Source organism: Protopterus annectens, chromosome 12.part0 (genome assembly GCF_019279795.1).
Source record: "Protopterus annectens isolate FY-2018-M chromosome 12.part0, PAN1.0, whole genome shotgun sequence".
Taxonomy (NCBI): domain Eukaryota; kingdom Metazoa; phylum Chordata; order Ceratodontiformes; family Protopteridae; genus Protopterus; species Protopterus annectens.
In genome coordinates this window covers 1437292675-1437364763 of record NC_056746.1, presented here as the reverse complement: position 1 = coordinate 1437364763, position 72089 = coordinate 1437292675, and positions in this window count along the sequence as shown.

The following is a 72089-nucleotide window of genomic DNA, read 5'->3' as shown; positions in this document are numbered from 1 at the left end:
AGAGACGACTTTTGTCTGGCCTACACAGCAGTCTCAGACCCTGCCCTAATGGAAATGCTGCACATCTGCAAGTCAAATGGGAAAAAGATTCACTCACTCTAAGGATCATAACCTAGCCTGCAAAATTAACAGGACATGCTGGAGACACAGATGTGTCTCCCAGAGATTGCTACTCCTCTGGAACTTACTCCCAATTCATGTAAAACAGAGCTCCTCAATGACCCTGTTTAAGCGTAACTTAGACAACTGGATGGGAGACTGTAAATTTAACCTGGGAGTATCACGTATGTCCTTCTGGGATAAGGGCAGTCGGTGCTGATGATAGACTTGTGCTGCAAAAATAGACCATACACACTGGTCAATAAGGGAACAAGGGTATAACATGGCTAGGCTTATTAAGATCCTAGGGCTAGTAGCCTAGTAACCTCCTATGACCCAATGAACATGGATGAACAAAGTCTTACCAACTTTACAAACTGGCCCTCATAGGATTTTGGCATCCATCATCAAATGATTCTTCAGGTTGTCTATATTCCCTCAGAGCACAATGTGGTGGCAGACAGTCTGAGCAGATCCAGGGCAGATCCTCACAAGTGGATGCTTCACAGAGAGGTTTTCTTAGACATTGTCCATTGATGAGGTACTCCTGAGGTCAATCTTTCTGCCTCCCCTCAGATCAGACAACTTCCCAAGTTCTGTTCCAAAGTGCAAAGTCATCTGGCTTGGAAATTGGTTGCCATCTCTTTCTCTTGGAAACAGATGTCCCTGTATGCTTATCCCCCTCTTCCTCTGTTGGCAAAAGTCATGCACAGAATCATGTGGGACAGACCCAAAATCTTGTAGGTGGCTCCCTTTTGGATAGACAGCATTAGTTTCCCCTTCTTTTTCACCTGGTCAGGGCAGTCATTGCCAAGTACCCCACAGGATGGATCTATTCACAAAGGGTAAGTGCTCTCTAATTTACCATAATTTTCTCACCCTACAAGTGACTCTCCTGGTGATAGGCTTTTCATTCCTTTTAGACACCACTTTTCTAATAGCATGCTTCATTTTGCAGGAGGCCAGAAAACCCATGTTGCAAAATATAGCTGCTTTTCTTCTTGGTGCCACAATAATGAATATGCGTCTCTTTTAGTGGGTATTCCTACATTTCTCTTTTATTTGTGTGATTTGCTCAATTCTGGTTTGGCATATTCTTCTGTTAAAGCTCATTTGTCAGCCATTTCTAATTGACTGCCTCTAGATCCACCACTTTTCTCTAGGGTTGAGAGAAAAAATTCCTAAAAGTCATTCTTCATATTAGGTCTCCAAGAAAACCATTTCTTCCTTCTTGAGCCCTTAACTTTGTTGTTGAGAAATTGATTCAGCTACCTTTTAACCAGTAGTTTTTCCTCCTTAAAACTCTGTACCTGGAAATTTGTCTCATTACTGGTTTCTACTTCAGCCAGGAGAGTTTCTGATCTTTGGGTCCTTGTGGCCTTTTCGCAGTTCTTCCTTTTCTGTTTTTTTTTTTTCAAAAAGACAGGGTGTTTCTTAAAACCAGTCCTTTTTTATGCTCAAAATGGTCAATGATTTGTTTTTTATTCAGTCCATCCATTTTCCTTCCTTCCTTCTTTCTTTCTCCTCAAAATAGAAGTGAGCAGATTTTCCATTCATTGGATTTGCATAGGTAGCTCATATTTTATTTAGACAAGACTAAAGATATTAGGAAATCTGTGCAACATTTTGTTTCTTTTTAGTACAAGAAATTGGGTCTGTCAGTTTCTAAGCAAACCATTTCTTCTTGGATTTCTAAAACTGTTTCCTTTTGTTATACTTTTTGTGGCAAATGGCTTCCTACTTCTCTCTGTGCTCATTCTGCTATGGCGGTTACCTCTTCTGGAGTTTTCTTCAAGGGTCACAATGCTAGTTCCATTTAGGAAGTTACAACTTGGTCTTCTGTGTATATCTTTATACTAAGCACTATAAGCTGAATATGATTTCTAAGACCAGATGAAGTTTTGCTGGGCCAGTCCTCCACGAGATTTTGAAAAGTTGCTTGGTTCCTTCTTCCTCCTCCCATCCTTTGCAGTAGCACTAGTACTCTCTATGTTGTAATGAATACTGCAACATTGATTAAGGAAGGACATTGTTCAGTTATGGAAGAACTTACCATAACAGTGGATGTCCTACTCTGTCCTTCCCTCCTTCTCCTCTTTATTACCTTTTTCCCTTCGCCCTCAGGCCCTTCTTTGTACAAGTACAATTATTCATTTATTCTTCATTGGCTGCTTCTGTTCTCCTGGGCCAATTCAGTTCTGAGGATTTGGCGCTCATATATCACTTATGCACCTCATGCCTCAGACATAGGACACACCTGACTTATGGTGCTTGGAAGAACCCAGGGTTTGGTATGCTAGCCAGATGTACAGCTATTCACCGGCAGAATTTCAGCATTGTAAGGAGTACAGCAACAGTGATAACCAGAGCATCTATAGTTATGTTAAGTTCTTGCACAACTATACTTTCCTATGGTCTGTGTTGTTAACAGCAGTGTCATAAGTTGAGGCATATGGAAGAATGCAAATTTGTTAAAAATAGACATATTGCTTAAAACTGGTGTCAGTCATGTACAATAATATCCAGTTTCATCTCCAGCTAGTGCTAAAGTATTTTCCATTTCCAATTTCCACTGAGATTTTGTGCCATACTGTCTGATTCATAGTTATACGTTTAGCATAAGCCACAGCTGGGAATAACTGTCATATATTTTGAATTCCAGTCTTACTTAGATATACAGAATCTAAAACAAATTAATTGCATCATGGAGCAAGACTGAAACCATTTGCTCAGGCGAAGTGTAGGTGGAGTAAAAATGGAAGTGATAAACTTCCACTTTATGAGGAATTTTGATATAAAAACATTGCATGGAGTGCTTAATTTACATTTTTTGATATACCATTACAACTTGCTTGCAGAAAGTAGCACATATCATCTCCTGTTTAAATTTTATGGCTGGATTCCAAATCATATGTTGTTAATGAAGGAAATTTCCTTAAAGAATACCAATTAAAATAACATAGCATACTGAATGCAGTGTACGTGCAAATAGGTGAAAAATAGAAGTGTAAGAGCATCACACATACTACACCTAGTATACTATAGTATAGTATAGTACAGTATAGTATAGTATAGTAAAGTATAGGCCATAGAAAATAATCTACAGTGAATTTGTCACTGCATGCTAGAACAAAAGGGATTCATGTGGGCACTTTATAATGTTATTATTGTATTGCTGAACAACAAATTAAGAACTAGCAACCTAGAATATTTTTCTTGTTGCAACACATAGTCGTATTCTTTGACACTAAGATTTATGGTTATAATTACCACAGACTTTCACATGTAAATCTTGTTTTCTCATCCCTTTTAATGCATTTTTTCATGTATTTCATTATGACTATAGTGGTTTCATTTCAGATTCAGTACCCCACCCCTCATTTTATCAGCTTTCACTGAGAACTGTAAGAAGCGTCGGGCAGTAACACACCATGCTAGGAACAAGTCAATAATGCTTCTTCGGCTCCTAACCTGCTCTATTCCTAGCTAACAAGTGTTGCCCTGACTGAATATGATGACAAAGGCCATGATGCTGCAACTGCTAATCTTTTTTGCAGACATTTTAGTTTTCTCGGTTCATCTTTCTCAGACTCTGTTTAGCTACAGGCATAAACTGCATTCCAGATCACTTTTATATTTTCACTCAGATAACTAGGTCAAAAATCCTAAAATTACAAGATATATTTTTTTCAGCTTCTGTCTTGTCTGTATGCCAAGTAATTTTATCTGCTGTGAAAATGGTTATATATGTCATACCATTTTGTTCTAAAAATCAGTTTATTAAATGCACTCTTACATTGTCCTTCAGTAAAGAAAAGTATCTAAAGTGCTCCAGTCACATAAACGTATTCTGAACAAATCCATCCATTTGTGGTCAGCATTCACAAACTGGACCCCTCATTAATTAGTTTTCATCCTTTAGACATCAAAAGCCCACAGATTATTGACTCTGCTTATGCTATAGCCTATAGCTGATACCCAGAGTGTGGCTTAATTTAAGCAAATCTGGAAAAATGTGCATTTAAAAATCCCCTATCAGGCTTCTCAGCATTTACTATGAAAATCTATTATAAATATATGTCTGTAAAATACTAGGCTTGCAATGTAATTTACTTTTTTTAAAATCATGTGAGCATGTCCTGAAATTTTCATTTTTATTTAAGGAGCTGTGCTTTAGTGGATCTTGTCTGAAGAAGTTTTGTGATGTAATAATGCTTGAGACAAAAATGTTTGCCATTTCAAATGAAATCAGGTTTCAAAAGCTGCGTTTTTCTTTATTTCAACAATTTTGTTTAGTATTTCTAATTTTAACTCAAAAAAAGCTGTCTATGTTTAATCTGACCCAACAGTGTAAAGTCAGCTATCTAGATGAGTTTATATAGGAAGAACTTCATAAGCACAGTGTCTTGTACAACCTGTCTCCTCCCGCTAAGACTGTCAACCAGTAAACTTGTTTTCATTCATTTTTTTGTTTTTCTTAAGATCATTTCCTATTTGTTTGTTCTTCTCTTCCTCATTAAGCCAGTATGTAGGCCTGCTTCATTACAAATAAATCCATAACTTAGACCATGACTCCTCCTCCTCCTCCTGGTAGCTGAACCTTAGTCCCCCGCACTTTGTCATAAACCAAATTATTTCCTCCTACACCTACCTCTGTGATCTTTTCATGCTAACTAACTCAAAACTCATGTCATAAGCAATGCATTTTGTCACCTGCCTTCACAATAGTAGTAAAGCATGCTTATGTTACTTGTAGTTGCATCTTTATTTTGACCACTGATTTCCACAGGTAGATGGTTCCCACAGGACCATGCTAGGGTTTATCTTTCTCACATCTAAAGATTTGCCTGGTCATTCTTAGCCCAGTATCTCTTCTCCATTACCTCTGTTTCCAGTTTCTTGTAACACCCTCCTCCATCTCATACTTACCATGTTTGTGATTGCTTGTGTCATCAACATATTTCTTACTTCTTTCTATTACTTTTGTAACTTCATTTCCTGTATGTTTTATTACATGTTTATTTTGGGTTCTTCTACCCTGGTGGCCAACCTGTTCTCCTGTGTTGGAATTTTTATAGCAGTTCTGCCTTCAGTTAGCAGACTTGAATTTAACATTATTTGTTCACTGTATCATCTGCACATTCCTGGCCATTCAGCAAATGCCCCACCACCACCCACCACTTCAGTAGCAACTTACCTTTGGTTCTAGTTCTAGTCTTCTGATTAAAAAAAAATAATTAATATTTTTCATTTCTTGCTCACCCACCTCAGACAGTTTATTATAAGCAGTCCTTCATAAGTTCTAGCATCTGTGCCATTAGTTTTACTATTCCACTAATAAATAGCAACATCTAAACTATTCCTATTCTCGCAAGACTCTTCTGTTCTTTTTACTCCGCTGAATAGCCTGGTTAGACCTAATCCTACATAGTTACTAACACTATGTTGATGTCATCCTTTTAAACATGCTAACTGTATTGCAAGCTTATGCACATTACTTGTCAAGTAATCACTAACATCAGCTGTTGTTTTATCTTAATTTTGCCATTATCCTGTGGTACTTCTTGTGTTGTTTTGTTTTTCCCTAATCGGTGTGCTTTTTTTTTAGTGTCCATCTTTTACTTCTGTTATTAGATACCTTGTACAAAACTTGCATTCTTCTGATCCTGAACAGCCTTTCAACTCTGACATTACTGCTCCTGTCCCCAGTCTTCCTGACAGATTTTTTTTCTTCTGGTTTTCCTAATCACTTCTGTATTGCCTGCCAAAAACTAGCAGCTTCTTGGATGCTGTGTCCTTGCTAAGTCCTTTTCACGTAAGTGTCTCCTATCAGAGGCACCCCCAATCTCCTTTCAGAGTGACTTTCTCACAGCCATGCATTTTGCAAGTAAAGGTTGAAGGATTCCTACACAAAGCTGAAGGGTCACCAGTATTAGCAGTTTAATGTGTGTAAACCTTCACTGAATTTATCAGTGGCTTGGCCACTCCTTTCCATTCAGTCTGTCCATGAATATACTATGATAGCAGATATTAATCTTAGCCATCCTTTTACTTATTTCAAATGACTTTGACTGGGCCACTACAGACAATGCATTACAGATTTTTCATGGTCAGGATGAATTGTATTAATGTACACTTTTTTTTTTGCCAACTCACTGCCCTTTGTATTACATTTGTTTGATGCAGAAGGCGACAGTAAACCTATCTAGATGGCCCTTTAAATGTATTTATTGTTATATCTCTGTCTTTGCATTCCCCTTCTTCTACTTTCCCATGCCCATTTAAATGTGGATTGCCTTTTCATTACCCATTCCAATAATCCATTCCATGCATCTTTAACTGTCCGTGTGAAAAATTACTTTCAGTGATACAGGGAGTAGTCAATTTCTACCATATGTTGCCTCTGTCACTGCATCCTCTTTTGTCCTTCCTGTTTAGGGTGATCTTTTACATCTTTCTTGACATGATTTTGTGCACACATTTCATGTCTGCATGTGTCCTCTCATCTCCAAATAAAAGAACTGCAGCTCCTTTAATCTGTTATCATATTTGTTGTTCATATCACAAACTTTTCTGCTGGATTTCCTCTGGATCCTTTCCAACAACCTGAAGTACCTATACTTTTATGACCTTCAAAGCTGCACAGCGTGAACAAGGTATGGTCTAAGCAGGGCTCTACAGACTGGGAGCATCACCCACACATGATGCATTCTGTGTGCTGCAGCCCCATCCCTCTCATTCTGTTTTTAGTTGTCTAGTCCAGGTGTGCTCAACACACAAGATCCGCTCTGATGCTATTAGTTTCACTCCACCAAGGTAATATTTCACAGCAGGGTGTTGTGGCCTAGGTGCATTAGTTTATATTTGACAGCAATAAACCTAAAATGTAACTTTTATATTGACTTGGTCAGCCATTTTTGAGTCATTTTAAACTTTTCTTCCATCCTGCATTGCTACATCTATCTTTGAGGGAGTAATCTTGTTCTCTGTTTTCTGTGACATGACATGAAGGGAATATGACCCATGACTGACCCTTGTGGTAATGCACTGGTTACATTAATTACTCCTGAAATCCCTGTCATCAAAATTTTATCTGTCTTCCACTTTGATGCAGGTCTTCAGCCTTTATATTACCCAGTGTTTTTCCAGTTATCTTGTACCACATCTTCCACATTTTTTTTGCAGACACCCATGACAGACCAAGTCAGTGGCCCTGTGAAAGCCCTTTGCAGACACCCGTGGTAAACCAAGTCAGAGGCCCTGAAAAAGCCCTTGTAAACTGTGAATGGTGGACTCCTTTGTTTTTCACTTGTAACCCAGTAATAACACTGGATCAGGGTTAAGTGACAGCTCCTTCTGGCCATCAGCAAAACCATTTTGATTTCTTTCCAGGACATTGTTGTCCTGTAGGAGAGTTATTGCTCTTCCTCTTAGGAAGGTTTCATAATTTACTCTATGATTAAGGGAGTATTGTTGCTCTACAGCGAGACAGCCTTGTGAAAAACGTATTTCCATATCAAGATTTCTTACTACATGTGATTGCTTACTATATCTTAGCCTACTGCTTTTTATTTTTATTTCATATGTGTGCATGTTGTAATCGTACTGTACACTGCCTTGACACGTGATTGCTTACTATATCTTAGCCTACTGCTTTTTATTTTTATTTCATATGTGTGCATGTTGTAATCGTACTGTACACTGCCTTGACACGTGATTGCTTACTATATCTTAGCCTACTGCTTTTTATTTTTATTTCATATGTGTGCATGTTGTAATCGTACTGTACACTGCCTTGACACGTGATTGCTTACTATATCTTAGCCTACTGCTTTTTATTTTTATTTCATATGTGTGCATGTTGTAATCGTACTGTACACTGCCTTGACACGTGATTGCTTACTATATCTTAGCCTACTGCTTTTTATTTTTATTTCATATGTGTGCATGTTGTAATCGTACTGTACACTGCCTTGATTGTTTCCTAGCATGGCACACTCCCTTTACATTCTTTTTTGAAGACTGAAGCAAAGTATTCATTCAGTACCTCGGCTTTTTTTCTAATCTTCTGTGATCTCCCTCACATCTTCATTCAGAAGAGCCAGGAGGGTTCCTCCTTGCTCCTTCTGCTATGTACCTCATCTTCCTGATCTCTTCTGCTGGCTTCCTCTAACATTGCACATTTGCTGCTACAACCACCTTTCTTATATTTCTGCTTACCTCCTTGTACTATACCATCCTCACCTATTGTTAGCCTTTCATTCCTTTATTTTTAACGCCACTTGAAACCCTTGTATGTGATCTTAAGCACTTCATCTCTAACCCAGCTCCATAACCTGTTTACTCCACCAGTATTATTCTAGTCCCCAACTCATTTTTTGTTCTTTTCCCTGAGTGCAGCACAGTCCACTACCCTAATATCCCATGCCATTTTCTTTATTTTGTATTATGAGCTTTCCCTCACTCTAAATCACACACAGTGCCATAAACACTGGTGGCTAATAGTGTATTCATCTGTGTAACATGTGGACCTGTCTCTGTAGTAGTCTAGCAGCTTTTGTCTATGTCAGTACCATGTTATAACCTCATGGGATCTGGTTTTGGTCTACTTTTGCACAGAATTAAGTCAAAAAGCAGTCAGCATACCACCTTGTATCTATCCCATTATTTTATAGAAGTAGTTTGTTTATGTTACATGGTATCAGAAGTGGCCACTAGTGTAGATAAAGTGTTTGTCTGATACTTATTACACCCATGGTTTCCAGTAAATCTGTCTTATCAAAAACATTTTCAGAGGAAATTATGGATCCAGAAGTACAAGTTATCTCTTTGTGTATAATAGCCAAAAAAATTGAGGAAGTTTGATGTGCCATGTTTCTACATATTTCAAAGAAAGATGAGATTGTTTCAAGAATGGGAGAATTTTCAGAGTTCTTGCAAAGTACAAAAAAGAAAATGCCATTTGTGATTCATGATGGCAGGTCTCATGAAGTAGTGATGCTTATGTTATTGAACTGAAGAAACAAAGTGAAGATTGAGAATGTGGTAAGTTGCACAATTATTTAGTATAAGAAGAATTATGGATGTGTATGAAATGAGAAAATGAGCAGCAGAGTGTTACAAAAAGTAATAAATGAGGCTATGGGTGTATGCAGATTTAATGACATTACTTTGATGTAAGTAAACAAACCTAACTGAAAGGTTAAGGCACTGCAAATTTGCACGGAAAAGCTTTGCAAGAATTCAGCAAGGTCAGATTAAAATAAGCCATGAAAAACAAATCTCTAGTAATTACTGTATCATTTGGTTATAAGCAGAATTTACAAATGTCCTACACTGCATTAGTTGTGTAACGCAATTGAAAACAGAATTTTCTTTTGCTAAAATGGGCAAAATAAGGGAATAACTTTGCAACTGAAAAGAATACTTAATGTGGAAGCAAACAATGAAAATGATTTGTGTTGATACAATAAATACAGAAAAGTGAACAGTGCTCAGTGTAAAACTGAAAATCTGTTAATCAGGAGATTCAGTCAGAGAGCTGGATATTGAAACATAATAAAAATGTGTTAAGCAAGACACTGAAGAAGAGCATTTAGTAATACTTGCTCAAACAGTTGAGGTAGTGCAGATGAAAAATAAGCTGAAGCTTTTCCTGTGCAGTTTGTTTACTTAATTGTGCCATCAGGTATTATTATTATTATTATTAATATTATTATTATTATCTATTTATTGGGATAGCCCAAATGGGCAGAATACCCCTTTCCAGCATAGGCTGAGGGAAGAAAACCCCAGACAAAATAAATACATTAAGTTTACAACAGGTTACACTATGAAAGAGGGTTAATGTCTTAACAAAAGCAATGTAAATAATTGTCATACATTCTAAGCCATACAAACATTGTCATACATTGCAAGCCTTCATCATCCCCCTGCATAAAGGAGGCAACAATTGTAACGTCAACAACTTTCATCCTATTGCTATTCTGTCCCCCATTTCTAAACTTCTGGAAAAGTGTATCCACCTTCAACTCTTGCTATATTTCTTAGATAACAACCTGCTAACCCCTACACAACATAGATTCAGGCCAAATCACAGCACTATGACAGCCCTCTTGTCCTTTCTTGAGACTGTTAACACAGCATGTGATTCCGGCCACATTGTCTCTACCCTACTACTTGACCTCTCCAAGGCCTTTGACACTATCTCACACAAGCTGCTCTTAACCAAACTGTCAAAACTTAACCTCTCTCCCTTTTCCATAAATTGGTTCTCCAGCTATCTATCAAATAGATACCAAGCTGTAATATGGAAAAAGGCCACTTCCCCATTCCTTAGTACCCCCACTGGAGTACCCCAAGGATCTATTCTTGGTCCCCTTCTCTTTAATATATTTATCAACGATTTTCACAAATCCATCCCATTTGCAAACATCATCCAATATTCAGATGATTCTACCATTATCTGCTCTGCCACCTCCTCCTCTCTGCTCCAAAAACTTACTCAGGAAGCTTTTTCAATTACTGAACATTGGATGAAAATAAATCACTTAGCACTCAATGCCTCCAAAACAAAACTTATGGTATTCACCCCCACCAAATCCACTCCCTTCAATACAAACTCTTTCTCAATTACCAGCCTAAATAACTCACCCCTTGAACTAGTGTCTGAAACTAAGCTACTAGGTGTACAAATTGACAATCGGCTTAGTTACAACTCCCATCTACAACTAAATATTAAAAAAAACATCAAAAACTAGGTATGCTCTACTGTCAGAACCAATACCTTACAAGCTCCTCCAAAATCACACTCGCTTCCTCTTTTCTCATCCCCTCCCTTCTCTATGGGGCCCCATTACTGACTAATCTTCAGACCTCTCTAAAAAAACAGCTTTCCTCCTGTTATAACAAAATTGCCAAATTTGCCAACAGCCACAGGTCCGCCACCCACCACTGTTCCTCTCTCCAAAAACTAAATTGTCTCGAATTACCAAATCAACTCATATATATACAGCTGACTTTCGCTCACAAGCTCATTCTTAGCCCTTCTCTTTGTCCCTCCCTGTCTTCTGCCTTCAAAATGCACCTACCAAATAGAGTCTTACGGTCCAACAATCAAAACCTACTAGAAGTATATAAACCATCTCATCCCCCAGGCAAACACTTACTATCTTTTAACCTTGCCCGTCTCTGGAACTCACTTCCACCATCCATTCGTACCACCTCTAACCAGTACATGTTCAAAAAATCTCTTCATACATATCTAAGGTCCCAATGGGATTGTTCTTGCTCCCTCCCCTCATAAATCTATGATATCCCATCCTCCTTCACGCTTATGATACTTAACTGTACCTAACAAAGCTTATGTTCCCTCAGAATAACTACTCTGTATTGTAATTTTATGTTTCCTTCTGAACAACTTCTCTGAATGTATATCACATTACTGTTTTCAACTTATTCACCTCGCATTAATCCTCATCAGATTGTATTGTTTTGAATGCTTCTTGAATTTTGAGCTTAAATGTTTTATCTCCTACTCTGTATAATAATTATTGTAATATTTTGTATGTACCTAATTTGTCTGTATTGGAGCTTTTCTCCCCAGGACTCCATTGAAAACGGGTTCTTTTGGCCCAATGGACTATCCTGGTAAACCAACTGCAAATAAATAAATAAATAAAAGACAGAAGGGTAGTACAGCAATAAACAGATGCAGATATAGTGTTTTGAAAGATAGAAGAACATAGTAAGTCTGAGTTGTGTGGGAGAGGTGGTTTAATGGAGGGGCTCAGAATAAATGTATGGGAGGGATGAATGGATAGAATTCTCAGGAAAAAGCAGGTAGTGAGAAGTGTGTAGTTTAAAGAATGGCAATAAGAATTATTAAGTATGGATGGATATTTATGGCATTTAGAGCATGAAGTTTAACATGTATGCAGGAGTTGAGGTATTACCCTGGTGAGTAGTTTGAACATCTCCGTGTTTCTGCTAAGTGTTGGTAATAGTTTATTTGTGAATTAGTTTTCCTGTGAAATAGAAGTTCTTCCAGTAATGGGTCATTGAGATGCCAGAAGCCTGACACAGTGAAAAACAAAGTAATGATGTGCATGTAAAAAGTGATTATTTATGCCATAGCAATGAAGATTAGTTTATTATGTTTGCAGTAGAACATCAACCATATCACCCTTACATTAACAGAAGTTTCAGCAGTACTGTAAGTCAAAAATTAAAAGAAGGCACTGTACAAGCACATCCACTCGTGCATGAATCGTGCCATCCCAAATAGAACCAAGATGCTCTTCTCCAAAAAAAGGAAGCCAATCTGGTGGGCCCCTGCTATAAACAAACTATACAACAGAAGGAAGAAACTGTTGCAGAAAAGAGGAAAATCCCAGGATGCAAAAAACTCCCTCACCAGCCTCAGTAAAAAGCTGAGATCCCTCATAAAATCCTCAAAAGCTAGTTCCGAAAATAAAATTACCAAAGATTCCAAAGACAACCACAAGGCATTCTATAGTTATGTCAAGAATCTAAATGGCAATGCTCAGATCTGCTCTGAGCTACAACAGAATGGCATTAAATATACTGATTCCAAGGATATTGCCAATATCCTGGCAGATCGATTTAGTGCCATCTTCACCCCCCCTCTCATCCCCTAAAGGGCCCATCTCAATACCAAAAGATTGCCAAATTCCGATAATCATGGCCACACAGGTAGAAACTGCACTCCTCAAAGCTAAGAATACAGCATCCATGGGACCAGATGACATCCCAGGCTGTGTACTACATGAACTACAAAATGAACTGGCACCTCACCTAAGTGTCATGTTTAATCATAGCATCACCTCAGGCTTCGTGCCCACTGAGTGTGCACAGCTACAGTTATCCCGCTCCACAAGGGAGGATCCGCCTTGGATCCCGGGAAATAACGTCCCATCAGTCTGACAATCCTGATCTGCAAGGGCATGGAACACATTATCATGGAACTTATAAACAAAGACATTGGCAACCTTCAAACACTGGACCCCACCCAGTTTGGGTTTGTGAAGGGCCGATCTTGTCTCCTGAATCTGATTGACTTCTTCGAATCAGTCTCCAGAGCTGTGGACAAGGGTAAGGTGGTCTACACAGCCTATCTGGACCATGCCAAGGCCTTCAACACCATCCCCCACTCTGGAATTATAGATAAACTTACTAAGCTGGGCATAAATCCCTACGTCACTCGATGGGTTACCATCTGACTTACTGACAGAACCCAGATTGTGAAAGTAGCCGACTCCAAATCCAGCTCCAGACAAGTAACAAGTGGAGTACCTCAGGGTTCAGTCCTGGGACCACTCTTGTTTGGCATCTACTTCTCTGAAGCACAGGCCAACACTAAGGGACACTGACTAATAAAGTTTGCAGATGACTTCAAACTGGGAGCCATTATTGAATCCCCAAATAATGTGGATATTCAACAAAAAGGCCTTACAGAAATAGATGCCTGGTGCCAGAACCATGGGCTCAAGCTTAATGCCAAGAAATGTATAGTTATCCCCTTTGGAAAAAAAACATGTACCCATGAATTACCACATAGGTGACAGGACGCTAAACATTGAAAGTGTGATGACAGATTTAGGGACACAGGTGGACAGTGGTCTCACTTTCGATAACCACATCGCCACAACTGTCAGGAAATCCTTCTTTGTGGCACACCTCATCACTAAGGGCTTTGCATCCAGAAAAAAGGAGGTCATTGTCCCACTGTACTCATCCCTCATTAGACCCATTATAGAGTATAATGCCCCATTTGGTATGTACCTCACAAGACATCTGCAACAGCTGGAAAGGTCACAGAAATACCTCACTAAAAGGATCACAGGCCTAAAGCAGATGCCATATGCTGACCGTCTAAAAAACTCCAGCTATGCTCTGTGGCATATCGTCTACTTAGAGGCGATCTCTGCTTAACATACAAGGTCATGTCAAACCCTGAGCTGTTGAACATGCTCCACTTAAAGAAATCCCAATCCCTCAGAGCCACATGCTCCAGGGATCTAAACCTTGTCATCACAATGAACAAAACATGCTGGAGGGATAGGTTCCTGACCCAGGGACTCCCCATACTCTGGAATAGACTGCCCATACATGTCAAGCAGAGCGCCTCATTGGCCCTCTTCAAAAGGAACCTTGATGATTGGATGGGAGATAGGAAACTCATCCCAGGGATCATGTCAGTCACCCTGTTAGACAGGGGCCCAGAGAAGTAAATATCGTGGGAAGAAATATCCAGGGAATTGTTATGGCTAGGCTTGCATAGGCCCTAGGACCGATAGCCTAGTACCAAGCTATGAACCTATAGTTGCACAGAAAGGACAGCAAGGATATAGTTAAACATAGACACAGCCTATTGACTGGGTAAGTAGCAGTATTACTTGGTTAAGCCAGACAAAATTCATATATGCATCAATCTACCAGATGTGAATAAAGCTAAAAAGTGGGAATATTATCTGCTTCTGACTGTAAAAAAATTTGAAACTGGCATACCAAATGCAAAGTATTTCTGTGTGCTTTGCGCTAATTAGTGACATTGTCAAATCAAGCTAGAACAGTTAAATTACAGGGTGTATATGTTAAAATAATATTTGGCAAATACAGATCCATTAGACTTACATCTGGTATTTCATCAGAACCTGAAGTTTCAAAGAGCTGTTGGACCAATGACTATAACATTTGATGATGATGGTAACATTACTAATGACAAACTGTTTGGATGTGACCAGACAACTGTATAAAAGACTGATACAGTTACAAAATATGCTAAGACAGTAAAACTTCAAGCTGAACAAGAATAAGTGTAAAATATGAAGTTAAAACACAACCAAAATATCATAATTTTGTAATTCTGAATACTTGAAACCAGGTGATGTGTAGTTATCCCACTCAGGAAGCTTAAATTATCAATTTTGTTTAGGTTTTGCTAACTAGGCTTCTCAGTGGTCTTTTGGACTGCACGAACATGTGAACCTCTATGAACAGTTAAATAAGTACTTAAGAAATTTCTAGCGATATTGCAAAATATTATGAAGTTTATTATTGGCTCATCTGTCAGTACACAGTTAGAACAATACAGAAATACTCTAGCTTGGCATTTGAGTGAGGAGCAAGAAAATAGTTTTAAATTGCTCAAAGGTTAATTACTAGAACTCCTACACTGAAATATTTTTATGTGAACAGGCCAGTTACAGTGCCAGATGATGATAGTTCACATGGTACAGGTGCAGTTATTTTGCAAGAGAAGTGTTGAGATTGTAAATACATTGCTGGTAATTCTGTAAAGTTTAATCAGTATGTGCATGGAAATTAACTGGATACTAACTGAGTTATACCACAATTACCCATGACAGAAAATATGTTAAAAGAGGTTCAGAGAAGTTCTGAGAAAGATCCTGAAATGAATTTTAATAACTTTATTAAATCACATTTTAAATAGTAATATAGGTGCATGTAAATTAACAGGAAAGAAAATAAACCAGAGTAATTTTTTGTCATTTACTTGCAGTATATGTTTTATTTTTAAAAATTATAATTTACTCCAACATTATTCCTGCCTTCTCTTAAATCTCGTTCCTCCTCCCTCTCCTCCTGAATATTATTCTGCATGTTCTGGTCCAACAAATTCCATTTATTTTTTAAGCACTTTTCTCATTTCCTTTTCTAAAGGTACCATTGCAAATCCTTTTGTCTCCTTTACTGACTAATTCAATTACAGTTTCTTTAGATTTTAATTTCCATTTTCAAGTATTTGCGATTGGCTTGCATGTGTGTGTATGTGTGTGTGTGTGTGTGTGTGTGTGTGTGTGTGTGTGTGTGTGTGTGTGTGTGTGTATGTGCAAGAATATGTTTGGAGGGAGTGTCACACCTCCACACTCCCCTCGACTAATAAGCAAACTCTGTAATATTTGAGGGGAGGACACTAGACATCAGGGATAAGCTTCATACCATGCCTTAAGGACATTAAAAAAAATAGAAAACACACACATATGAAAGGCATGAGCCGGGGAGGGTGTACTGCACACCAGATCTAACTCTTTTTATTCTGCTGTTATGGCATTTAAAAAGAATCAAACACTGTACCCTTAAGTTTATGTGTTGTGCATTAGCTCTCTGCACCATCACTAGACACCAAGGGAATCCCTCCATATGTTACACTTTTTTTCATTTAAAGAGTTTAATTATAGTAACAGGTGGTGAAAAGTTTTGAACCCTGCATCTTTTAAATACAAAGCAACTTAACAAGTAGGAGCCTTGAGTCTCTGTGCTGATAAGTTAGTGTAGTGATTTTTTTTTTGCTTAGTAACATATATGAAACTGTAAAGATTAGCATTATTAAATGCTTCCAATGGTCTAAGAGTTACAAGGGACAGGAAAGTATAAGAGGCAAAAGCAGGAGTGTCCTGTAAAATCAGGGACAGTTGAAAGGGATGGGAGTGTGTCCATGTAGGGTGAGGCATCAGGATAAAGGTGGGAAGAATACTTAGACAACACCAGGGAGACCTTCTAAACTATTAGTTGACCTCACTTAAAAGTTAGCAGAGCAACATCTCAAGCAGCATGATGCACTTTACAAACAATAAGAAGACTGTAATTCTAATGTCTGGCATTATTTACTGACCATAATAATCAGTGATTAACAAGCACAGTGGCAAAAAAATATGAAGAGATATCTTGGATGTTCTATCAACTCAGGGACAGGTAAATGGCATGTCACTGTGTGTATGTGTGTGTGTGTGTGTGTGTGTGTGTGTGTGTGTGTGTGTGTGTGTGTGTGTGTGTGTTTGAATGTATTTGTGATAGTGAATGGGGTTATCTGTGCCAACACAATGCATCTACAAGTGTTAGCTACTGCAGTAAAGTGCTGATTGGCAGTAGGGGTGTTAAGAGAAAAAGTTTTAAAAACATACTGTTATTTGTCTTTTTCCTGTTCTTGCAAAGTGAACATGTTATTTGTTGGGATATGCCTATCAAAGATGGGCCTCATCTGTGAACAAGATGCAGCATTGCTTATGAACCTGAATGATATCTGTTTTCTGCATTTCAGAATAAAGAGATTTGGTTATAGCTCAGTGAAGCCTGGGATAAGGACGCACGGCCGAGTAAGAGTTAATTTACCGGGGCAGGCTGTGTGTCCTGGAAAATTTGAGCTACCGTTGTTGAATTGAACATTTTGTACTTTTTGAACATTCTGTACTAACTGTGGGTTTGAGGTAATTTGTGATAAACATGTTTATCCTATATGTTTTTCATAGCCAACTGTCAATGGTCAGAAATGTAACAAAAAGTTGTTTTGCTTGCAGTATAAAAGTTGATGTCAGTAAACAAGTTGATCAGATCAGAGGAGATCAGATCAGTCCAGACTGGACATCTTGGCCAACATGCTGTGTAATCTGGTTAACTGCTAATAAAGGAAAATTTATCACCTGAGGCAGATGCGACTCGTTTGAATTTTTTCTTCTGACATTTTGGTCCTTCGGACCAGAAACCTCTACGAAGATATGGATCAGACCGACAGAGAGACCGAAAAACCTGTGCAGGTGAGGGTTTCTCATCTTAAGATTCCCTCGACTGAAAGCCCTCCGACTGATTTGTCATTGAAAAGAGGCCGGCCGCTCTCTGATCCATATCGGTTTCTGAACAAAAAGGGGAAACGGAGTCTCATCTGGTTCAGGTAGGATGAAAAATTAATTTTTTTTTAATTTAATTTAATCTTGTCGACAAGGTTTTATTTTTAGTTAAGGATGGGTAGGATTACTTTTTAAGATTATTTTGTTAGGGTCACCCGTTAAGATAGTCCCATTTTATAATAAACCCTGTAAAATAATTTTGATACAGTCCTAAATACCTGAAAAAAAAGGAAAAGAAGAAAAAAAAAGGGGGGGGGGGTAAAATAAGAAATCTAGGGGAAACATGGGTTCGAGTTGCTGCAAGTGTGAGAGTGATGCCTGTTTAAATGTTGATGCTAAGTATATGAAAGGTTTAAACAAAAATAATGTTAAATTTTTGAAAAAGTGGAAGTCAAGATATGATTTTGATGGTATACTGAATAAGAATGCCTGTGCAAAATTGGTTAGAGATTTGAAAAGAGATGCAGGAACTAGAACTAAAAAGTAAAGACAATTGGGATTTCCCCAAGCACAAAAATAGTTAGAAGAGGCAAATAAACGAGCTATAAAAGAAAAACAGTGCCAGGAAAAAGAAAAAATAATTCAAAAGGGATCACTGGTGCCAAGTGGAAAAATAGCTTTATTTTTATATAAGGAGGATGAGCATACAGTTTGTGCGGTACAAAGGCAGGCAACTACCCCACTGTATGGGGAAATTGCTGCTGCTGCTGTACTGGCGGAACCTCCTCAATATCAGTCTGAAGATGTGGGATCTGTACAGCAGGGTGGGTTATTGGCTGCTCAAGGAAACATTGTGACCCCTCCAATTTACCCGCAAATTCCCATAGTACCCAAGGTTGCTTTGCAACAGGTAGACCAACCTATGCAGTTAAGGTCGGGACCAGCAGGGCAAGGACGTTGGGCCATTAAACTTTCTGACCACTCAGAAGCCCTTCCCTTAATACAAGTTGCAAACCCACAAGCAAGGGATGTTGGACAAGAGCCAACTATATTAGTTTATCGTCCCTGGGCTAGAGAGGACATAAAACGAGCTACGGATGGTATTCTTCATCCCAAGGTTAATTTTCAAAAGTTTTCTGAGGACATAGTTGGTATGCGTTTAAGTTATCATCTAAATGGTTTAGAAGTAGAACAAGTAGTGCGACAAATCCTGGGTCCAGATTGGCACTTAGTTTGTGGTACTTGGACTTGTAAGGCAGATGACGGCACTACATTAAAGCATAATTCTGGGGTGTTAGACACACGAGTCACTGATCTGTTGAAGAGAATTTCTGATAAGTGGCGTCCAAGAGCAGATTGGACAGTAATAAATCAGTGCATCCAAAATGATGATGAATCTGTAGATCACTATATTGTAAGATTGACAGAAGTGTTCAATAACCATTGTGGAATGATGATTCCGCGGGATCAGACTACTGATAGTCCGTACGAACAGCAATTGAAAAACGCTTTTCTTAAAGGTTGTAAGGCTCCGATAAATAGTTTTATAACCAAGCATATGGTTGATCACAGAACATGTAGACTGCAACCATTGTTTGAATATGCACGGCATGCTGAGCGACATTTCAATTTAAAAAAGAAAAAGAAAGTGCAAGTGTTAGCAGTAGGGGATGATGGTGGTATATTTTTGGTACTGGACCAAAGGGGGCAAGGGCGCCGTGGTGGCATACAAAGACGTGGGGGCCCAAAATGTGACACATCATATAAACAGGGTGGACATTCAGAGGAATATGAGGGGAGGTTAAAATGCGGAGAATGTTTTAAATGCGGTAGACGTGGGCACTTTGCTGCCGACTGCAAAGAGTGGCAACATCTCCCACAGCTTACGAACAAGGGCTCTGCATGACTATATGATAGTAAAGGAAGGCACCAAATTCATTATTGTGATTATTGTAGAGAAGAAGAAAGCGAGAATGAGTGTGATGATGATGAGGCAGACACTCTCTGCGATGAATGTCAGGACACCCAGGAAATTAAGGAAGGGCGGGATTGTGACTGTGAAGTCATAATCCTGGCACATTTGGGTATTGCTATGCATCTGGATCAAAACTCCATGATAGAGTTTTTGGTTGAGGGACAGAAAGTGGAGTTTTTATGTGATTCAGGTGCATCACGTACACTTTTGGGTCCAGCAGTTCTACCCCTGAACTGCGAAACAGATGAATTTGTCCTTGTGAAAGTGGCAAATGGGAAAATCTATAAGGAACCACTGTCTCATCCTCTATTGTTCACAGATCCGCAAACAAACCAAACTGTTAGGTGTAGGGTAATTATATCGAAAGTTTGTCCAGTTAATTTGCTGGGAAGAGATTTGCTGCATTTGTTTGGAATAGCGGCAATTCCCACACCTAAAGGCATTGAGGCGAAAAGGTTAGCGGATGGCTTGGTGGTACAAGGAGTACAAGACTTGTTTTACTGGTATAGCCAGGACTTGATTTCAAATGGGCCAGGGAGGGTTGATACAGATTTGATCAACCTAGCTTTAAGTAAATCTAGGAGCAGGTCACCGCAGGTTGCGGCGCACTTACATTGTACTATGTACTACAGACAGGCCCCTGGTCCGGATAAAGAATTTGAAAAAGAATTCTTTAGGCACAAATGTGCAAGGATAATTTGGAATTATATGTTTTGGGATAAGCACGGTAATACAGTAGTGACCTGTACTTTGACCAAGGAAATGAGTTCTTTATATCGCTCAGGTTATAGCCCACATATTTCAATTACTAAAGCGATGGGGACACATTGGGTAGATTTGACGAAAAAGGTAACAAATTGGGACACAATGTCCAAAAGTCAGTTGAAGGATCAACAGATCCAGGAACAAAGATTAAATTGGGTGACTTGGGCACAACCAAGTGTGCACCGCAGGGATGACAAAACAGAAATGGCATGACAAATCCTCCTAACTCAAGAGGAAGATAGTGCGTTAAGTGCCTTACCTGTAGATTTATGGTCAAAAGGTAAAGGGGATGTAGGACTGATGAAAACAGCAGGTGAAGTTTGTATAACTCCAAAGTCAGGTTTTAGACCTTGCAAGCACCAATACCCGCTAAGTAAACAAGCAGAGGAAGGAATTAAGCCAGTCATTGAGCAGCTAAAACAGGTAGGAATTCTTGTTGAATGCCCAGATTTGCCCTGCAATACTCCGTTGTTTCCTGTAAAAAAAACAGATGGGTCATGCAGGTTGGTTCAGGATTTACAAGCAGTTAATTCGGCTGTGATCCCAAGAGCACCGGTGGTCCCTGACCCCTATACATTACTTAATGATTTATTACCTCAGCACAGATATTTTTCTGTCATAGATATAAGCAATGCCTTTTTCTCCATACCAATACATAAGGAGAGTAGATTTTGCTTTGCATTCACTTATCAAGGTAAAAGATACACCTACACCAGATTGCCACAGGGTTATTGTGAGAGTCCGACAATATTTGCACAAGAAATGGCTGTGAGTTTAGCTCAGTTTGTTCCCCCAGAGGGAAGCCAGGTTCTGTTGTATGTAGATGATATTTTGTTGGCCTCACCCATGCAGGAAAGTTGTAAAAAGGATACCCTTGCCCTTCTTAGTTTTTTAGCTGAGCAAGGACATAAGGTAAATAAAGAAAAGTTACAATTGTGGAAAGCACAAGTAAAGTACTTGGGTTATTTAGTCTCGCAGGAAGGTAGACAATTGGAAAATAAAAGAAAACAAGCAATTCTTGAGGCACCTATGCCCACAACTAAGCGGGAGATGATGTCCTTTTTAGGTGTGACTAATTTTTGTAGAAGTTGGATCCCTAACTATGCTGCGGAAGTAGGGCCATTGACCGCACTGATCTATGATACTCCCATGGTGGCTAAGAATAATATATAGTGGACAAATAAGGCAATACATGCATTTATTAGAATTAAGCAATTGATAGCAGGATCCTCTGTTTTGGGTTTTCCGAACTATTCTAAGCCGTTTGTACAAATGGTTGATTGTAAGGGAGGATATATGACTTCAGTTCTGGTACAAGTACAAGTACATGGGGATAAACAGAGGCCGATAGCTTTCTACTCCTCCAGATTAGATCCTGTTGCAAGGGCATTGCCCGCATTGTGTTCAAGCTGTAGTGGTGGCCGCTATGGTAGTACAAGCCTCAGCATCATTAGTTTTGTTTCACCCATTACAATTGCGGGTTCCACATTCAGTAGCTACTATACTTTTGCAAGATAAGATAACCTTTTTATCTCCTAGTCGACATTTGTCGTGTATGACAGTGCTGCTGACACAGCCTCATATGACCATAGAAAGATGTACTACTCTTAATCCGGTGGCACTTTTGCTGACTCCAGAAGAAGGTACTCCACACGTTTGTTTAGAGAGCATTCATGACAAAGTACTTCCCCGACCAGATTTAACGGATATTCCGTTGATAGATTCTGATCTCGTTTTGTTTGTAGATGGATCAGCAAAGAAAGACACTGTAGGAAAAACACTAGTAGGGTATGCTGTCACCACAGAAACTGAAGTTTTGGAGGTAAAAGGATTGTCAAACATTTATTCTGCACAGGCAGCTGAGTTGGTGGCTTTGACTCGAGCTTGTACCTTAGGGGAGGGTAAAAAAGTGACAATTTATACAGATAGTCAATATGCTTTCTCCACTGTACATGTTTTCACTCAACTATGGAAGAATAGGGGAATGGTTACTGTGACAGGCAAACCAATAAATCACAGAGATTTAATTTTACAGTTGTTAGATGCAGTACAACTACCACTTCAGATAGCGATATGTAAATGTTCCGCACATACTAACAAAAAAGATCCTGTCTCCAGGGGAAATGCCCTTGCTGATACGGCTGCAAAAAAGGCAGCTCAAGCAAATGATTTGCTTTTACATGATAATGATTTGGAGCCCGGACACCTCTTAGACGTAGAGACACTAAAAGTAATGCAAACATTGACGACACAGAAGGAAAAATGTTGTTGGGTAAAATATGGTATCACTCAACAGAGTGGGTTGTATAGGGCATCAGATGGCAAAATGGTATTACCCTCAAACCTTTTTAGGTATGCGGCATTGGTTAGCCATGGACCTGCCCATGTAGGAGTACAGACGGTGATTCAAATAGTGTCTAAGGTGTTTTGGTGTAAAGGGTTTTCAACTTATGCAAAGCAATTCTGTTTATCTTGTTTATTATGTGCAAAGTATCATGCTCAGGGGGGAGTTAAGAAGTCTCAGCAGGCATTCCCTACCCTCCATATCCATTCCACACACTCTGTATGGACTTTATTGAATTGACACCCTCAGAGGGAAAAAGGTTCTGTTTGGTCATTATTGATGCTTTTTCTAAATGGGTAGAAGCTTTTCCAGTGAAGCATCCGAATGCACAAACAGTAGCAAAGCTTTTGACTACAGAAATAATTCCCCGATTTGGCCTACCAAGACACATTTACAGTGATAATGGGTCTCATTTTGTTAACCAGATTGTTCAGAAATTGGGTCAAGTGTTTCAAATTGATCTCAAAAATCATTGTGCTTACCATCCCCAATCAGCTGGACTGGTGGAAAGACACAACGGTGTCTTGAAGAGTAAGCTCCACAAACTAATGGCAGAAACACATAGGTCATGGACTGGGTGCCTTCCGTTGGCACTCCTGTACATGCGAATCTCACCTTCCTACAAAGGACTTACACCATTTGAACTTTTGTTTGGGAGACCATATTACGTCCCGCAGTGGCAAGGATTGTTGCCAGCGGAACGTGAGGGGGGTGAGGATCTAGCGGATTATATGAAGAAGCTGCTAAATGTCAAATCTGTTGTAACCAATGACTCCTTTGCAGATTCCAGAAATTAAACCTTGTTAAGCATGGCACCCGGGGACTGAGTGTGGATCTGAATTGTGAAGAGAAAGAATTGGTCATCCCCCAGGTGGGAAGGCCCATACCAAGTACTTATCTCGACACCTACGGCTGTAAAGATGCATTGAAAGGAATTGCTGAACAACTGGAGGCCACTTCGCAGGTGGCATGGTAGAATCGAATTGTGCTGGATATGCTCCTTGCCAAAGAAGGAGGAGTTTGCAAGATGTTTGGGATTTTCTGTGGTACATATATTCCAAACAACACTGAGCCTGATGGAAGTATCACTCGAGCTTTGAAAGGTTTGGAGATGTTATCCGAAGAATTGGCAGAGAACTCTGGGGTAAACAATCCCTTTACAGATTTTCTACAAGCATGGTTTGGAAAATGGAGTCATCTCATCAGCAGTTTCCTGGTGTCCGTTGGAGTTGCTGTGGCTATCATGGTGGTATGTGGTTGTTGTTGTATACCCTGTATCAGAGGTCTTCTACAAAGACTGGTTGATACTGCTGTTACGAAGACGATGCACCAACAATTGCAACAGACTGGTGAAAGTGAATACATTGAAATGTGACTCTTTGCAAATGTTTTTTAAGTTTAAAAATTTGTCTTGCCAATGAAGTAATGTATGCAAAGAAAAACTTAGTTTTACCATATATTGCTGAAATAAAAGACAAATAAAAGTGTTTTCAGGGGGGAAATGTTAAGAGAAAAAGTTTTAAAAACATACTGTTATTTATCTTTTTCCTGTTCTTGCAAAGTGAACATGTTATTTGTTGGGATATGCCTATCAAAGATGGGCCTCATCTGTGAACAAAATGCAGCATTGCTTATGAACCTGAATGATATCTGTTTTCTGCATTTCAGAATAAAGAGATTTGGTTATAGCTCAGTGAAGCCTGGGATAAGGACGCACGGCTGAGTAAGAGTTAATTTACCGGGGCAGGCTGTGTGTCCTGGAAAATTTGAGCTACCGTTGTTGAATTGAACATTTTGTACTTCTTGAACATTCTGTACTAACTGTGGGTTTGAGGTAATTTGTGATAAACATGTTTATCCTATATGTTTTTCATAGCCAGCTGTCAACAGTCAGAAATGTAACAAAAAGTTGTTTTGCTTGCAGTATAAAAGTTGATGTCAGTAAACAAGTTGATCAGATCAGAGGAGATCAGATCAGTCCAGACCAGACATCTTGGCCAACATGCTGTGTAATCTAGTTAACTGCTAATAAAGGAAAATGCATCACCTGAGGCAGATGCGACTCGTTTGAATTATTTCTTCTGACAAGGGGTAGTTAAGAATGATTCAGAGACATGTAAATTAGCTGATATGAGGTCTTTCCTCATTGCAGGCAACATGTCTCAGAATCATAAATTGATGCATTGTATAAACAACCCTTTTTATTGCAACTCTTATCACCAGCTCTGTGTTTCTTTCCAAATTCCTGAGGTTATGTTTTTTTTTTGTGTTGTCGTCAGTACAGATATAGTACAAATCAGTGTATCTAATCATATAATAGATTCCCACCGTTATATAATTGAAAGTAAAGTAAAGCAATATAAATGTAGACTTTGTCAATAATCCCATGTCTGTACATGTCAGTCTCAAAAATGCCATTTTTTTCCTGTTATCTGCAAAAGGGAGGTGAAAAGTATTCATTATCTCTTACATTAGAACATGTCAGCTATCAGAGTACCTAGGTGTAAGGTCATGTGGTCTTTTTCAGTGTACTACTGGTCAAGCTTTAGGAAAACTGAAGGGATGACAGTGGATTCATTCTTTATCTCTTTATTACACAGAAAGAACCCATGTTTGTCACAACCCCTTTTGACTAGTTAGGATGACATCCAGAATTTTATCCTTTCTAATTTAGTCCTGGCCCAAGACATCAGACATCTCCTCCTACCACCCTACTCTGCCTCTGAGAATCTCCCAGTCTGCTCCTGGCAGATTCAGATCCCACATCTTCCCGTATCGTGCTCCTTTATTCTCTCCATCAGTATAGTGTCTCAGTAGTCAAGATCTTTGATTTACAGCTTAGGCGGCTGGTGTTTAATCCTAACTTCTGTCTGAGCAGCCAAGTGCTCCACATTTGGGATCAATTTAACCTACTGTTCCACAGTTCCGCATTGAACAGTGGTGGCTCTGCTTTGCAATTTTTGACTGGCTCGTATACCGCAATTAAGGCCAATCAGCATCGTGGTATACAAAGCCAATCAAGCATCTGTTCCTGATACAAAGGAAGCCAATAGGGAGGCACAAAATGTGGCCAATTGCATGCCACTACTAGTTTTCATGCTGCTATATTACTGTAAGATGGGTGTGCTGCTAATGTTTTGGTATTGTTTCATGAATTGTGACGTATGTTTCCATACAAATTCTATAGTAGTGCTCTAGGATATAGTTATAAACAAAACCAATGAGACAGTATAATTTTAAATGCATTGTAGTTTAAACAGTTTATTACTAAATAATTCAAAGAGCTGTCATTTCGTGTGATCAGGTGTGTTAGAATGAGCATCAGAGCATTGTGGGTTATTAGCCATGAAAATGCAGAAGCAGCAACAGTGAGACTTTCAAGGTAAATGTTATGACATCACTATTATTTAAGCTGTTACTGAATTTTTAAAAACATTTTATGTAGATTACTGATTTTTTTTGTTAAAGGAGACAATTTATTGTTTGCCATTTTTTGTGAAAAAACAAAAAATATGCTTTCCTGCCAGTTGACCAGCTAGCAGCATTTTCTGGAATTTCTAGTGCTTTGTTTGAATATATACCTGGCTTATGATGTAGACTGAAAGGGAGAGAAAATATCTTTTTTTTTGTAACAGAGATATTAAAATGTAAACATTATAAACCTGTAAGGCAGCAGATGGTTAGCATATAATTTTCTTTTATATCACTCACTGTATAGGCGCCTTTTAATGTGCCGAGGTATAGTAATGTTTTTCCTTTCTCAATAAAATGTTTGCTACATATTAAATTGATGAGTATAAGTTTTGACATTGAGTATCAATATGCATTACATGTTCATAGTTAAGTAAATTTGTTTCTAGCCCGAGTGCAGATATTATTAATAAGGGAGCGTATTTTCACTGTTGACCACTATTTGCTAGTAGGTACTATGGTGTAGACTGGCATACTGTTTGAACATAGTTAAATATGTTTCTTCCTGAATATATCACAAAAACATTGTGGATTTCTGAGGACAGTTTATTTCAATAACTAACTAAAGTTATACTGTTGCAAGGCTTAGGAAATAGTGAGCTAAGGTTTAGCAGAGCAACATTACATTAGATATATTTTCAAATCAAGGTCACCTTATTTATAAATTATTTATGGTTGATTTCATAGGGCAGCTGTAAATCTCTTTTTACTTAGTCCTCCTCTCTTACTATTCCTGTCTTCCAAGACACTGTGTGTGTATTGGGTTTTCTGACTGTAGGAAGGAATATTATTCAACAACTTGAGTGAATAAGCCAAAAACTGATCAGGATGTATTTTAGATCTATATTAAATCAGCAAACACTTAAAAAAGCGAACGCTGATTTTATCGACCCCATGTAAGAGAAAGCTTACAATCCTGAACAGCCAGAACAGTGATTTTTTTCCCAGGGAAAAAAATCGCTGTTCCACAAAAAAAAAATAAAAATAAAAATAAAAACTTCAAAACATTAAATACCCCCCTACTTAAATATATCAACTCTGAGATCGCACTACAGTGATGAAAATGGCAAAATAACAGAGGCGACCAATTGCCGTTTCGCTATTTTGCTGTTTCGTGCTTTCAAGTTCGATCAAGATGCATTCAAAGGATTGTGTCTTCGATTATATAATAGGAACCTTGTATGACAATATGACAAGGTGAATGTGTGTGTGTGTGCATGTGCGTGTCCGCACATATATTTTGGTTGAGAGACCATGGCCATGTTTAAAGTATGCTTCTCACGCAGTGCGAAAATAGGGTGTTCCACATTTTGACTGTTTATCACACATTGCTATGGTCTGTGTCCCACATTGTCCTTATAGCAGGTTGAGACCTATGACCTCTGCCACTACCTATGTGGAGTCTGCATGCTGTCCTAATGTCTGTGTGGGTTTCTGCAGCTATTTTCTTTTCTTCCCAAAACCCAAAAAAAATACTCGTTGACTTAAGTACTCTTAAAATGTTCATAGAGATTGCATTTATTCCTGACCTTCTGTCTCTGTTTTTTGCTGGATAGGTACATTTCAATGATAGTGCCCTTAAACTAAAATGGAAAGGGGGGTTAATGTTACTGAAGCAGAGGAGTGGGCTAGGAATTCTATATACAAAGTAACAGTAGAAGCAAAGCATATTAGAAGTAGAAACAAGGGTGACTTGTGCAAACATGAGGTGATATTGGTTTACTATGAGAATATTGAAATTAACAACAAAATACATTCTTCAATTCAGATGTGCGATATGATGCATATTAATTAGGACATAATGTTGAAGTGCATTTAGAGAAACATTCACATTCTCACTTTCGATATTTTGTTTTGTACTTCACTACTGCATATCGTGGACTGTATTTGCAGGGGTATAAGCCCCCTGCACCCCCCCAAAATCCCCTGCAAATTATATATTTCAATTCTGAGTTTGCACTACAGTGGGGCAAAGGGTAATTTCCCATTCCCCACTGTACCGTGATCTGTAGCCATAACTCCGATGACATATGTGCAAATGCACAGTGGCATTTGCTAAATAGAACACTCTCAGTATTGCAGGTTGGCGATACAGGAATTAACCACATGAGGTTCAATACTCCTGTTGTTGCTGACCGTGCACTCAATATTTGTTTAACTTGTCTGATGTGATCATAGAAGTACATTAAAGGGCAGAAAGGGAGAGTGGAGAAGACACAGTATAAAGAGGCAAACTGAAGCAACAAGGAGGTGAGGACAGCAAAAGCACAAAGTGAAAGGCAATTGGCAGTGACCAGTACCAAAAATAAATAAATAAATTAAATTATCTTATGATTTTGGTGGATGATACACTTTTAGACCTCCAGCTGTCATTTCTTTCCTCCCTCGTAAGTACCAGGGCACATAGTTTAATTCTAACCCTGCCTGCTTCCTTTTCCCTTTCATTGGATGACATTTTCCTTCCTCTCTGCTCTCTTATTTGATGTCATTCATTGAACTGTGCATTACTACATTCCTTTCTCCCTTTTGTTTCACTAATTTCATTAATGAACATGCTATACCAGAGCACCTCCATATACTTGCCTATGTTTTTGTAAAAGCAGAAATGTCAGTCCCCCACTCTTGCATCACCATTACACTTTCCCCTTCTTTCCTGTAGCTGGAATTTCCCATGTGAGCAGGTAAAATATTTGAGAAGATGTTCACTTAGAAGGGAAATGAGAGAGGGTTTCCCTGCTTGAATGAATCCCTTATTTAGGTGTGTGAGGAAAGCAGAAGTTTGAATCAATGACAGTGGATCTGAAGCTTAGAATCCGAAGCATTTAGCTCAGATCTCATGTGCCTGCCAATAATCACATCACCTTAATAGCTGTATTTGCCACCTATGTGATTATGAGTCACTTAAAATGACAGTACTTCTTATGAGGAAAAGAATAGGCATAAGTAAGATGCTCATGCACAGGCACAAATCCATTAAATTTTTTTTCCTATGGGCCATATATTGGTTAAAATCAGGTTATATTGGCTAGGCTTGCAATGTCCCTTAAGCTGATAGCCTAGTAATCTTCTTTGAACCTATGAATTTATGAGACAAAATCATCTAGTACAATTGAGAAGTATGAATACATGACATACAGCTCAGGATAATCATGGACAAAATCACAACATATTTGGTGGTTGTGGGGTTGTCACAAAGCCCCCAAATCAGGGACAATTTTTAAATATACCATAAGTCACTTAAAAAGTTAATAGAAGAACAGGTTTTGCATCAGCATTAATTTTCAAAATAATAAGGCATTATTCTGACTGACTGTATGCCTCAGTGGGTTACCAAAGTGAAACATTTTAAGAGAGAAAGAGTATAAAATATTAGGTAAAATCAGTGAGAGTTGGGATCTATGCTATCTGGCTGCTTGTCAAAGCAAACAAAAAAAAATGACCTGCTACAAATGGCTCCTGACAATGCTGTTGAATACATACACCTGATGCTGTTATTAATATTCCCTTTGTTCAAAGTTTGTCTGGGCTTTCTGGTTGGACCCATCCACTCTGATCTAGACAGTGAATCACAGTGAATCACAGAATCTCAAAGGTTCTGTAATTTGTTGTCTACATCATTGGTGGCACCAGCCAGAATGGCAGGAAATTAAAAAGGTGTGCAGTGACTTCACTGTAAGGCACTTCAGCTATGGATGTTTTAGCAGGTAAAAAAAAGGGCAAAGATAGAGGGAAAAGTGCATCTTGCAGAATGGAAAAGTATAGTGTGAGCGTCAGTAGTTTGTTGTATTAGTTTAGGAAAGAGTTCATTTTTTAAATTTCCTCAGTCTTTTTACGTGGACTACTTACACTTCAAAGTACTTCATATCACCCTTACTTGCATCTCTGCAGTATCCTGTGTCTTTCTACCTTTGGTCTACATAAATACCTGTCCCCCCCCTGCTTCTGAGGCACACTCTCCTCATTTTAGTCTAAAGGTATAGTCATTATGATGTATATTTCTAATCCTTAGCCCTTCTGGCTAAGACAGATCCTCTTCATGCCATAGAGCTGCTTTGTCTGTCATTCTGAATGCTGAAAATAACTACAGGAATGTAGTATTGCAATTAGAGTAGATTCCAACACCTAGGAGATGTTTCAGAAGAAGGGAGTGATCATTTTCATCAGGCACTCCTGACATAACCAAGATCAGGGCTGAATCATTATGACCTTCAGTACCTAGAGTGTCCAGGTACCAGGTCCTTGGGAGTATCAACAACTCTCCCTCTATAGAAATTGTTCTGGGAGCCTGCCATAAAGTTATTACTGTTAGAAAAGGTAAGTAGTTGAGCATAAACCATAGCATCCAGGAATTTTGCAGAGGGAGTAAATACTGCAGTAAGGTGATAATTATTTAGTTTATACAAGTGTCCACCTTTGTAAATTACAATATCAATAACCTTTCAATATGTGGAATACACCTCCCTCATTGTTCCTTGTGAGTATGTTATCCTGATGTCAGGTCATATTAAAGCAATTTACTAAAATTGTATAGACGGCATTTGAAAGTCATGGCACTGTACAGTGCTCTGCAGAGTAGCCCTCTCATGAGCTAAGCTTACCTCCCCGAGTTGGAGCTAATGCAGATGTTTGAGATCAGCATCCCAGAGCTTGTCAGATGGGACTAGCTATAGTGTAAATTGCTGTGATCAGCATGAAACTGTAGTTGAACTTATCACCAGTGGTATTATTTGCACTGATTCACAATGAGTCACTGAACAGTAAATAGAAAACCAGCTGATGAAAAAAGAAAATCACCAAAAACTATTTTCAGTGAACTCCAAAGAAGTAATATGTTTTGTAGAAGGGTCAAGTCCCCCTGCTCCCTCCAGCTCTTAGGTGGAGACCCTCAGACTCATATAGGCCAGCTCCATTGTCACACAACCATGCAAAATGGTGCGAACACAAAGACTGCTGAAAGTTGTTTTTCATCACTAGATCTTAAACGAATAGTATTTGATTTAAAGCTCAAATTGACATAAGTCTAATGTCCAGCACCTGGGACGTGAAAGGCTACGTCCAGTTTTCAAAAGTTGATAAAGACTTGATGAATTCCTCTCCAGTATTTGCTAATAAATGCGGAATTGTTTTGCTTTCTGAAAAACAAATTTACTTTGCACTGTTTTAGGCTGGTTTTGCAGGAATTTCTAAAATGTGTATAGGGTTCCACAATTAATTCATTGTTGGCAAATATGGCCTTTACAGACTGTTTGCAATCAGTGTTTGAACTGAATTTGCTTAGATATGAAGGAGTGATACGGCAATACAAAATATGTCATCAAAGTCAGGCAGACAAGTAAGAGGGTTAATTTTGTTACAGAAGCACTTTCAAAACTAGAGAGTAGAATATAAGTAGAAATTAAAGTTTCTTCTAATTTGAATCAGTCTAATAACAGGGCTGATGACTGGATTGTTAACAGATATTTTAATTACAGCTTGAAGGAGTCTGTGTACCTAAAGAGCTTCCAACCCTGGATGGAAGTGGAAAATGAATATATTAACTTAAGGATATATGACTTTGACCTTAGTGTGGTCCTTATGTATCATAGCTGCCTTTAGATCACAGTCATCAATGGACCAAGATATTCTTCATTAGTTTACCTTGAGTTGTTGATACATAAAAGTACGCATTTTGTTTCCTTGAGCAGTGTCACTTGAGGTTGTATTTGGACATTGTACTATTGCTTGTTACTTATTGTGGCAATGTATTTAAGTTTGAAATATATGTGTGCATTGTTGTTTTCACTTTTATGAATGATCCTATATTTTCTGAGTGATAACATATAAATTAGACAAGGGGCAATCCTCACACACTGAGAGTTACATTAATGTGTTACTTATACGAATACCAATGTTCTTCAGTTAAATATGTTTAGAACAGTTTTCAGTCAAGGCAGTGGATTTTATGCTGAAAATTGCAGCTGTCGCGTATCATTTGTGCATTTTGAGTAGATATCATAAACCATTTTCATTCTGTCACTTTCTATGGGAGCTGTTTCAGTCTGTATGCTTAAAATGGTGGCGTTAAAGAAATCAAGGTTTCTAGAAATTGGATTTCAGATACACCTCCTTCGTTCAATGAATTTAAAAATGTTATGAATATAGTGTGCCATATGGAAATAAACACAATTAGGACTAGAACAAATAGAAAAACATCTTATTTTATTGTATGGGATAATTTACAAAATCTGTTAAAAAAATTTTAATTTCAATAGCATGGTATTTTAGTTTAATTAATTGATCTGATTGTAGTGGATGTCTTTGTAAATACTTTAGTTGTTTTGTTGAATATTATAATAATACCTATTTTTAATTACTTGTATAAAATTGTTATGATATTTCTCTTATATGTTAAAACAATAAACCTGTTTTGAAAAAAAAAAAGAAATCAAGGTTTCCTTTGATTGATGGAGAGCAGTTTGTTGTTTACTAATTCACATTCAGAACTAATTAAAAAATGTTTAGACTCCCAAGTATTTATAGCATCTCACTTTGGCAAATAGATTGCAGTCAGGCTGCACATGTGGATCAGTGTGCTTAGTAATAAATAAAAGAAGAATGACAACCTCCTTAATATTGTAAGGTTAGAGCAAAGAATCCTGGTTGGCAGTGATATGATTTGGCAACAACTACGTAACCTTACAAGATCTTATAAACATTAGAAATAGGATCCCAGTCTAAACAACTGACTTTTGATGTTATATTTGAGGTTATTCAGTATGCAGTGTACTCTTTTTTTAATTTCTCTAAATCTTTTGGGTTTCTAATACCATGATGGGAATGGACCCCATTCCTAAAAAAGTATGATTAAAGTTCATGAATTTAGTAGTGTTTTAACCTTTGATGATTAGTGGACTCCAGTAAGGGCTTTAGGCTGCTGTGGTAGCATATAAATTAACGCAGCTGTGGGGGATATGTTGGTGCTCACCTGAGAATGTTTAATAACTGTACCTCTGCTATAATTTTTAGGGAATTGATCTCGGTTTAGAAAACATTCATTGTCCACAGAATCAGAACTGCAATACACAAAAAATATGTTTTATACAGAGAGTCCTACCTATTTATGGCAAAACCAGGCACTGATACATCCTCAGAACTATGAGGCTTTAATCAGGTCTTCATAATAGTAACAATGCCTGGATCTTGTACAGCAATTAATGTATGCATCTTTTTCAGGTCATTGTACACACTCCATGAACTAATATTAAGACACTTGAGCTGAGCAATGAGAAATCTGGGTACATAGGGTGATTGGTGAGGAAAGACATATGTTTCTTCATAAAATGGGTTGAAGGATGGTTCATATATCACTGTTTAAGAGACTGATGTTCCTTGTTTATGTGCAGCAGGTAGGACTGACATTTGTGACCAGAAATGTCTTTTGTTGCAGTAGGTTAGTGATATACTAAAAAGGTCTGTGGTTCTTCACTATGGTCATGTTCATGGCCCAGACTCTCTTCATATGGCAGAAGAATATTTATGACCACATGAAGCAATTATATACACTAATGTTAGGAGAATTTTCTCGATACACGACATTGCAAAGTTTGTTACCAAGTTATTGAGGGAAGGCCTAGGTTGTAATCCTAATGAGGGATGATGATCTATTACAGTGTAAAACAATTATAGAGAGGCCTCCAATCATAACCAGCTTATTGTCCGGCCTCCATTGATAACCAGCTTATTATGTATATGAATGCCAAGAAATTCAGCTCAAGATGGAAAATATGAGACACACGAGTAACTGCAAACAACCACAGAAGTGGTAACATATAAATACAACTATATACAATGTATACATACTCAGAATAGTGCCATAGTCTATATTGTTCTTCTGTGGTCTCATTATATTATTATACACTATAGGCTGCATCCAACAAAAGTGGTGCTCAAGCATATTTTATATTTATATATCCATAAGACATTATTCCAGTATTGGGAAGGGTGATTCCCATTATTTCATCATGCATCATACCATCTACTAAGTTTTTTATTATAATAGTTTAAGACTTTCATCCATATGTTAGCAACCCTGCGTAGGTGGTGAGGGCTCATAAAAACATGCAAAATATTCGTTAGGTAGTTTAGCAAACGATTATCAACCATCCTAACCTGTAAGTCTCCCTTAGATTTCCAGTGCCTAGCACACACCAGCTTAATGACACTGGCTAGTTCCCAGTAAAGTTCTAATACTTGTAGAAAATTAAGTCTAATATTGGGAAAGATTCCAAAAACCCAGAAGCTCCATTCTAACTGAAATGATATTTTGAAAACTGTATCTAGTTTCTACTTTAGATGCCTCCAATATCCTTTAAGCCCGCTCACATTCCCAAAATGTGTGCACATTGTCTGCATTCTACTTTCCACATCTCCAGCTGAATCTATCAGGCTTCATCTTTACACTCCACTATTTGCAGAGAGTAAGGTATGACATTTATACTAACCTCATTTGTTGATCTTGGTATATGGGCCAGTTAATCTTCTTCTGGACCAGTTCTCATTGATACCCAGTAAGTTGGATTCCCTCTTGCAACTTCCATCTTCTAGCAGCCACCTTCTTAAATACAGTAGCTTTGATGACCTAAATGTCCTTGCAAATAAGGCTAGCACTACCATACCTCTTAACCCATGGCTATTGGAAATAGGGGCAAAAGTTCATGAAAAACAGGAATATCAGCTAAAACTCAGAAGCACTAATTAGCATAAGCATAAAATCTGAATACCAAATAGCACATAACTGCTCCCACTTCCAGCAAGAATGTAAAATACTACTCAGAATCACGTCTAGAAACAGTGTGTGACAAAAAAAGATTGAAAATATAAGCACATTACCAAATCATCAGTGTAAAATCTCAAGACTTTAATGAACTGCATAGCAAAATTCTACTATACAAGGTTATTTATTTTTGCTTCTGAAAAAGGGAGATGTAAGATATGTGTCCTTTTTCCTTAAATTATGGCTGCCACTAATATGTCAGTAATGTGGTGTGATTTTCTGTATACTAGACAGCTTCAGAAGTCCTCATCTGATGGGGGATTCAGAAAATTCTCTGAAGGAGTAAAGCCTAATACCTACAAAAAATAAGGACATCTTAAATCAGGCCTGGAAATAGGAACCTTACACCAAAATAGGGACAGTTGAGTTGTCTGAGATCTTCTCTCTGAATTCCTCCCTATTTTTCTCAATGTAATACTCTAGTAACTCCTTCAACTAGCACAGTATGCTTTGACCATATCTGTTGTATTTGTTTACATGTAAACCAATCCTGCTCTTGAAAATCATATGTATTCCTGAGGGCTGTATATCTATTCCTATTCTCCTTCGATACAATTTTGACCAGTCCTTCTGTCCCCTCTGTATCCATTTATCTCTTACTTCTTTAGCTACTGAATCTAATACCACAGGATGGTGACAATTTTTTAGCTGAAGTGTTTGTTTGGCTTGCTTGTTAGCCTGGTTGCTCTGAATATTGCTGATCTCTGGCTGCATTTTATTTTGAATTGAAGCTCTTCATTTAAGGTTTGATTATTTCTATTGTGTATCTTATTCTAGTATTATATTTGCTTTGTTTTCTGTTTTCTGTTCTGTTGGAGTTTTAAGAGTTCTTGACTACGGTCCGTTAATAAAGATTACCAAAATAATTCCTTTGCAAATTATGAATAACATCAGTTAATTAGTGGGAGGGGGGGCTGAGAAACAGCATTGGTCTTTTGTTTAGAAATATCTCTATTTAATTTAACTGTTTGTTTGGCCTGTTTGTTGCCCTGCTTGCTCTGAATATTACTGATGTCTGGCTGCATTTTATTTTGAATTGAAGCTTTGCATTTAAGTTTTGATCACTTCTATTTTGTATGTTATTCTAGTATGGCTAGGGTCAGTTAAAAATTTACCAAAGAATTCCTTTGCAGACTGTGAATAACACAAGTTAATTAGTGGGGGGAGCTGAGAAACAGCATTGCTCTTTTATTTGTATTTCCCTACAAGAATACATAAACCTACCAAGAAGCAGAGTATTCTTGATTGGATACTTGTTAATAACAATCCCCATGCATATAAAACAGGTATACTCCCTGACAATATTAGTGACCACCTCCCTACATACATTTCCAAACAAAAATATAGTAGTCCTATGCAGTCAGTATATCGAACTATACGCAGTAAGAAAAACTTTAGCCTTCCCAACTTCCTCCTAGAACTTAAAGCTTGCAACTGGGCACCTCTCAAAGACCTTCCTCTCGAAGAGGCAGTCACTTATTTCAATAATAAATTCCTCCAAATTCTGGACAGCCATGCCCCATCTCGCCAAATTAAAATAAGGTCCAAAGCAGCTCCATGGCTTTCCAAAGAAACCAAGCAAAAAATGATACTAAGAAACAAACTTTGGGCAAAATGGAGAACCACAAAACCCCACTGACCACCAACATTTCAAACACCTTAGAAATACCACAAAGAAACTTATACTCCTTGACAAAAAAAACTTCAACTTTAAATTTCAACAAAACCCCCAACAGAACCCTCAAAAATTTTGGTCTGGAATCAAGAAACTCCTATACCCTGGAAACTCCAAAACACCCATCCCTGCCAACCTAACTCAGACCCCTCCTAATAAAATTGCTGACATCATAAATAACTTCTTCTCAGAAACAGTCACCTCTCTTGCCAACACCTTAACTCCACCAACAACCCTTGAACTCAACCCTCCTAATAATAAAATACACTCTTTAAAGTTGAACACAGTATCCACAGCCTTCATTCACAACCAACTCCAAAAACTTAAACCTTGTACCCCCTCAGCAGACAAGCTGCCAGCAGAGTATCTGCAGCTAGCTGCAAAGGTACTAGCATTCCCAGTCTCCATCTTAATAAACAGAACCATAACCGAATCCACTATTCCATCTCTCTGGAAAATCTCCCATATCATCCCCTTACATAAAGGGGGAAATACAACTGAACTTTCAAACTACCGTCCTATAGCCCTACTCTCTCCTCTAGCTAAAATCATGGAATGATGTGTCCACCAACAACTTCTAGAACACCTTTTCCATAATAACCTACTTGCTGACTCATAGCACGGCTTTAGACCATTCCATAGTACCACCACTGCCCTTCTCTCCTTTACAGACACCATCAACAAAAATCGCAACAATAATCTATATTCATCTGCATTATTTCTTGACCTCTCAAAAGCATTCGATATGGTAAATCACCATCTCCTGATTGATATGCTTAAATCCCTTTCTCTTGACACAATGGCTATTCTGTGGTTCAACTCTTACCTGTCAAATAGACAACAAGCAGTACTCTGGGATGGTCATTTATCCTCCCAGCTCCCAGTCTCCATTGGAGTCCCACAAGGCTCTATTCTAGGTCCCCTCCTCTTCTCCATCTTTATTAATAATCTGAATACCTCCCTCCCATCCTCCACTTGCATTCAGTATGCAGATGACTCTACACTCATCTGCACTGCAATGTCTCCTGCTGAATGAACTACATTCATGTACCCAAAATGTTTTTACTGCAGCAGAAAATTGGTTCAAACACATCTGTCTCCTCCTTAATCCTAAAAAGACTAAGTTACTATTGATTACTCCAACTTATAAGTCCATCCCAATTTCCTTTACTATTGTCTCTAACGATGGCACAATTATATCACCCGACAGCACTACAAAACTGCTTGGTGTGACAATAGATAATCAACTAAACTTTGATGCTCACATCAATTTAACTATAAAAACAGTTAACAAAAAAATAGGTGCACTCTATAGACTTAAACAATTTCTCACACCAGAGACTAGGATATCTTTAGCTCAAACACATCTCATCTCAACACTACTGTATGCCTCTCCAACCTTTATTAACCTATCAAAAACAAACCTATCAAAACTAGCCTCATCCTACCACAACATTGTCAGGTTTGCTACAGGTGCCCCATATCGGACTCATCATTGCTTAAATCTCAGACAGCTAGGTTGGCTTGAACTGCAAAATCTCATTCTACTTCAACAACTGACTATTGCCCACAGGATACTCCACTTCCCTTCTAATGCACCTATTCTTAGTACTCTTATTTCCCCCTATAAAAATCTCTCTAACCTACGCTCAGCTAATAAACTTCTAGTAGCCACATGTAAATCTCAGAACAAAGCAGGTGACTCCCTTTTCTCAAATGCTGTGGGTACACACTGGAACAAGCTCACTAGTGAACTTACTACCTTGACCTCAACACCCCTCTTCAAGAAACATTTAAAGATCCACCTCAAATCACATTGGCTCTGCCCTTGCTCTTCCCCTGACTGACTCTCGTTCTCTGCTTCCACATCTTTCCACCTCTTTTCAAAACACCTCTTTCTGCACTGTACAAACCCATCATATAGATAAGTAGTACTTCTCCTTCTCTCACTCTGCCTTGTCTCCATCTAGCTGATACCACTCCTCCCACCACTTCAATTTCTTTTTTCCCTTGACTCTATTCAGCTTGTGACTTCCTCTTTCTTATGATTTTACCTCCTATTACAACTACTTACTTTGCTTATGTTTTACCCCCTATCACCTCTAAGATGCTAAAAAAAAAAAAAAAAAAAAAAAAAAATTATTTTGTATTCTGTATTATAATACTGCTCGTATTGCTGTGTTTTTTTGTTACACTAATTGCTTTTCTGTTGTTCTGTATTCTAATTAGTTACTAACTCCTGCTTAGTAGTTTTAGTTAAACTCTTGTATATATTTTTTCTTAAGTTTGTTACCATAGACTGTTACAGTGGAGCTTTTCTCCTCGGGCCTCTACTGAAAATGGACATGTATCCAGTTAGACTAGCCCGGTCAACAAATGTAAAATAAAAAAATAAATAAATAAATTTGTAAATATCTCTATTCACCTGAAGTGTTTGGCCTGCGTGTTGGCCTCCTTGCTCTGAATATTGCTGATCTCTTGCTGCATTTTTCCCATTCCTACCAGCTCTGTTCTTGTTGTGTTTTCAGATTTGGTGGCTTTTGAGTTGCCCATCCCTACTATAAATCTCATTTTGTACACTCCTCCCAGTCCCATCTCATCAGCTCATCAGCTCATTATACTGAGTAGACAGAGATCATTTGGGAAGGCCCACCCCCTTAGTTTCTCAACCTTGAATTATCTTGTTTATTTCCTTCCCACTTAACCTAAAAAGTGTACTTTATTCATCTGCTTTTACTGTATTTGTGTTTATTCCTATTTTATTACTTTAATTTGCTTTTGCTGCTTGTTCTTAAAACTATTCATTTGCATTTATTCCGCTGCATTTATTACTGCTTGTTAGTAGCCTGATTAAATTGTAACTGTTATTCTAAGGCAGGCCTTTTGTTTTAAGCACCTGGGCTTAACGCCAGTTGTTTTACATTTGGAATGTTTGTGGTCTAAACTCTTGTGGCAGGAGAGGTAGCTAAGTTGGGAATTGCTGGTTGAAGGCTTAGTCTGTCTGTTATTCTAAAAGTGTCTTAGTTCTGGTTTAAGCACTTGGGCTTCAGGCCAATTATTTTACATTAAGAAGGTTTGTGGTCTACACTGTTGTGGGAGGAGAGGGTAGATTCTGCCCTTCTGAGCTGGGAATTGTTGGCTGAAGGCTTATTGTGCCTGCTTATTTGAACTGTTTCTTTCTGAAATTGGTGCACCTTTTTTGCAGTAGCATAGACTAGATTCAGACCTGCTGAATCTAGGTCTGTTTGTATAACTTGAGCACTAAACCAGGCCATCTTTTGTTGGAGAGGGTTCCCCTGCACCCTAGTGGCAGGAGTGTGCAGTTAGAACTTGTCTGATTGAACGTTGCTGGAACAGGGCTCAGTTCTGATCTTTTTTAATGGTTAATTGGTTAATTTGTTTAAATTGGTTTGCTCGTGTTTGCTACTGTTATATTTATTTAAATATGTATCTGTTCTCCTGTGTTAAATTGACCTAAACAGAGTTTAAATATCTTTAGCATAGTCTGGTTACAGGTTTTGCTGTATCCAGATTTGTTTGTGTGATTCCTGTGTTTCCTGCTATGCCATCTTGTGTTGGGAGGGGCCTGTGTGCACATAGTGGAAGTATGTGAATTGACTGGAACTGGTATGGCATAGGGTGTTTAGCTAAGAACTCAAGGACAAGGGTTGATTGGTCAGTTCCAGTGTTTTTATTTTACTTTCATTTTTGTGGTATTTAAACCCCGCATTTGTGTGAGTTTGTGCTTGTTGCTCACCACCACTGCATTGTTTTAACACTTTGCGAGGTATCTCAGCTGCATTTGTTAGATTCATAAATAGGTTCATAGATTAGTACTAGGCTTAATGCCCTTGTGAGCCTAGACAGTTACCCTATGTGAGAATCAAACCCTGCATCTTCTGCCTGTAAGCTAAACACTTTAACCATTATGCCATCCTCCCTTACCAGCACTCCTGTGTAAGTGAGGCCCTCCCTTGCAGCTACTGTATTGATTTTATCCAGCCGTAGTCGCAACAATTGGTAGTATCCTCAGATAGTACCCACTCTACTATCCCTGACCTCTCTTCCACAGATTCTGACAACCATGGACAGACAATTTCCTATGGTTTCTCCTGCTAATCTGGTTGATATGGCCATTCTGAGACAGTGTATCAACTGCATCATGTACACCAACAACCCTCTATTGCTACCACCCAAGAACACAATACATGAGAGATGCAATTACATTAAGAACCTAGAATCCTTACTGTCTCAGTCACAAGTCAGTACATCTGACTCTGAGAAGGTTCTCTGCTCCAACACTACAAACACCACACCTCTATCACCACCCACATCTGTACAACACACTCCTACATATGCAGAGGTTCTCAACAAAAACATACCTAAACAAAAGAGACCTCCGAAGCAAAAACACACACGCACATCACAACCCACAACACAAAGCACCACACATAGCACACATGCCTGTGTCTCACAGCCTCTAAAGCTTAGCCACAAACCCGGCATACTAGCCATAGGAGACTCTATCATGAGACACACAGATGTGCCCCTCACCAGGCTAGACAAGAAGAAAGTCATGCTAAGTTGCTTGTCAGGAGCTAGAATCTGCCATATCACCCACACACTCAAGTCGCTTAACAAAAGGTACTGTTATGACTCTGTCATAGTCCATGTTGGTGTGAATGAATTGAGATGTACCTGTCTGGACTATATGAAGCTGTGACATGATTGAGCTTACTGAATATGTGTTCCAGGCAGGTATGTCCCTAGCCTTAAGCAGCATCCTACCGTCACCCAGAATGATGCCTCAATGCAAACAGAAAATGATTGACTTTAACAATTGGCTTAGTTTCTGGTGTTATTCCAAGGGGATCCAGTACCTGACAGCCTGGGAGAACATGATTGAGAGACCATGATGCTTTGCCAGAGATGGCCTTCGTCTGCCTCCCCTGGGCTTCAGACTTCTGGCAAAGGCTCTTGCCTCCCGATAGTACCTTTTTTTAGGTCATGAGCAAAATATTACCAACGTGAAAAATTCTTCTAAATGAAATTTAAAGGTCATGCTGCTAAACGATAGGAGTCTTAGCATGAAACTGCACTCATTGCAAGCATTCCTCACCCTGGAGGATGCTGACATTTGTGCAGTCACTGAAACCTGGTTCAAAGCTGTGGAAAGCACCCCAGCCTTACTAGGTTACTCATCCTACCATACTTTCAGACTCCAAGCAGAGGGATACAAAGCCAAAGCAAGTGGAGTGTCAATATTTATCAAAGACATACACACCTTCATGCTGGTCAAACAGTATGACACACAGGAGACTCTCCAAGTGCAGTTAACTGTTGACAAAACATCTATTCAACTCATAGCTAGCTACAGACCCCAAACATGACTCAGGACACCTACTCTACCTATCTGGACTTACTTGAATTCATCAAGATTCAACCCTTTACCCTGATCCTGGGTGACTTTAACTACCCAACCATAGAGTGGAAGACCAGTTCTAGCCCAAACATGAATGCCCAGAGATTCCTCGACCTTGTCAATGCCAATGCATTGGATCAGCTGGTTGACACCCACATGAGAGGTGAAAATATCTTGGCCTGGTACTAACCAACATGAGTAGCCACTGTGGCACCCCTACAGTGTCATCCTCCTTGGTAAGATCTGACCATAAAATGATCACTATCGAAGTCACCCTCTCCTCTGCCCCCCCCCACCCCCCCCCCCATTGTCAGGGTCAAACAAAAAAAAAATTCCAAAGCTGACTACAATCTCCTGAGAACAGGTATAAGCAGCTTCACAGCCACTGTCTCTTCAGTTGGAACTAGCACTAATGTCCAAGCCTACAACAAAAAACTATATAAGCACCTACATAGCTGTATGGACTCAGCAATACCTGACATGACCAAATCATCTTCCTCAAGGAAGAGTAAATCTGTCTGGTGGACAGCAGCAATAAACAAACTCTATAATAAAAGGAAAAAAAATAAATTGCTGTCCAGGACCAAAAAGGAGCAGGTGCCAAGTTGGAAGCAATCTCCCCTTTGTCTGAACAAGCAAATAAGGTAACTGGTGAAATCCTTTAAGGCTAACTTTGAGTCCAAATTGGTCACATCCACTAAGGATAATCACAAGGGCTTCTTCACATATGTCCACAATCTCAAAGGTAGCACCCAAATCTGCTCTGAACTTGTGGTCAAGAACACCACATATACAAAAGCCATAGACATAGCCAACCTGCTGGCAGACAGGTTCAGTGAAAACTTCACCCCCCCATTCCCCCTATCAGTAAACCAGGACATCCCCACCACCTGCCACCCTCCCCTCATCACTAGGGATAAGGTCATAAATGCCCTCTCTATGGCACTTGACAATATCCCTGGTTGTGTCCTACATGAACTCAGGTATGACGTCTCAGCTCCATTAGGCACCCTATTCAACCAAAGCCTGAGCACAGGCTTCGTCCCAGCCAAATGGTGGACAGCCACTGTCATCACTCTACACAAAAGTGGAGCATCCACTGATCCAGGAAATTATAGGTCCATCAGCCTAACTAACCTGATCGGCAAGGCCATGGAACAAATTATCATGGACCTTATAAATAAGGACATTGGCAACCTCCAAATGCTCAACCCCACACAGTTTGGTTTTGTCAAAGGAAGATCCTGACTGTTAAACTTGGTCGACTTTTTCACAGTCACCAAACCCATGGACGAGAGGGGAAGATGGTGCATACTGCCTAGTAGTGCCTACCTTGACCTATCTAAAGCCTTATACACTATTCCCCACACAGGCATAATAGATAAACAGTTCCAGCTAGGCATCAACCAGATGGGTAGCTAATTGGCTCACTGTTCGATCCCTCTCAGTCAAAGTAGGGGAAGCCATCTATAGTAGTAGACCTGTAATGAGCGGTGTACCCCAAGAATCGGTCCTGGGACCACTGCTGTTTAGGATATACTTTTCTGAGGTGCAAGTCAAAACCATTGGTCTGTGGCTGGCCAGATTTGCAGATGACTGCAAGCTGGGTACTGTCTTAAATTCCTCTGGTGAAGTGAACAGACTCCAAGAAGGCTTTACCCAAACTAATAACTGGTGCCAGAAGCATGGCCTCAAATTGAATGCCAAGAAATACATCATTATCCTCTTTGGGGAAAATGGTGATCCCACTAATTAACACATTAATAACAATGTACTAAGCATGCAGTCAGTCGTGAGGGACTTGGGCACCCAGGTTGATAGCAACCTGACTTTTGACCACCACATTGCCTCCATTGTATTGAAAACTTTTTATTTGCCCATCTCATAAGTAAGGGTATTTCATCCAGGAACAAGGAGTTTATAACATACCTGTACTCCTCCCTTATCAGACCCATTATAAAGTACAATGCCCCCTTTGGCATGTACTTTGCCAAGCACATGCAGCAGCTGGAGAGGCAACAGAGGTTCCTGACCAAGAAAATCCAGGGTCTCAAACACCTATCCTATACAGATAGGCTAAAAGTCTTGTCTCTCTACTCAGTCTCATGCAGACTGCTTAGAGGTGACCTGTGTCTGGCATACAAGGCCATCTCAGACCCAGCCTTGATGGAGTTGCTGCATATCTGTAAGTGAAACTCCACTCATGCAACCCACACGTAAGGCCTCATCCTGGTCTGTGACATTGATAGAACTTGTTGGTGGGATAGATTTGTGTCCCAAAGACTCCCCATCTGTGGAATAGACTCCCTCTCCATGTCAAGCAAAGTACCTCATTAGCCCTCTTTAAGAGGAACCTGGATGACTGGAGGGGAAACAGAAAATACACCCCCTGGGATCCCACCTGTGTCCCTGCTGGACAGGGGAACAGGTGGTGACTTTGCGGGAACATGGGCAAAATTCTTGGCTAGGCTTATAAGGACCTCCGGGCAAATAGCCTAGTATCATCCTATGAACCTGTAAATATAGTCTTTAGGTTTTCTGTCAGATGCTAGACCACTAAACTGCCCCTGTAAATCTGCCAAATCCACTCCTTGGGGAATTACACCAAGGAGTCCCTGACATCTAGTCTCCATTCAGCTCTGTATCTCTTACTGTGCAATCTAGCCCGTCTGATGAATTCAGTAATGTGAAAGGCTGTGACATAGCTTAGTAGATGGGGAGACCACAATCCCCATAAAGTTTAGGTTCACAGGCTAGTGATGCCAGAATTTTTCTCCTATCCTCTCCCAGAACAGTATCAATAGGTTCATAGGTAAGTACTAGGCTAGCTGCCAAAACAAGCCATTTTAAGCCTAGCCAATTTCCTTTTTTTTTGTGCTCAAAATAACCTATCTCATTTAGTTAGAGATTGTCCTTACCCCTACCATGGTTGATAATTACATATTACCCCTAACAGAGCTGGATCAAAGTAAAATGGGGCCCTAGACAGGGTACTGCATTGGAACCCCCTCCCCCCATACCCCACCCCCATGCAGCCATTAGAGTGTCCCATTATTTGGCTATTCTCCCCAGTTACTATAAACACTTCAAAACTCTCAGTGTGCATACTATATTCTGCTTTGCTTCTACAATGATTACAGCAATTTGGATTTAATTTAAAATGTTTATTTCAAATGTTATAGCACACACACTGATAGACATTTACTAAACAAAGTAATACAGTTTTACAATGAAAACAAACTTAGCATTTAAACTTCTCTGCCTTTGAAACTTATATTCACTGAAACAGCATTGAAACCCACATTCAAAGAAAATCTATCTGGCCAGTTGTGGCGTGTTTACTTTTGGGCTGTTTTCAAATCATAAGCACCTCGCACACATTTGTAGGACCATACAAGCATGCAAGAGTTCTTTGACTTACCTTCCCGATTGCATAATAGCACCATTTGTTAGCATGTGTTTTAAATTTATAGTTTTGAACATTTTTCCAGTAAGCAGGGAAACAAAACATGAGTCAGTAATGACAAAACTGCCCAATTCAGAAAATTTCAACCATAAAAGCCCACTCAAAGTTCAGTCGTTACTGTCCACCAGTATCAGTCAATATGCACAATGTCTGCAGAAGTCATGTGAATAATTCCACATCAGAGAGATCTGTAATCAGTGAAGAGGTTGCTGCTAGAGAGCAACTTTATGTTTCCATATTTCTACAAATTCAGTGCCTGCTGCCCTTGAAGAATACATTGTCTATGTTACATTTAAAACAAATGGTAAGCTGGTAATATTGCAATAGGGAATGGATGGAAAACTGAAAGCAGGTTCACAGTTACTAGCCTTCTCATAAAAAGGAGGACACACTCAGGACTGCAGCACCCCACTTCCCTTAAAATACAACACGGTATCAGCAATCCATCTACGAGCTCTGGAAGTAGAGCCCACGGCCTTCTGCATCAGAAAGCATGTATGCTACCTGCTGTGCTTGTAACACTGTTTTAAAATTCTGTACAACAATAGTGATACCACTTGCTAAACAAAACAGCTGCACATTGTAAACAGACTTAGCATGAGCAGTAGTAAACTTCTTAAAAATGTACTAAAACTCACTTCCTTAAAAATGCAGCTCGGTAGCTGGAGTAGAGGATTTGGGCTGTTGTTTCCTGTAGCTAAGGTTCAGAGCTTGAGCCTAAGAAAATTATTAACCACCTGCTAACCCTAGCTATTGTATTTCACTCACACACACACACCTCTCAACCTCTTAGTGCAAGAAATCTGGACAAAGCCTAAAATAAAGAGACAGGTTGTAAATATTACTCTCATGAACCTAGAAAATTGCTAGAATAACAGGATTTATGGTAGTATACATTTTTCTAAAGAATATCGTCTGGCACTCAAATATCTGTCATTATTTAGCAACTTCAGTCCTTTTTATGAGGAACAGACAAAATATGGGTCAAAAATCTTGGCAGTTGATGGGGCATGCTACCTACCTCTTACAAACACACACAAACACACACCTACCTACCTCCCTCTTGCAGGCACACACACACACACATGCACATGCATGCACATGCATGCAGATGTGCACGCGTGCACACACACACACACACGCACACACACACACACACACACACACACATAAAATATCTCTCCATTTCTTAGCGCAATAAATCTGGACAAAGCCTGTCATAATTAAATATTGCTCTTCTAAACTAATTGCTAGAATAACAGGATTTGTGTTAGAATTCATTTTCTGAAGGATATGAACTCTGAAACTCAAGTGCATGTCATCATACCTCTCAACCTCTTAGTGCAATTAATCTCGACAAGGCCTTGAATAATGGGGGGACAAAGGCTCAAAAATATGGACATATTTTAAATATTGCTCTTATAAACTTAGAAAGTTGCTAGAATAACAGGATTAGTGTTAACACATTTTTTTCTGAAGGATCTGAAGTCTAAAAAGCAAATGTATATTGTTATTAACTGTCTTGCAGCCCTTCACTCACTCTGTAATGACCATTTACACACACACACGCACACACGCACACACGCACACACACACACACACACACACACACACACACACACACACAATGGCAAACCGGCCAATTCACTACTCAACTTCTTAGTGCAAGAAATCGGGACAACGTCTAAAATAATGGTGGGACAAAAGTGCAAAAATGGTAACAGGCTTTAAATATTGAAGGATCTGAAGTCTAAAACTCAAATATATGTTGTCATTCACTCTCTTGTAGCTTTTCACTCACTCTGTATTGACCATTCACACACACACAACAAACCTGCCAATTCACTACTCTACCTTTTATTGCAAGGAATCTGGACAACATCTAAAATAATGGCAGGACCAAAGTCAAAAAATGGAAACAGACTTTAAATATTGTTCTTTTTAAAGTAGAAAATTGCTAGAATAACAGGATTCAGTCATGGACTTGCTCATCCAGATTTATTGTTTTACAAGGTACATAACTTTCATTTCTTTACCTAATGGTATGCATACTGAAGTGATGTCCAATTCTCATTAATTCAAAAGACTACTTTTATATTAACCACAGTGCTATGCAACTTGCATTCTAATCCTGTACTACTGAAGTACTGCTCAATAATTAGTATCCTTCGTGAGGAACATCAGCGAAAGACTGCATGTTAAGGTAAATCTGCATGGATAGTTTAAGGTTTTGAAACAGCAGTGTTAAATGACACCCAGGAAACAAATTTCTTTATTGTGTGCGCTAACACAAAAGCAAAAGAAGCCTGAAGGTTATTAATAGTGTCAGTAGTACAACAACAGTTGAAAAGCCTGGCATTTCATTTCATGATTGCACATTTACAAACACACACACACACACACATACATGATGACAAACCGGACAATTCACTACTCTCCCCACTATTTCACATTTCTAGAGATAAAGTGACTGGGTATCACTGTGACTGGGATGGGTTACTTACTTTTTGTCATCGAATGGTCTGTAATGTCTGTTCTATTCAATTGGGTTAACAAACTCACTAAGTAGGGTAAGTAGTTCAGTTGATGGATGCTGGCCCTGAACTCTCTCTCTCTCTCTCTCTCTCTCTCTCTTTTTTTTTTTTTTTAACACTTCAGGAGGGGTCACGAATCAGGACTCACATCAGGATCAGCCAAGCCGACTAGAAGTAAAACAAATAAAATACAGTTTATTTTATTTTTTATTTTTTTATTTATTTTATTTTATTTTATTTTACATTTGTTGACCGGGATAGTTTGAATGGATTCATGTCCATTTTCAGTGGAGGTCCAGGGAGAAAAGCTCCAAGGTAAACAGACACAATAAAAACAATGAAGACATAGTTACAGATAAGGTATTTACAAAGAATGCATAAGCAAACATGAATAAACAAGTTCACACGTTAGAGTTATCCCTGGTTACAGTCAGTGGAAAATTAACAGTAGATTGATTAGTAGATTATTCACATTCATGATAAGAGTAAGCCAGACTTGTTGCAGTGGCAAAGCCAGTTTAGTGCCAGATGTTGTTTGAGTTTAGTTTTAAATTGGCCTAGGGAGGATAGCAAAGTAATATCAGCTGGAAGTAAGTTCCAGGCTCTGCCTACAGAGTTTGCAAAGAGGGAATCACCGGCTGCATTGTTAATTTTGATTGTCTGAATTAGTAGTTTGTTCGAGGATCATAACAGTTTCGGATTGTTATGGGGGGGTGATAATATTTTTAAGAGCTGGTGTATTATCTTGATTATAGAGGATTTTATTAGCCATAATCAGAAGGTTATATTGAATTAGACTGGGAAGTTCTAGCCACCCAAGCTGTTTAAAGTTGATGCAGTGGTGTGTTCTAAAAGGCAGGCCAGTGGCAAACCTGGCAATGTGATTGTAACAAGTTGACAGCCTATTAAGTACAGTCTTCTTTAGATTAGAGAGAAGGGGGAAAGCATATAGAAGTGTTGAAAGTAGGTGAGAGTGAGCTATGGCAATCTTAGCTGGAGGGGTTAAGAAGGCTTTTATTCTATACAGTGACCCAAGTTTTTTATTGATGGTCTTGATTGATTGGTTTACATGTAGGTCACATTTTAGGTTATTATCAATAATGACACCTAGTATTTTTGTAGAGGGGTCTGGGGAGATTATTGTGCCATCTTTTGCATTTATGGTGAAGGTAAAAGCAGCAAACCTTTGTATTGGTGAGAATAACAGCATTTTAGTTTTTTTGGGATTTAGTAACAATCGACATTCAGAGAACCAATTTTCTATAGTATTAAAGGTGGACTGGGTAGCAGACCTCAAGTCTGTAGGAGATGTAGCTGAGCAAATCAGGGTGGAGTCATCAGCATATTGGATACAGCTGACATTTGGGATGACAGTATATAAGTTGTTAATAAAGATGGAAAACAGTAGGGGCCCTAATATGGAGCCTTGTGGTATTCCAAGGGTGTTAGCTAATAGATTAGAGAGCTTGTTCTGCCAGAGAACAGTGTGCTGCCTCCCACTGAGGTAGGATTTAAACCATTGAAGGGCTTTAGAATCTAGACAGAAAGTTTGCAGGGTGTGAATCAGATGTTGATGATCCACCATGTCAAATGCCTTGGAAAGATCCAAGAAGAGGGCTGAAGATATGTGAGTATTGTTACGGTTATTGTTTATGGTATTGGTAAAAGCCAGTAGGGCTGAAGTCATGCTGTGCTGTGGATGGAAGCCGTATTGGGTATCGTCCATGAGGTGATTCTGGATTAGGTGGTGCATGAGCTGTTTGTGTATACATTTTTCCATAATCTTTACAAGTGGAGAAAGTATAGCTATTGTTCTATAATTGGAGAATTCAGTGGAGGAACCTCCTTTATGTAGTGGGATTACATAGGATGTTTTCCAAATGGTGGGAATTTTAGCATCTGCTATGATACGATTAATTAGTATTGATACTGGATAGGCAATGGAATCAGCTGATTTTTGAAGGTACTCGGCATGGAGTTGATCAGTGGAGAGTGTGGTGGGTTTTAATTTTTTGATCAAGGTACGGATAAGTGATGTGGACACTGGTTGGAAGCTGAACGAGAGTAGGTTCATAGGGGTGGTACTTTCAGGGCCCGGGGAGCTAGGAGGTAACTGGCTAGCTAGGGCTTGAATTGTCACAGTAAAGAAAGAGTTAAAACTATCTGAGACATCCTCAGGGGATTTATCAATGGTAGCAGCGGGGATAGGGGTAGGCATTTTCCCAGGATTAAGTAGATTATTCAGACCTGCCCAGAACTTCTGAGGATTGTTCTGGTTTGCTGTCTGTAAATTGCAGTAGTATTGTTTTTTTTGTCTTGTAGAATGGATTTTTTAGTTTCATTCCTAGCTTGCTTGTATTTAACATGATTATGGGGGTCTTTAGTGGAGCACCATAGAGCCCAAAGTTTGTTTCTACTGGTAATTTTTAGTCTAGACTCTTTAGAAAGCCATGGTGCAGTTTTTGCTTTTGTTCACTTTGAGCGGGCAGGTGCATGCAAATCAAGGATTTCAAGAAATTTGTTGTTGAAATATACAGCTGCCTCCTCTAAGGGGAGGTGTTTTAGCATAGACCAGTTACAGGAGTTAAGTTTCTGTTGGAATTTGGCAGGGTCAAAGTCTTTTTTGTTTCTGACTTTTCTGAATAAGGGTTGTTGTGGATTAATGGCTTTTTGCTTAACTATGTAAGTGAGGAGGTGGTTACTAAGGTCATCGGTGTACAGTTGGGGGTTACTATTTATGAGTACCCAGTCGAGTATGCTTTCTTTTTGGTTGGGTTTACCAAGTCTGGTAGTGGTGGTTATAGTTTGTGTAAATGTATGCAGGTTTATGTGGGTAGAAAGGGATTCTGAGGAACAGGTGCCCCAGTCTATGTTAAAGTCTCCAAGTAATAGGGTTTTTTGGGAGTAATGATATGATAGCCAGTGAAGGGTGTCTTCAAGTGTGGCTATATTATTACCCGGGGGAATATACCTACAGATAATGTTGATGCATTTACTTTTGTTATGTTGCAATCTAGTGGCAAGAATTTCAGAGTTATTAATCTGAGGTGGTTGATTAACATCTATGGTCACATTCAACTCAGATTTGTAGAGTATAGATACCCCACCCCCTCTTCCTGGAAATACGATCCAGCCTGTGTATGTTATACCCAGGTGGTAACACTTCATTGTCAGTAGTGTCAGGTTTTAACCAGGTCTCAGATAGACAGAGAATCACAGGGGAGTGGACAGCCAGGAAAGCATGCAGTTCATGTACCTTGTTATTAATGCTCCTAATATTGAGATGATAGGCCAGTCTACTGATTATAGTTTTATGGCTTAGGTTACAGGTAGAGGGGGTGTATATATCAGAAGTAGATGGGCCTGGGTTGAGGTAAATGTCACCACTGAGTATGAGGCTGGGCCTATACATAATGATAAGCCTCAGCAGTTTGTTTAAAAGTTTGTAGTATTGTCTAGATCTAGAGCTAATATGCCAGGGATTGGTATGCTGAAAGAGTGAACAAGATGTTGAGTTGTACCCATTGTTATTAGCATGGCTGAAGGTGGGATGCTTTACAGCTGGGGTGATAGTATGGCCTTTAGGATACTGATAACCAATAAGCAAATGGTTTTCATACAAGGTGAGTACATAAGTGGCTAACAGAATGGGGAATAAAAAGTAGTGTAACAGTATGAGAGAAGGAGTATAGTAGTTAGGATCTGTTGTTTGTATGACACAACAGTAGAAGATCTGATGGTCAATTTAGAGGTAATAGAATGGGTGGAGAAATATGTTAGGTGAAAGCTGATAGGATGGTAAAACAGGGTGGAAAGAGTATGTAGGTGAAAGCTGATAGGATGTTATGTAGGTGAAAGCTGATAGGATGTTGTAACAGGGGTGTGGTAAAGTACCTATAGATTGAGAGGTAGTGAGAGTGGGTGGAAATTGGGGGCAGGGAGAGGTGCAGAGCGAGCCCGAGCACAGTGAGGCCGAGCGGAGCGGGGCTAACACTGACTCCAAGTGTTTTCCTAGGCTTTGGTATGTATGTATGCATGTAGTGTTAACTTAATGGTTGTATTTTAAACTGAATGTTAAACTGAATTTTTAAGCTGTATTTTTAAACTGTGTTTTGCACTAAGTTAAAGACTATGTTTAGTCTGTGATTTATACTCATGCAGGGTATTTGCTAGCTCCAGTTATGGGTTCAGAGTATAATTTTCAGGGCTATGTGTGGGAGAGCAGAGTGAAAATACAATATACATGGTTTAATTTTAGGTTGAGATAATGCTAGGGACAAACTAGTTTAATTAAAAACATAGAGGGAGCCAAGTTACTATGGGGGACAGACTAAAGGTGCCTTTAGACCCAGGTCAGCAGTTTACAGTACATAGTATTTCAGTACAGTTGAAGGTATTAACCTTAGCCAGTTGTAGGACAGACTTTGGGTAGATTGTTTGTGGTTACAGTTTTTCAGGATAGCTTCCTTCAGGCAGGAGATTATTTAGATATTTTGAAGGAGTTGCCTAAATATAAAACATACATTAGGAGTGAGAACCTTTCTGGCACTTACATCTAGCCACCAAGCAAGCAAGCATTTCAACATACACTTCAGCTAAAAAATATATGGTAAAAAGCAGCTCTGTATAGCTACAAACACAATATTTGCTTTCTTTTCACAGTATGGGTCTGCAACCAGTAATAAATAATGCTAGACCTTGATTTTACTCTATAAAATGCCATTTACAACAGGTTAAAATGCTGAGTTTCAATTTCAACTAAATACTGTGTATTTTAATCAGGCTGCCATTCCACATGCAGCAGTTAGATTCAGAAATAAAAACGTTCCAAGCCTGTGGTCAATAAACAATCCTTATCTGCTAAATGTAGTGATAAAATGAGTTATAAGAGATCAGCTAACTGCTACATAACACTTTAAAATGGCCCTGTGTTTGTGCATGAGTAAACAGAGTAGCTAGGTCAATCTAAGAACAATAATGCAATGAAAAGCTCAGATATCAGTTTATGTTTACATGCAAAAGGCAATGGTCAGTGTTAAACCCGCTACTGCATCTATGACCTGTGACCTGCCGCAGAACCAGCTGAACTATTTATTCGGTCAGGTCAGGGGGAGGCAGACTAATGCACCCGCTTACTGGTGCTTAGTCTGATGCCTGAGGGGGAAAAAAACATAAATAGTTTAATAGATAATAGATACTGGAAGAATACAAGGCCACCATTATGCCCATGAAAAACATTATGCTGCGAGCCTCTGCACATTGAATTATGCACATTGCATGCAATGGTTCAGAATCATCAGATCGTAATCTGAATTCTGAAAAGAAATGTTGCATTATTGCATATATATATATATATATATATATATATATATATATATATATATATATATATATATATATATATATATATATATATATATATATATATATATATATATATATATATTTAAAATTTGTTTTCCATTTTTGGGCCCCTAGCCTTCATGAGACCTTAGGCAACTGCCTATGTCACCTACTGCTAGATCTGTCTCTGATCCCTAATAAGAATAACTGAGATCATGCCATAGATAATTTGAGGAGACCCATGCATGGGGTAAAGCATTTAGGAGCTGCCTCTGCCCATTATAAGTACAAGGGGCAGTCCCAGGATAAAGTTTAATCAAATAAAATAATAAATAATAATAAATAAATTAATCCATTTTTGTGTATGAGGTAAGCACCGATTTGTAGCTGAGTTTGATTTCTTGCTATATATACTATCATTTTCTCTTACAACCTTCCATTTCTATCAAACTGCCCCTTTTACAACCCAGAAAACAAACAAATGATACAATTCGTGCCAACCAAATACTCAAAAACAAACAAAACAAAAAAAACATGTATCACCAGAGAATAGCAGGAACACATTTTATTGTGAAAAAATTGAGCGCTTTTGTCCCTCTAACTGAGAACTTCATCAGAATATAACATCAAACAGTAAAAAAAAAGGCTTTAAATAATTGTATCCATGGCATTGGTGAACATGTTACCAATAAGATTTGTAAAAGGCAGTCACCTGACATGTATTTTTCATCATTCACACACACTTTTGTAATAAAATACCAACAATTTAAATCAGTAAACTGTATGTTTTTGTAAATATTGAAACTCCACTTTTACGTGTTTTTTTTTTTTTTTTGGTTTTGTTTTACAACCCACCCACCTAGTTCTTTCTTGTCTTGAGTTTTGGCTCGTGTTCCATTTCAGAACTTCAGGCACTATGGATCTTTATAGTTTTCTGTTGTTTGTAAAATTCCAATAAAAATGTGCCTATCTCTAAAGCAAAACCTTCTCCATAGGTTGAACTAAAAGGGTACTAGGGATATAGTCGGCTAACCCTATTACACATATGTCTGGCGTGTGTACTTTGCATTGAACCATGATAAAAAAAAAAAACATGCCAACTTGCTCCCCTGCAGATATAGGTTCAAAGAAAATGTTGACATAACGTCCTTCTGGTGGAATTCCTCCCACACATCTAGTCATCCCAATGTGATCATCCAAGGCTTTAGTATAATCTGACTCTGCTTATGGCACTGTTGCTTATCATATAATCTATCCTTATCATTTTACAGGACCACATTAAAGTCTCCTTATTGAGGGAAACAACTTTTGACCAGGAGTCCAGCAAGTCAAGGTAAATAGACTTATCTTCTGCATTAGGAGCATACATATTCCCAGTCATCCACTCTTCATTATTAACATTCCCCTTCCACAATATCCATCTCCTTATTCCACTGGTAATGACTTTGTATGGCTGGACATCCTGGACAATGTGGAAATCTTATGACACAAACTTATTGATATCTTGTATCTTGAGATTAGTTTCCTCTAGGTCAACTATTTGAGCACCCTCCCTTTTAATCCTTTGTTGTAGCCACACCCAAAAAGACGGGGTGAGAACTACCTCTACAGTCCAGGATAACACTTCAGTAGATTGTTGTGGTGTTTTTGAAATAAGCCCAGGAGATAGTGTATCTTCATCAACTGCTCGTGGATGCTTCCCAAGGTAAATCCAAGCTCCTTCCTGGACTGAAAGCAGTAATATAGCTAGGGTGGGGCAAAGGGAGTAACTGCCATGGACACAAAGTGTTGGGAGGCGCAATCAGCCAGTCCCAGTTGTTGTTTAATGCATACTAGCTTTTAAAACCGGTATTGTATTTGCAAACATATCCAAGCAATGTAGTACCCCATGTGTGGTCTAACTGTAGTGACAGCTTGCTGACCATGGTATAAATTGTAGCAAAAACAGTTTGTTTTAAAGAGAGAAAAAAAATGTTTATTTTTTTTTGAAAACTAAACCCTGAGTACTATAGCGCTCAGTGTAAGATGCTTTTCTTTTCTATTTATTTTTTTATTTTCTAAAATGACAGGAAGGACACTCAGGGGCAGGGCACAGAAGTAAAACCTGAATGGTTGGGGAGGGGAGGGGTGTCATATAGAAGGAGCAGACATTTTTTTCCCCTCTTCACTTAAGGGGGGGTGCACAAAAATAGGTACTGGCTGTAGGAAGCCTCCAGTTTTACAGAAGTCTGTTTTTGTTCTAAACTTGAAGAGCTGAGGGGATGGATAACAACTTTGTAGTACTGTCACAGGGCAGTAGTTGAGCTTGTTACTCTTCTGGCTTGTAGCAACTCTCTTAGGTATCAACGAACACCTACACCAAGGCAAAGGAAACTACTGGTTGTATGATGGTTAAATGGACACCTGCAAAGATAAAATAAGCCTTCTAGAAGTCCCAGTATCTCCATCCACAAGTTAGCTACTTAGCATCTTCTGGCTGAACTTATCACATAAAAATGACAACATGAATCATATACGTTAGTCATTTGTTTACTCCATCAAGGGTGTTGACAGTAAACTAACGAGCAAACATCACTTTTTGATATAAAAACAATAGTGTCTTGACATCAGTGCAGACATTGAATATGAAAAGAGATCACTAACGATCTGTATGACCTTAAGAAAAAGTAGCCCACCTACCTGCCACAAAGGAGCTCTGTAGAGGTACCTTATCACTGATCATGCTGCATCTGATCTAAGCAAATAATACTGAGGGAATTAGCCTCCCTATAAAATAAAATGCCTTTAGATGAAAGGACCTCCACCAATACCAGGGATCTTGGAGGAAAAAAGGGGATCAGGAGAGAAAAGGGGTACATATTTTATTATTAAGAAAGAAGTGAGATCAGAATTCTCATCATTCTTTCTGCAGGAAGAGTGGGATCATTTTACAGGTATCTACGCATGGAGACAAAGAAAACATAAACTGCCAGCATCAAAACAACCTGTGGTGGTTAGTGTAGAACAGTGATTGTTTGTACCTTGACCGCTACTGTAGTTTAAGGAAGCACATGAGGGAGAGCGATGTTAAGCAAGTTCAGTTATGTGTAAGTCATGAATGTGCATGCAGCTATACAATAAACTGCTGTTAACTCACAATCTATGCCTCCACTGGACATTCAACACTGTGTCAGAAGCAGGATACCAACTAAATATTGTCCAAGTGTAACAAACAACTTAAGTGCAAAATGTAGATGAATATATTTTGATGTCATGTCAGACGGATTTTGCAGACCTGAAATGCTGGTGTTTGATGGCAATGTCTCAGAGAAATGGAGTGTGTTTGAATAAGATTTATATGTGAATAATTGTATTAAAAAGACACACCTTAAACTTGAACTTCCTTACCGTAACAAAAGGTTTCTAACAAACAAAGCTAAAGTAACCCTCTCTTATGCATACCTTCTACCTAGTCTATTATATAGTTGGCACATTCTCACTAATCTTAACCCTGCACTCCTAGTTAAACTTGAATCAACCTACAACAAGGTTGCTAGATTTGCTGCACACCAAACCTATAAATCTCATCATTGTCACTCACTAAAGACAGTCACACTGGTTGGAACTACCCCACCTGCTCCTTCTCTCTCAACTACAGATAAGTCCCTTAATTCTATACCTGCAATCCTTCTGTCCTAGCCTATCCCCTCTTATCTCTCACTATTGCCCCACTAGGTCTCTACATAGCTCTGACCAAAACTTGCTACAAATATATAAACCTAAGACCAAAACTGGATGCAGCCTATACAGCTACAATCCTACCTTATCATGGAACAAACTCCCATTAGAAATCAGGTCCCTCAAACACCCTAATCAATTCAAAACAGCTACCAGAAAATACCTAAAAACTCACTGGTCCTGCCACCTTAAACCACCAGCTTCTCTTATAGACCCTTACCTTACTCATTCTGTAGGATCTCTCTTGCCTCCTCATCTGACTAAGAATCTAAAATTTCAATCTTATTAGCTAGAACCTGTATAAGGTATCTCTGTACTTATCCATCTTTCATCTCCTCCACTGATTGCCTATATTTTTGACTGACAACAAATATTTTTTTAATCATTGCTATATTATCAGTATTTTTGTACCTGTGTTTTTCTTTTATTCTGTGCGTATAGTGTGACCATCTACTTCTGATAACTATACATACATTGTAACTCTGCATTGTAAAATACTGATGCTTGTAATCTATTTTTATTTTTATTTTTATTTCTGTATTATTTCTGCATAACAAATAGTATTACTGTGGAGCTTTTCTCCCTGGGCCTCCACTGAAAAAGGGCTGCACAGCTCAGTCGGACAAACCTGGTCAACAAATGTAAAATAAATAATAAATAAGAATATGATATTTTCATAGTGGCTGCACATTCAGATAAAGCCGCACACACACACACACACACACACACACACACACACACACACACACACACACACACACACACACACACACACTCACACACACACACACACACAAGCATTTATACTTCTCAATTTGGCAGGCTCGGAGGCTGTCATGCGAGAATGTTCTTTTGTATATTCACCTGCTGTTTATGCAGGAGAGGGAGAAAACTACTGTGTCATTACTCAGGCTGAGACCTGCGAAGATCTGGAATGTGTAAAGTGTAAATTTCGAGAACTATGTAACCCCCAAATGAATATAACAATGGAGAAATATAAATCTGAGAAATCAAAAACCTGGTGAAACTATGGAAGCATAGAAGTAAAGCAAAGACATATAGATTTTGGGATGTGCAAGACAATTTAATACTATACCACCTGGTATGTGGCATTAATAATGACACAGTAAGAAAAATTATACTACATGATAGTGACTTAACATTGAGCAAAGCTATTGAAATTTGTCAGATACATGAACTTACAGAAAAACATACCAGTATGCTTGCTATAAATGCTGCTGTGAATGTCGATAGCAATGAGAAAGTAAGGCAATATGGCCTCATAAGTGTAACTCGAAGAGCTATGCCATACTACCTGCGGTTGTTAATTGTCACAATTGTGGGGCAGTCATGAACTTCAATGAGAGAAGCATTTAGCCTATGGTCAACAGTGTCATATATGTAAAAATTGGAATCATTTCAAAAAGTTCTGCAGATCGACACAGATTCATGATAAAATGTATCCAGTGAGAACAGTAGAGCAAACTGAGACTGCAGCAGACCCTGACGGCAGTGATGAAACTTTTTATGTTGGTGTTTCCGTGTCTGACGCGATCTTCGACACAGTGGACTCTCACTTGTTAGCAAAGAGTGAAATATTTTGTACTGTGCAAATTAATGAGAAGCCAGTAGAACTTAAAGCAGTCACTGGATTCAAATGTAATGTTATATCAGCAAAAGCTTATGCCAAACTAAAATCTGGAGAGAAACTCTTCTCAACAAGGAGCACAAGACTAGTTGCTTATGGTGGTGAAGAAATTCATATGGATGGTGCTGTAGTCCTTCCTTGCCATTTTGCAGGAAATCATTACGATTTACAATTCTATGTAGTTCAAAGAGATGTACAGTCATTATTAGGCCGAGAAGACAGCCTAAGAATGAGTTTGATTTTGTTCAGTAAAGAAGTGCATCATCTGAATACAAATGAAAATGACGTTTTTCACATACTGTCCTTGAAGAATTTGTTGATATCTTCAAAGATGAACTTGGTAAGCTTCCAGTAACATATTCCATGAAGCTGAACCATGAAATAAACCCAGTCATTAGACCTGCACATAAAATCCCGGTAGCAATGCAAAGTAAACTAAAAGCAGAATTAGACAGAATGGTGAATTTGGGTGTTCTTACTCCTGTTGCAGAATCTACTGAATGGATAAAATCCATGGTGGCAGCCCACAAGAGCAGCTCAAGCATTCAGATATGCATTGATCCTAGATACTTAAATAAAGCCTTAAAATGTCCTCATCATCCGATGTACACAGTAAAGGAGGTAGCTGCACTAATTTATTTATTGACATTTGTTGACCAGGAAAGTCCGCTGGGTCAGGAACCCATTTTCAGTGGAGGACCGGGGAGAAAAGCTCCACAATTAATACAGTAAAATAAAATAGAGAAACTTAATAAAATTTATAAATGTGGAATACACAAAGTTTAACAAAAATTATAAATGCAGAATACACAAAAATATAAAATGTAACAATATGTACCAAACTTATAAAAAACAATTGGTAGTATAGTACAATACATGAGTTTTTTTTTTTTTTTTTTTTTTTGTGGCTTAGCATAAAAACATGGCAGTTCTTATAGAACAGAAATAGTGGTAACTGAGCTGCATTGCTGTCAAGGTGGTAGTCATTTTGTACTATGGATGTGAGTTAGTATTAAGTAGTGCAGGTTTTATGCTGACTTGTTTGTTTTGCAGTTGCATTTGAGGTTAATTAGGAAATATGCTTTTAATGCTACTTTATATGTCTTTATACAGTCTATTTGGCTAATATGGGAGGGTAAGGCATTCCACTGTTTAGCAATGCTATGGGAGAACAAGCATAGTCCAGCTCTTTTATTGGGCTTGGTAATAATTAATAGCAATTTGTTGGAGGATCTTAGGGTACGCGTAGGAATATAAGTTTGTAGTATTGATGAGAGTGCTGGGCAGGTATTTGGTTTATAAATTAGTTTATGGGCTAGCATTAATTGGGTACAAATAGAGATAGTTTGGGAAATCCAGCCAGTTCAATTCAGAGATTGATTGGCAGTGGTGTGAGCAGTTAGGCCTTTCTGAGGCAAATTTAGCTATTTTATAGTAGCAAGACTGAAGTTTATTGCTGAAGGATGAGTGAAGGTTAGTAAAGATGGCATTACCATAAAGTAGGGAAGGGATGAGTAACGTACTTGCCAGTTTTGTTTTGGTGGGTTTGTCCATGTAGAGTTTATGATGATAAAGTTTAATGGGTGTTTTCTTTATTGCATTAAGAATGTGTGTTTCAAAGGTGAGTTTGTCGTCAATTGTAATGCCTAGTTGTTTGGCAGATTTTACTATTTCTATTTCAGTTCCATCTTTAGAAAAGATTTTGAAGTCTATATCTGGTGGTCTTGAGATTAATAGAAGTTTTGTTTTTTTTGGCATTTAGTAGCAGCTGTGAATTGTTTAGCCATGATTCAATCTCTGTAAATGCATTTTGAGTAACTGTGAGGTCAGAGAAATTGTTTTAAGTAGAGATTATTGTTGAATCATCAGCGTATTGGATAATTTTACTTAGTTGTGAGGCTTTGTGGAGATTGTTAATAAACATATTGAAGAGTAATGGTCCCAGAATGGAACCCTGGGGATTTCTATGTTGTTTGACAGATAATTAGATTGGACATTATTCCACTTTACAGATCGTTGCCTATTGTTTAGGTATGATGTGAACCAGTTGAGGGATTTGGGAGAACAACCAAGTTTTGTTAGTTGGATCAGAAGTTTAGTATGTGATACTGTGTCAAAAGCCTTAGAGAGATCCAATAGGATTACTGAAGTGGAGTGACCTGTATCTAAGGCTTTGTTGGCTGTATTGGTGAATGAGAGCAGGGCTGTAACAGTGCTGTACTCTGGGTGGAAGCCGTGCTGAGTGGAGACAGAAGATCATTATCAATGAGGTATTTGAGTAATTGTGTGTATACACATTTCTCAAGGATTTTGGATAATGAGGGAATTATGGAGATGGGGCAATAGTTTGAGAGGTTAGGAGAGTTTCTGCCTTTGATTTTGTCCATAAATGTGGGATGTAGCCTTCTGAGAGAGAACAGTTTATAAGAATGCTAACTGGATATGCAATTGCATCTGCTGCTAGTTATAAATATTCTGGGGGAAGGTTGTCTGCAGAAAGAGAGCATGGTTTGAGTTTATTTAAGAGTTTACATTATGAGAAATGTGGGTACTGGTTGAATAGAAAACAAATGAGTCATGGGTGGATTGGAATTTATGTCAGGAATGGATGGTGTATTGTCATTTTGTTTGACATTATTTGTATTCCAGATGTATGGCTTTAGGTTTGTTGAGGAATCTTTGACTAACCTTTGGATGGTGGTAATAAAGTGGGTATTAAAGTCATGGAAAATTTTCTGCGGGGTCTTTTCGGGTGCAGGAGTTGGATTTTGTAGAGTGCCAGGATTGAGGAGGATAGAGACTGACTTCCAGAATTTCTTTAGATTATTTTGTAAGGTTCTTAGCTTAGAGGATAAATAGTTTTTTTATCTTGTATTACTAGCTTCTTGGCTTTATTTCTGAGTTGTTTGTAATTAATTTAGTTTTGTTTTGTTTTATCTTTTTGCCAAGTTTCCATGCTTTATCTCTGTGAAAGAGGCATTGTTTGGTCAGTTTTGTTAGCCATGGGGCATGATTCACTTTTGTTTGCTTGGTACCTATGGGGCTAAGCTATTAAGAGTATCCAAGAAGAGCTTATTAACATAATTAACTGCCTCATCTGGAGGAGAGTTTTTAGTGGGAGCCAGTTCTGGGTTTTTAGAATGCTTGAAAATGTATTTTGGTTAAAGTGGGTGAGATTTCTGCATGCTTTACATGAGTGTGTTTTGACTACTTGAGGGTGAGTCCTGTGGGTCTATGCTGGGAGGTGGTCACTTAGTATTCTGGGTAGGGTGCCAAAGTTTGAGTAATTGTGAAGGTGGGTAACTAATATCCAATCTAAGATAGATCCTGATTCAGTTGGATAGGCCATGGGTGGGAGTTTTGATAAGCTGAGCAAAGCTGTATAAATGTATGCTGTTGGCTGGGGAGTTGGAGGTAAGAATTTGCCAATTAATATTTGTATCTCTTAGGATTATAGTTTCATTTGATACATTTAGGTTTATCCATGATATAAATTAATCTAAAATGGGAATGTTCTGGCTTGGGGGGGGTATAAACTACTGCAATAGTTAGTTTTTTGTTGTTGTTAATATGAAGAGATGTTAAGACAAATTCAAAATTTCCAAAAGTAGGGACTGAAGTGAAGTTTAGGGAGTTTTGATAGATTAATGCAACACCACCACCCTTTCTGCTGAGTCTATCAGAACAAATTATGTTGTAGCCTGGAGGGAGAATTTCAGTATCTGAAATATGTGGCTTTAGCCATGCTTCAGTTACTACAACAATACTTGGGGTGTGAGTACTTAGTCAGGTATGAAATTCAGTAATTGTATTACAAATATTATGAATGTTTATTATTATAAAGTGTAGTTGGTGTTGTTTTGGATTTGAGTTAGATTTTTGGGGATGGTTTCGGCCAGGAATGGAGTGGATGTCCCCACATTTAGTAAGTGAGAGGAGAAGGTGAATAATAGTATGGGTATGATTTTTCCTTGGGAGGGGTCTGGGTATTGTGAGAGGCAAAGTTTAAGTCTGGAGTTGGTAGGGTGTTGTTTTGTTTGGGTGAGACTAAGGGTATAGGTTGAGATTAAAGAAGGTGAGATTTCAGAGTAACTGTTATTGTTGTCTGATAATGATAGGGTGTGAATGCTGGATGATTTCAGACATGGGCTTAGGGTGGTGTAAATAGAGGTAGCATGGAATAGCAGGCTTAGAAGAGCAGTGCAGGTGAGAATGAATAAAAGAAACTGTATGTGTTGGAGGATACCAGTGAGTGAAGACATCTAAAGGAAGATAGAAGTCTGAGTATGTGGGAGTAGTCTGCAGGGGGTGTGTATTATGAGCTGATGGTGGGGTATTGATGAGGTAATGAATGGGAGGGGTTAGGAAAGTATAAATGTAATGAAAGAGGGGGGTGGGTGGGAATGGGGGTAGGGTAGGGGAGCGGAGTGAGCCCATAGCAAAACAGAGGGTGAACAGAGCAGGTGGCACCTGCCTTTACTTGAAGATGAAAAAAAGCACTATCTCCATGAACCAACAAGCAAAGTACGAAGAACAACAGTTGTAAGTGGCAGACACTATTTAAAATACATGAATGTACATTTGTTGAAAAGACTGGAATATTACAAAGCTCAAAGGATTGTTAGTGTACAAAGTCTGAGATAGAGAGAATGTCAGAAATTAAGCAGAAACAAATGCCATTGAATCTTCAACATCACAAATGGTACTTACAGTTGTGCACACTACTGAGGGATGCCCATGGGACAGAGAAAGACATGTAGTCAGGCAGAGGTTTATCTTATTCTAAAGGTATGATAAATTATTTGGGAAAATTCATCCCTAATGCCAAATTTGACTGTTTTCTCAGTTTTAGATGCCAAGAACTCCTTTTGGCAAATCATGCTAGATCACAGGTCTTCTTTATTAACAATATTCAGCACACCATTTGTCAGATACAAGTTTTTGAGAATGCCATTTGGAATCGGTTCCACCGGTGAAGTATTCCAGCAAGCCATGGAACAGATATTTGCTGGATATCCCTGTGCTGTTATTGTGGATGACATTATTCTTGGGAGCAGTGGACAAAAGGAACATGACAAAAATCTCAGGAAAGTTCTTGACCATGCATGTGAAGTCAACTTCAAGGTAAATCCTCTGAAATATAAATTCAGATTGAAAGAAGTTAACAATGTTGGTCACATGTTCACAAGCTCAGGGCTACAGCCAGATACGTCAAAGATAACAGCAATCAGTGAAATGCCAGTCCCAGAGAATATTACATCTTTACAGCATTTCCTGAGTATGATAAATTATTTGGGAAAATTCATCCCAATCCTCAGTGAACTTTATGCACCATTGCACGAGCTGACACATAAAGATATAAAATGGTCATGGTTTGAACAGCACTAAGAGACATTTGATACTTTAAAAAAAAAAGAAAACTGTCAGTCTACCCACACTGAGATACTATGATGTCCATAAGCTTGTGATACTCTCCTGTAATGCCTCTCAGTATGGACTTGGTATAGAATATCTTCAGAAAGGCATTCCAGTTGCATATGCATCCCATACCCAGACACAAACAGAGGTGAAATATGCCCAAATAGAAAAAACAGTTTTCATGCTCTAAATTCAATGATTGTATATACAGAACATCAATCCAAATTGAGACAGATCACCAGCCACTAGTAACAATTTTGAACAAGCCGATACATGCAGCTCCAGCACAATTGCAACGTATGATGTTAAAGGTCCAAAAGTACAGCTTTAATATTGTCTACATAAAAGATAAATACATGTATCTTGGTGACATCTTGTCACGTGCACCCAGAAAGATGAAGGAACAACACAACAATGCGATAGTTGATTTTGAAGTCAAGGACATTTCATCATCATTTGATGAGTTAAAAAATCACACTACTAAAGACCCAGTTGTTCAAAAACTAAGTAATATTATAAACCAAGACTGTCCAATACAACAAACAAGTTTGCCACTTGAAATTCAGCAGTATGTCCCATTCAGGGATGAGCTCACAGTGGAAAATGGCATCATTATGAAAGGCCCAAAAGTAGTAGTTGCTAAATGATTGCAAAAGGACTATATACAAATTCTGCACAGAGGCCATGCAGGCACTGAATCAACTAAAAGAAGGGCAAGAGGCATTGTGTTCTGGCCCTCAATGTCCAAAGATATTGAAAGAGAGACATTTTCATGCTAAGTTTGCAACAGTAACAAACCACATCAACAAAAAGAACCTCTTCATCTACACCCAATCCCTAATTTACTATGGTCAACAGTAGAAGTAGATATTTTCAGATTGAATGAATACCTGGTTCTAGTTGATTCCTTTTCCGGATGGTTTGAAGTTGATTTGCTCCATGGTTTGACTTCTAGCGTAGTAATTACAAAATAAAAGAGGCACTTCTCTGTCCATGGAAGCCCCCATAAAGTTATCTCAGACATTGGTGCACAATTCATTAGTCAATGATTTAAAGACTTTGTGGCATCTTGGGGCTTTATTCACGTAAGCAGTAGTCCCAAATACCTGCAAGCTAATGGTCTGGCTGAGTGTGCAGTCTGCGGTGCAAAGTATTTAATGGAAAAGTCTAAAAGAGATGGAAATGATGCATTCCTCAATTTACTAAACCTTCGAAACATTAATTTTGACCAAACTCTTGGTTCACCAGCTCAAAGACTGATGTCAAGACAAACAATAGCAACTCTTCCAATCAGCAAACAGCTGTTAGTGCCTATCTCAAAGAGTAATAAGGTAGTCAAAGCTTGACTATCAAAAAAGCATCACTCACAGAACATTTTTTATGACAAAACCAGTAGGCCTCTCCGACCATTGTTGTAAGGTGAAGTGCTTAGAATGCAGACTTCAAAATGTCATGTTTATGTAGGTATCATGAAAAACATTTGTGCTGAACCAAGATTCAATATAATTCAGTCCAAACGGGCAGACTACAGAAGAAATCGCAGACACATTTTGCCTGTCCCAGAGACAAAACCACAATGGATCAAGTGTACTGGTGATTCCACTTCTTTGAGTGAACCGCCAACCAATCAGTTTCAGCAAGATAGACTGCCTTATTCAAATGGTCCTACAATACAAAGTAATGCTTCAGTACCGAATAAACCTCTGAAGACAGTTCCTGTTTCTAATTAAAATCAAAATCTGTATGTGACACAGGCAGGAAGAGTCTGCAAACCCAATCCTAAATATACACAGTGAATTGGACTTGAAATCAGACAGGCCATGTTGAACTGTTAATATAATGTTTAACTCTAGACTGTGTTTAACGAAAATATTAAAGTAAATTTATTCATGTATTTAAAATCAAGAAAAAGGTAAAGAGGGAGGATGTAGAACAGTAACTGTTTATACCTTGACAGCCACTGCAGTTTAAGGAAGCACATTGGGGAGGGAGGTGTTAAGCAAGTTCAGTTATGTGCAAGTCATAAATTTGTATGCAGCTAGATTCATGTTGGCTGTATAGAATCATAAGATCATAGGAAGTTACTAGGCTATTGGCCCTGAGGCCCTTATAAGCCTAGCCAAGAGTTTAGCCCATGTTTAGACAACTCAGCACCCAAAGCCTCTGTCCAGCAGGAACACAGGTGGAATCTCAGGGGTGTATTTTCTGTTTCCCATCCAGTTATTCAGGTTGCACTTAAAAATGAATAATGAGGCACTCCGCTTGACATGAAGAGGGAGTCTATTCCACAGATGGGGGAGTATCTGGGACACAAATCTGTCCTGCCAACAAGTCCTATTGATGTCACAGACCAAGTTGAGGTCGCCCCTGTGGGTTACTCGCGTGGAGCTTGACTTGCGGATATGCAGCAGTCCCATCAAGGTGGAGTCTGAGATTGCTTTGTATGCCAGACAGAGGTCACCTCTGAGGAGTCTGTATGAAACTGAGTAGAGGGACAGGGTTTTTAGCCTATCTGTGTAGAGTAGATGTTTGAGACCCTGGATTCTCCTGGTGAGGAACCTCTGTGGTCTCTCCAACTGCTGCATGTGCTCTGTGAGGTACATGCCAAAGGGGGCACTGTACTCAGTAATTGGCCTTATAAGGGAAGAATACAGTGATGTTATAACGTTCTGTCCCTGGATGAGGTATCCTTACTTATGAGGTGGGCCGTGTAGAAAGCTTTCAATACAAAGGAAACAACATGGTGGTCAAAAGTCAGGTTGCTAACAACCTGGGTGCCCAAATCCCTCACAACTGATTGTATGCTTAGGACATTGTTATTAATGGGATAATGTGTGGGGACAATGATGCATTTTTTGGCCTTCAGCTTGAGGCCATGTTTCTGGCACCAGTTATTTGTTTGAGTGAGTCCCTCTTGGAGGACGTCCACATCACTTGGGGAATTGATGACTGCACCCAAGCAGTCATCTGCAAACTTGGTCAGCCATACCCCACGGGTTTTGGCCTGCACCTCAGAGAAGTATATCCTGAATAACAGAGGCCACAAGATCGATCACTGCGATATGCCACTCGTTACGGGTCTACTGTTTAAGTTGGCTTCTCCTATTTTGATTAGGTGGGTTCTATCAGTGAGCCAGTTTGCTACCCATCTGGTAACATATGGATTGATGCCTAGTTGAGAGAGTTTATCTATTATGCCAGGTCAAGGTAGGTGGTGTGCACCATCTTCCCCTCATCCATAGCTTTGGTGACTGTCTCAAAGAAGTCGACCAGGTTTAACAGACATGACCTCCCCTTGACAAAGACAAACTGTGTGGGGTTGAGTGTTTGAGGCTGCCAACATTCCTGTTAATGTGGTCCATGATAATCCATTCCATGGCCATGCAAATCAGGCTAGTAAGGCTGATGAGTCTATAATTTTCCAGACTGGTGGATGCTCCACCTTTGTGTAAAGGGATAACAGTGGTTGTCCTCCACTTGGCTTGGACAAAGCCGGTACTCAGGCTTTGGTTGAATAGGGTGCCTACTGGTGCTGCAAGTTCATGCCTGAGTTCATGTAGGATGCAGCCTGGGATGTTATCAGGTCCCATGGAGGCTGTTTTTTTTTCCTTTGAGAGGGCAGTGATGACCTGTTCCCTAGAGATAAGAAGAGGTGGGCAGGGACTGGGTATGTCCCGATTTAGTGATGGGGGGAACAGAGGGGTGAAGTTTTCACTGAATCTGTCAGTCAGTATGTTGGCTATATCTACAGCATTTGTGTATGTGGTGTTCTTGACCACCAGTTCTGAACAGATCTGGGTATTTCCTTTGAGATTGCGTTCATATGTGAAGAAGACCTTATGATTGTCTCTGGTAGATGTGGCCAATTTGGACTCAAAGTTGGCTTTAGAGGATTTCACTAGTGCTCTTATTTGCTTGTTCAAGCTAAGGAGAGATTGCATCCAATTGGGCACCTGCTCCTCCTTGATCCTTGAGAGCAATTTTTCCTTTTTTTTATAGTTTTATTTATTGCAGATGTCTACCAGACAGGTTTACTCTTCCTTGCGGAGCATACTTTTATCCTGTCAGGTATTCCTGATTCCATGCATCTATATAAGTGCTTGTATAGTACTTTGGTGTAGATATGGACATTGGTGCCAGTTTCTACAGAGGGGGAATCAAAATACACCTCTCCTAGTTGGAAAATATGCATGTGTTGTTGAAAATCATGAAAAAAGTCAGTAAATTCTCACAAGCTAAATTATATATAAAAAAGTTGTTTGTGAAAAAGAAAAAAATAAATAAACATAGGAAATGTTCATATTTAGAACTTGAGAAATTCATCTCATTAAGCTTTTTAATTTCAAAATACAGGCTATGGAACATGCCTCATTCATGCCCAGTTGTCTAAAAGCATCCAATCTAAGTTGCCATAAAAGTTCTTGCTGTGCCCACTCTCAATAACAAGGGTCCCCTTCTCTCCTGAAAATCCACATGGTCTATGACCTTGAAAAGGAAGGAATGGTCCGGGTTATTAATCACATGCTTGGCTAAAGCATTGTCAGTTTTTTTTTATTTCTAATAGCATATAGATGTTCGTATACATGTTCCCTTAGCCTCCTATCTGTCTTTCCTATATAATAACTGCGACAGAGTCTACATTTCGCCAGGTATATGATACTCTTAGAGTTGCAGTTATACCTACCCCTGCATGTAAATCTTATGTCCCTAATTTGGAAAACATGTCCCATTTCAATAAATTTACAGTAAGGGCATTTCCTTCACCTGGGAGTAATTCTGGTTCTTATACTCCAAAAGGTTTTTCAAGTTTTGACCTCTTCTATAAATAATTCTAGGGACAACAGTCAATTTTGATCCTAAAGTTTCATGTGCGGAAATTAAATTCCAATTTTAAACAAAGTCTGTCTCAGTATTGTAGCATTCTTACTAAATGGTGTTATAAAGGTCAGAGAAAAGTCGGTGTTCAATTCTGGTGTTATTGAATTGCTCATTGAAATAGGTATATCCCCTGAATTTTGGTCATTCAAAATGGCTCTAAAATGGCCTGATGCTCTTTTCAGCTTTACCTCAGAAAGTAATTAATTCAATAAAGAATTAGGGGAACCATGTTTTGGAAATAGGCCTTTTAAAAATTCACATTCAATAAGAAAATCAGGATTATTGGAAACCATCCTGGCTGCCCTAACAAGTTGTCCCTTAACTACTGACTTTTTCTGACGATTAGGATGAGAACTAGAATAATGTAGGAAGGAATTGGAATAGATTTCCTTCCTAAAAACTGTAGCTGTATAAGACCATCTTGTTCTATCCTTACATAAAAGGACATCTAAATATGGTATACTATCATACTGAAACTCACTTGTAAAGGTCAAAAAGTCAGTGGTGTTATTGAAATACCATGTCTTCAAAAAGGACTCGTCCCCCTTTGAATATAATACAAATGTCATCCAAATAATGTGTTTAAAAGTAAATGGACTCCAAAAAAGGGTTATTCTGAAACACAAATTCCTTCTCCCAATAGGCCATGACCAAATTGCGAAGCTTTCCCCACATGGGGAAACCATGGCTACCCCTTTTGTTTGCGAATAATATCTGCCATCAAATAAAAAATAGTTGTTGGACAAAATTATGTCCAATAATTCTTGCAAAAGAGTAAATTCCTGATCATCGTCCCACTTCCTTAAAAGAATCTGATTAACCCAGTCGATATCAAGATCATGAGAAATGACAGTGTAAAGATCTTTGATATTCACTGCAGCAAAATTAAATTCCTCATTATAAACCAAATTATTAATATTCCCTAGGAAGGACCAGGAATCTTTGCAGATTTTCTGCTCATTGACCAGATATTTCTTTAAGATATGATTTGCATACTTGGCTAAGGGGTATGTAATGGAGATCCTGCCATTAATTATTGGGCAGAGGGGGGGGTTCCGAAAAATCCTTATGGATCTTTAGGATACCAAAGATTATCGGTATCCATGGTGCTGGCATGGAAAAATAATTATACAATTCAATGGAAATTCTTGCCTCGATGAATAAGTCATTTAAATATACTTTAATACTTCTGTATGTGATATTCAGCACATTAAGAGACACCTGTGCATAATTATCAGCATCTAACATTTCTTCCATACACCTGGTATAATGCGGGTAATCCATGAAAACTAAACCCCCTCCTTTGTCCAATTTAATTATTCTCAACCCACTATTCCTCAATGTTTTCAACATTTCCCATTCATTCTTACTGAAATTGTTTGGAGAAACATTACCATGCTGTCTAAATGGTTCCTGATATCATATTCACAGACACATTCAAAAACATTCAAAATTGGATGCACTATAGGGTTAAAAACACTAGAAACCCTAAACAATGTCTGTACTTCATTATTTATAACATTACTATTCTCTGCAAACAGTAAGTCCAGGTTCAGTCTTCGAACAAACAATTTCAAATCAACAAGTGTTTTTGCCAAATCACAACCCCTAGATGGTACGAAGGTTAATCCTTTTGCTAAAGTTTCCACTAGCGTTGTTTCAATTACAAAAGTTGAATAATTATAGATCTTCAAGTCTCCAGTAGTATTATATGCCACAGTCAAATTGTTTGTACTCTCACCTATATTCAAGGGGTTAACTGAAATTATCTCCTGGGTCGCCCACTGTTCCGACGGTTCTTCTTCCTGTTCCCATTCTAAGGTTGGTTCTGTTGCCTCTGGTTCTGCCCGTTGTGAAAAATTTGAAAAGGAATTACTATTCCGGGCTGCATTGGTGTTCTGGTTCTGTAACCTCTTGCTACGATGGGGACCATCATCCATTACTCTCTGAGTTTCATAGTCACTGGGATGAGATGGAACAACATCAACGTCATCCCCCAAGGAATCCTCCTGGTTGATTTTGCCCTCTATATTGCTGATATCCCCATTCCATTGTTGAGAGATTGGAGGTTTTGGATAGGCCACACCCCTCAAGTAATCTAACTCATCAGGAGTGTCTCTAAATTTATTGATATGTTCATCTATACTTGTAAGAATGTGGGAATAGTCATATTTGTATCTGTTAAAGTCAGAATCATTCTGAATTGCACTGTCCAACATATCAATTTCCTTGACTAACTCATCTACTTGTAATTGATAGTGATATATTAAAATTGTAGTAGATCATAGCCTTGTTTGTTAAATCAGTCTACTAAATCGTGATGAAAAGGGGAATGAGGAATAAACCCCATTTGATAACTCCAGGACCTTAACCCCTTAGGCACAATTTTATGCTGCAAACATTCTTTAAAATACATTATTTCCAATTGCAATTTCTTCAGTTTGAAGGACTTCATGTCCAAAGTTTTTAAATTAGTTGCTATGTTATTAATTACTGTAGAGGTATTGCAGAAAGCATTTAATGAAGTAGATGAGAAATTTAAATCCTGCAGAGGTTGGAGCCAGTCTTTTAAGTTCAGGCCACTCACCAAAGCATCCTTGAAACTTATACCAGATGGATTATCATGTAAAACAGACCCTACGTTGGAATTCTCCGCTCCTTGTGTAACTCTGTTTCTAAGGGTTTCACGTGAATCTAAAACCAGTTGGAATTCTCTGCTCCATTTAATGTACCATCTGCTCCATTGACTGCCAAAGGTGGAGGGTTACTGGGATTGAAAACTGTTTCATTGATGGTCATACTATTAGACATAAGAAAGGTACTGCTCCTTACAGCTGCTGCCAGGTCCTCCACTTTTCTTGTTAAAATATTAACCAGGCAGGTTAACTTCCCAATTGCTGTGTTATTATCCAACAA